Raw genomic sequence first — 72089 nt, 5'->3', positions numbered from 1 at the left:
ACAAAGTTCTGAAAAGTTTTCTTCTTTTCTCTAAAAAGTTAGCTCTGTGAATCTTCTAACTTTTTACTCACTTTCCTAAACTTTTGTTTTTCAATATGTCTTCTGTAGAAGCCACCCCTAAAGCTGTCCAGACTACCTATGACAATTTAAACTATAAAAGCTTGAAGGGGCTCTGCATTGAAAGTAATTTAGGAATTGGGAAGAACCCCAATAAGGAGTACCTCTTAAATCTCCTCCTACAGGATGACCAGGGAATCAGCACTGAGGAAAAGGTAGAGGATAACTCCAACCAGGCAAGCTTAGCGGAGCAAGGTGACAGTCCTGGGGAGGGTCCTTCCACAGACCTATCTGTCAACAAGCCCCCTAGTATAACTGGTGGTGGGAAGGGTTCACACTCAAGTAGAGCTCCCTTCACCCCTAGAGGCCAGTTCACTAGAGATGCCCCTGTTAGAGATAGGTCTGCCTCTGCACACTCTCATGTTACCTCTGTTTCAGAGGCTTCACATACTTTTAACCCTGAGGACTAGTCCCTAGATAGGGAACTCAGAAAGCTGAGGTTAGCTGAGGCCAGGCTGAAGCTAATGCAGGAGCAGTTGGCCTTAGACAGGGAATCCCTAGCTGTGGAGAAAGAGAGGCAGGGTTTGGGGTTAGTTCCCCATGGTGGCAGCAGCGGTTTTAGGAATACAAATGTTAGGGAACCTTTATTTGATTCTAGGAATCTGCACAAAGTTGTCCCTCCTCACAAGGGTGGTGATGACATCAACAAGTGGTTTGCTGCACTTGAAAGGGCCTGTAAAGTTCAGAGGGTCCCTCATGTATAGTTGACTGCTATTGTTTGGTTATCCTTCTCTGGCAAAGGTAGAGACAGACTTCTTATTGTCAGAGAGGATGATGCAGATAATTACCATGTTCTTAAAAATGCACTTCTGGATGGTCTGGGCTTAACTACTGGACAGTATAAACTTAAGTTCAGAGAGACCAGAAACGAGTCATCACAGGACTGGACAGACTTTGTAGACTGTTCTGTGAAGGCCCTAGAAGGTTGGTTACATGGCAGTAAGGTGACTGATTATGAAAGTCTACATAACTTGATTCTGAGAGAGCATATCTTGAATAATTGTGTGTCTGACTTGTTGCATGAATATCTTGTGGACTCCGATCTGACCTTTACCCAAGAATTAGGAAAGAAGGCAGACAAATGGGTCAGAAAAGGGTGAGCAGAAAAGCTCATACAGGGGGTGACAAGGACAGCAAAAAGAAAGATGGTGAAAAATCTCAGGTCAAGCATGGGGATAAAAGTAAACACAAAGATCCTTCTTCAGGTCCAAATCACTGCTCTGGGGGTGGGGATAAAACGTCTTCATCTTCTTGAAACTTCACCCAATCAGAAAAGGCCTTGGTGTTATGTGTGTAGAAATAAAGGCAATTGGCCAGGGGATAAATCCTGCACAGGTAAAGCCCCTGAGCCTACCACCACTAAGACATCAGACTCTAGTGCCCCTAGCAGTAGTGGTAATAGTGGTGGGACTACTGGCAATAGTCAAACTAAAGGTGTAGTTGGGTTCACTGTAGAGACCTTAATGTAAACTGGGGTAGACAGACCCAAGACAGTTTCTGTCATACCTGGTGGCATTGGCCTTGCCACCTTGGCTGCATGTCCCCTTAACATGGATAAGTACAGGCAGTCAATCTTAATAAATGCCGTTGAGGCCCAGGCCGACAGGGACACAGGTGCCAGTATCACTTTGGTGACTGAAACCCTGGTGTCACCTGCACAACACCTCCTTGGACAGAAGTACCAAGTTACTGAGGTCAAGAACTCCACTCAGTCTCTCCCCTTAGCTGTAGTTCAACTTAGTTGGGGTGGAGTTACTGGCCCTAAGCAGGTGGTGGTATCACCTAGCTTACCTGCAGATTGTCTCTTAGGGAATGACCTAGAGGTCTCAGGTTGGGCTGAGGTAGAGTTTAGTACCCATGCATCCATGCTGGGTATACCTGAGGAATTGCTTCGTCTCATTTCTGGTGAAATAAAAAAGCAAAGGAGAGAAAAAGGCCTGAAATCTCAGGATCCCTCTTCACCAACATGGGGGAAAAGGACAGACAGTAGAGAGGTAGTAGTGTTTAAGTATATGTAATATGCCGGTGTGTATTCTTACCTGTGTGTCATTGAAAATACTGCTGTATTACTGTGTTCCTGTTGTCTATGTCGTTTTCTTCGGCTTCCTCGTCTTCACTCTCCACAGGCTCCACAGCTGCTACAACACCACCATCTGGACCATCCTCCTGCAGAAAAGGCACCTGTCATCGCAAAGCCAGGTTGTGAAGCATACAGCAGGCCACAATGATCTGGCACACCTTCTTTGGTGAGTAGAATAGGGATCCACCTGTCATATGGAGGCAGCGGAACCTGGCCTTCAGGAGGCCGAAGGTCCGCTCCATCACCCTCCTAGTTCGCTCATGGGCCTCATTGTACCGTTCCTCTGCCCTTGTCCTGGGATTCCTCACTGGGGTCAGTAGCCATGACACGTTGGGGTAACCAGAGTCACCAATTAGCCACACACAGTGCCTCTGGAGTTGACCCATCACGTAAGGGATGCTGCTATTCCGCATGATGTACGCGTCATGCACTGAGCCAGGGAACTTGGCAATAACATGGGAGATGTACTGGTCTGCCAAACACATCATCTGTACATTCATCAAATGATAACTCTTCCTGTTTCTGTACACCTGTTCACTCCTCTGTGGGGGAACCAAAGCCACATGGGTCCCATCAATGGCACCTATGATGTTGGGGATATGTCCAAGGGCATAGAAATCACCCTTCACTGTAGGCAAATCCCCCACCTCAGGGAAAACGATGTAGCTGCGCATGTGTTTCAGCAGGGCAGACAACACTCTGGACAACACCTTGGAAAACATAGTCTGGTACATCCCTGATGATATGGCCACTGTTGTTTGAAATGACCCACTTGCAAAGAAATGGAGCACTGACAGCACCTGCACTTGAGGGGGGATCCCTGTGGGTTGGCGGATTGGTGACATCAGGTCTGGCTCCAGCTGGGCACACAGTTCATGAATAGTGGCTCGGTCAAGCCTGTATGTCAGTATGACATGTCTTTCCTCCATTGTCGACAGGTCCACCAGCGGTCTGTACACGGGAAGATTCCGCCATCTCCACGCATGTCCCAGCGGCGGTGCCTATGAAGGACAACAGCGAGCACAGAGTCAATCAACCAACAGGTACGTAACCACAGCTTGCACATAACACGATTCTCAATCCATTGAATGGTTTGTATGAGTGTTGATGCAAGGCCTAGGTATGTGTGACGCAGTAGAAAGTAAGCCATGTGGGCCCCTGAAATGGCGGCTGCCTGACCTGTGAAGTGCAACAATGGGATGTGAGGTAACTGCGCTGGCGTGGCACACCGTGGCGGTAGGCGGTCGAAGACCGTGGCGCTAAGCAGCATTGGTTAACATTGGACCCTATGGGTCTCAGGAGCCAATGATGATGTGCACCGGCGGTCGCGGTACGCACCGCCGCAGTACGCACCGCCGCAGGCGTGGCCGCCATTTTATATCTGCTTAATCACTCGATACCTGATCTTCGACAGGAGAGGACCTACACTGCAAGTGCTGCTGTGACCTCGGTCTGGAAGAGACAATGGCTCATGCGACTGGGGAAAGGGCCCCTGCCTTCACTGCTCAGGAATTGGAGAAACTTGTGAATGGGGTCCTCCCCCAGTAGGCGCTACTCTACGGTCCTCCAGACCAACAGGTAAGTACACTGGGACCATGCTTTGTGGGCAATGACTGTGTTGAGTGGGGTGGATGAAAGATGGTGGGGAGGGGAGCGATTGAGGCATGCATCAAACGACGGTGAGAGCATGTGCCACATGGCAAGGGTAGGGATGGGGGGCCACTCACATTGAGCGTGCAGAAGGTGATGATTATTTTTCTCCCCCTGTACATTTCACATAGGTCAGCGCCCACCAGAAGATCGATATTTGGCGTGCCATCGCCAAGGACGTCCGGACCCTGGGGGTCCACCACAGACGGGGCACCCACTGCCAGAAGAGATGGGAGGACATCCGCTGCTGGAGCAGGAAGACGGCGGAGGCTCAGCTGGGGATGGCCTCCCAACGTGGGAGGGGTGCCAGTCGGACTTTGACCCCCCTGATGTCACGGATCCTGGCGGTGGCCTACCCCGATTTGGAAGGGTGCGTGAGGACATCACAGCAGACACAAGGGGGTGAGTACACTCTCATCCTGGTGACTTTGCGTGCAGTGGAGGTGTCTGGGTGGGGGAGGAGGGCTGTGGGTATCCCTAGGCCAGGGCGATTTCTGTAGGCTAGGCCCCTCCGTAAGGCATGGCCCTGTGCCCCGCCCCCCACCTCTGTAGGGTGCCAAGTACAGCTAATCATGGCCCTGTGTCATCTATGTGTGCAGATGTCGTCCACAGGCTTGTAGGCCATGTCCCACAGATTGAGTAGTCGACCCAAAGTGCGCGGCGTAGTGCAGGGGGCTTCTGTGTCTGTCCTGTCCGCCAACGGTGTCGCCAATGCATGCACTCAACATGTCTTTATTTTCTCCCCCCCCCCCTTTTTTGTGGTCTTCCTGTTCATGTGTGCATTAGCATCATCAGGCAGAGGAGCAGTGGCATCGGAGCACGAGGGAGCTGCATCCACACATGGCCATGGAGGGCCATGCAACGGACTCCGAATTCACCAATGGGACAGAGGGCGAGGGGAGCTCCACAGCGGGGACTCGGGCAGACATCAGTGACACCGACTCGTCCTCTGAAGGGAGCTCCCTTGTGGTGGCAGCAACATCTGTGCCCCCCGCAACAACAGGTACAGCCGCCACCCACCGCACCAGCACTGCCCTCCCAGCAGCCCCTCAGCGTTTGCCCCGTGCCCGCTCACCCAGGAAGGTGGGCATCTCCTTCGCCCCAGGCACGTCAGGCCCTGCCCCAGTCACCCCTGCTGCCCTCAGTGAGGAGATCATTGACCTCCTGATGACGCTCACTGTTGGGCAGTCTACCATTTTGAATGCCATCCAGGGTGTCGAAAGAGAGGTGCACCAGAGTAATGCATACCTGGAGGGCATTCATTCTGGTCAGGCTGCCCTTCAGCGATCGTTCCAGACTCTGGCCTCAGCACTGATGGCAGCCATTGTCCCTGTCTCTAGCCTCCCCCTCCAACTTCCTCCACCCATACCCTATCACCTGTACCTCTGCCTATCCCAAGCACACCATCAGACCAGCCTGCACACACCTCAACACCCAAGGGAAGCTCAGCCAGACATAAGCACCACACATCACACAGGCATTCACACAAGCAACATCCACATACAGACATACCAACACCCACTGCCTCCACTGTGTCCCCCTCCTCCTCGTCTCCCTCCTCCCTCCCTGTCACGTCTCCACTCACACCTGCATGCACAACATCTTCAGCCACTACGTCCATCACCAGCACACACACAAGCACCCCCCGCACACGTGCACTCACCACCCCCACTACCATTTACACGTCCCCTGTGTCCTCTCCCAGTGTGTCTGTGATCCCCTCTTCCAAGATACACAAACGCAGGCAGCCACCCACCCAACAGCCATCCACCTCACGACAGCCTCCAGCCCAAGCACCTGCACCCAAAGACACCAGACTTAAAACTCCTACAACCACAACCTCTTCCTCCACTCCCATACCCACTACACCTACCCGTCCCACTGCTCCTAAAAAAAAAACTTTTCCTGTCCAAACTCAACCTCTTTCCTCCAAGTCCCCCACCCCGTCCATGTCATAGGACTACAGTCAGCACCTCAGCCACGACAAAACCGGCCCCTGTCATCACCCTTCAGGGCAGCCAGTTCGGTACGAAGCCAAGGCACGGGCAGCCCACCCCCGGAGAAACATCCCAAGATAGGCAGTGGCCGGCGCGAGAGGGTGAAAACACCAGGGACTAAAACCCCTACCATGGCTGCAGCAGGAAGTGTGGAGACAGCTGGCACACCGCCCAAGGTGGGGAAGGGCCACAGGCGATCAGGGAAGGCTGGGAAGGGCAGCACGCCCGAAAACACCGCCATCAGCCCAGCTGGCCAGGAGGGCCCCACCAGCCCCATCCCAGGTGGGCAGGAGGCCACCAACAGGCCCGGCACTGCAGTTCAGGAGGGCCCCGCCAGCCACAGGACAGGTGGCAAATGACCTCCCCGCCATGGCCGGATCCGCTGAACTGGGCCCTTCATCTCAAGCACCGCTGAACTGGGCCCTTCATCTCAAGCACCGCTGAACTGGGCCCTTCATCTCAAGTACCGCTGCGCTGGGCACCGCCGTCTCAAGCACCGCTGAACTGGGCCCTTCATCTCAAGCACCGCTGCGCTGGGCCCTTCATCTCAAGTACCGCTGCGCTGGGCACCGCCGTCTCAAGCACTGCTGAACTGGGCACCGCCGTCTCAAGCCCCGCTGAACTGGGCCCTTCATCTCAAGCACCGCTGCGCTGGGCACCGCCGTCTCAAGCACCGCTGAACTGGGCCCTTCATCTCAAGCACCGCTGCGCTGGGCCCTTCATCTTAAGTACCGCTGCGCTGGGCACCGCCGTCTCAAGCACCGCTGAACTGGGTTCTTCATCTCAAGCACAGCTGCGCTGGGCCCTTCATCTCAAGTACCGCTGCGCTGGGCACCGCCATCTCAAGCACCGCTGAACTGGGCCCTTCATCTCAAGCACCGCTGCGCTGGGCCCTTCATCTCAAGTACCACTGCGCTGGGCACCGCCGTCTCAAGCACCGCTGAACTGGGCACCGCCGTTTCAAGCACCGCTGAACTGGGCCCTTCATCTCAAGCACTGCTGCGCTGGGCACCGCCGTCTCAAGCAACGCTGAACTGGGCCCTTCATCTCAAGCTCCGCTGCGCTGGGCCCTTCATCTCAAGTAGCGATGCGCTGGGCACCGCCGTCTCAAGCACCGCTGAACTGGGCCCTTCATCTCAAGTACCGCTGCCCTGGGCACCGCCGTCCCAAGCACCGCTGAACTGGGCCCTTCATCTCAAGCACTGCTGAACTGGGCCCTTCATCTCAAGTACCGCTGCGCTGGGCACCGCCGTCTCAAGCACCGCAGAACTGGGCCCTTCATCTCAAGTACCGCTGCGCTGGGCACCGCTGTCTCAAGCACCGCTGAACTGGGCCCTTCATCTCAAGCACCGCTGAACTGGGCCCTTCATCTCAAGTACTGCTGCGCTGGGCACCGCCGTCTCAAGCACCGCTGAACTGGGCACCGCCGTCTCAAGCACCGCTGAACTGGGCCCTTCATCTCAGGAACCGCTGGCCCATGAGCGGCAGGGGCTGGCCTGCATCTGTGTCGGACAGGGCTGCACGAAGCACTCTGGGCACCAGGCCCCCTCCAGAACCAGTGGAGACTGTTATCCACTTGTGAGACTGTGGCTTTGCACTCCCCAGGATGTAACAGTGGGAAGCCCACCCATTGTCTGGACTTGTGAGACTGTGGCTTTGCACTCCCCAGGATGTAACAGTGGGAAGCCCACCCACTGTCTGGACTTGTGAGACTGTGGCTTTGCACTCCCCAGGATTGAACAGTGGCCATGGAGGCCCCTCATGGATCTGGCGTTGTGCACTCATCTGGCTGAGGTGCCCCCCTTTCCCTTCCCCCTGAGGTGCCTGTAGTTTTGCTATCTGATGCCCCTGCAGTGTTCTCTCCGTTGGAGTCAGGTATCCTGTGTGGGCTTTGCCCATGTAATTTGGGCCCAGTGGTCCAGGAACAATGCCTGCTACAATGCTCGGACTTGTACATTTATGTATATAAGAGTTTTTGATGTGTATATATATTTTTTGGGCAGTATTACAATATATTCCAATGTTTAGAATCATTTCCTTTTGTATTTGCATTCTTCCAGAGGGTTTGGGGGGTGTCACTCTGATGTGTTGCTATGCATTGATGTGTGTGTTATAGTGGGTGAGGGTGAGGGTGGGTGTGTCGCGTATGTGTGTACCCGTAATAATTTCCCCTCCCCCCTCCCCTGTGTCGTAGGTGCAGTACTCACCGTTGTCTTCTGCGCCGGCGTTCGTGCTCCTGGTAGAGGAGTAGGAACACTATCGCTGGGAGTATGTGGAGTTCGGGTTCCATGCTGTCCTGATTCCTCGTGGGCTGTATGGAGGTGAGCGTTTTCCCTTCGAAATGGCTGTTTCCGCCGTGTTTTTATCGGCGGGGCTACCGCCCCGGAAAAGGTGGCGGATTGGTAGGTTGTGATAGAGTGGGCGGTACATTGTCCCCCGCCTGTCTGTTGGCGGTGACCGCCGCGATGTTTGTTTGTGCCGTCGTGGCGGGCGGTGTGTTGTTGTGGCGGTCGCTGTTGGCGGTTTCCGCCAGGGTCCGAATTCCATTTTTTTTCCCGCCAGCCTGTTTGCGGTTTGGCCGCAGCTTTAACACCGACCGCCAGGGTTGGAATGGCCGACCTTAGTGTTTCTTAGTAATATTCAAACTTGTTAGTTTTCTACACTATGGTGTCCATGATGATTGACTGTCTTGGTGTTATCATGGCTGCTCTGGCCGCGTTAGAAAAATGCCTTTGGGTATGCATTCAATATTGATTTACATGTGTGACTATGTGTATCCCCTATGACCAAGGACCTATCTGATTGTCAGCAATATGACATCATCTACTCAATACAATTTTCAGTGCAGTTACTGGCACTTGGATTGTGTATGGATATAAATTCTAGGACAGGTATTCATGCACCATCTATAGTTTGTGCTAAATTCTGTAACACTCAATCTTGAACCTTTTAGCACATTACACCCCACCTCATTTGGGAAATATATACTGGCACACAAACAGCTGCCCTCACAGTCTTACATATGCCTAGTTTGTTGGTCACATCAATGTTGTACTGGTGCAGTCATCAGGGATACTTCCACAAACTTGTGTTCTGAAGTACACATGCCATATGTGAACTTGCATGGTATCTGTTTATCACATGCTTGGAAGACTCAGACATTTTATCATAGTCCACAATGCTAACAGTTACCTTAATCATGTTGGGGTGTATGTGTGTGGCTGTGTATCAGACAGAAAGCCACACATGTCCTTTTGTTATATGGTCATTGTCCTAGCTTCACATAATGCATACATTTGAAACAGTTGATGGATCACAGCAAAATACAGTACATATGTGATTATGGTAATGTATTCACATGTCCATATTTTGTACGAGATGATGTACAATGTACAGTTCACTGGCCCTCATGAGAGATCCCAAACCATTGAATGCCTAGTCAGAGTCCAGAAGTGAGGGACATGTCATGAGACATTTGTAGGAGAGGTGATCATCAGTGAGGAGTTGTCCAATTCGACAATAGGTAGGAATTAAGACTGTGACAGTGCAGGGATGATGACTTAATAGTGGTAGAGTGAAGAGGGAAAGTTGGCAGCTTTCACTGGACTCAGATGATCCTAAGCTAAGAACTAAAGAGATACTGTCCATGTGGCACAGACTGTAGCTACTGGGTGTTTTTTCTAGTGAGTGTTGTTCCTTTCACATCTTCATCCTCTGATGTGTGTCATGCCTCCTGTGCCATGGGTTGAAGTTGAGGGGGGCACACTCACATCAGTGGATAGAGATATAGAGATGTGGAAGCAAAGGTCCCAGCAGCTGCCATTTGTGGGAAAGCAAAATCCATCAGAAACTGCTGGTTACGCAGCACAGCAGCTAATCAGCTACAGGTAGTCAGCCATGTTTTCAATGAGGGAGGCCAGATCCCGCTGCATGGACTCCAGGAAATTTAGGTTGGCCCCCAGCCTGTTGTCAATCATGCTGCTGCCACTTTGGGAGGGCAATTTTTCCAGTTTCTGCATCGGGACAGCAGCTATGTTGGCCAGGGACAGCTGTAGTCCACGTAGCATAGAGCGGTGCATTTGATGGCAGAAGAGTTGTCCTTATTTGGAATGAGGCACCTCTGCACTCCCTTTAGGCTACCCACCATGGTCTCCATCCCCACCAGCACCTGCTGTGCCAGCTCCCTCTGGACTCCTACCACTGTCCTCTGAAAGGTAATGTCTGGGTCTTCTGAGTCCAGGACTATGGCTGGACTGGTCGGTGCAGTGCTTTGGTTGTTGGGTGGTTCATCTGGAGATCCTGCAATGCTTTGTATCCTCTCTGTGACTGGAGATGGTGTATAGAGGGACCCCAGGACATCCTGGTCAGTGTCAGCATTGATGATCTGCAGCTGTTCATCCAGATCGTAAGAAAGTCCAGCACAGGCAGCTCCGCATGAGGGAAGGCTTCATCCTCTGCAATGGGATAATGAAAGGTCAATATTGGACTGTGGTGGCTGCTGACATGAGTCATCATTTACTTTCTACTGGTGGCTTTGTGATATAGTACAGACCCACACATCAAGACACATATTTATTGACCCCTAGTGGCACAGTGTGCCACCTGAGCACCATTTCAATGGAGTCACCATTGGCCAATCTGCCAGTCCACATTCCTCAGTGTTTTACCCCCACCTTGATTGCCTTATCATGGTCTTCTGCATATGTTCCACTTTCATTGATTTGACTGTATTGAATATGCATGCCATGGGCATTGTTAGGGATTCGTGCACATGCCACAAATGGAGATGAAGAGCATTGTATTTAGCATTTGTTTTTAGAGATATTTGAGTGAGTAACTGACTCCTCTGCCTCCCTATGTGTGTTGTTGGAGTGATGGAAGGGTCTGAGCTATCAACATGCATCTTCATAGCCACTTTGAGCCATGTGCAGACACCACCCATTGTGAGATTTAGCCACCTCATATGTCTATGTGCAAACAGGAATTGCTCCCTTCTTGTAGAATAACACTCATCCATGCATCATAAGTTTCCTTGTTGCAAAGCTGAAAGGATACCTGCATCTCTGAAATGAGTGTTGTTTTGCTGGAAGGTAGACCTTCCTGTTTACACACACACACACACACACACACACACACACACACACATAGTGGTCCATTGTTACGTTGTGTGGTGCACGATGTTGAACACATGAAAGTGGCTAGGAGGATGCATGTGGAAAGCGTATTCACTTCCATCACTCACAAAGTACATGTGAGGTGGTATGAGGAAGTTACACATTTTGAGGACTGTTGATGTGTGGATGATTCATGTTTGGACACCACATCAGGGGTGGCATTGTAGTTGTAGTACTGGTGACTGGCATTGTTGTAATCCTACTCTGGACTACTATCAATGTGCGTTGAAATCATCATCAATCATTGTACGTGGCAGACAGCGTTCCTGTTAGTTAAATTTGTAGGATGTGTACCTTCCTGCACATGTGCATTAGGACCGGCAAGAGGGACACCCCTACACCATGCAGTTTGTGTGCCAAATTTGAAATTGACCGTCATATGTTGTGACATAAACAAGGTCAATAAAGGAATGCATTCACTATCCGTGACAACTGCATATTTGACATACATGAAGCAGCCAAGCAAGCTGAGCTGTTACACTGCATCTTTCTTCAGAAATGGGTACCTTTGTGACACAAAATCAGGACATAGACATCATAATGCTCTACCAATGCATCTTTTTGTTACCGTACACTCCAGTGGTGGATAGTAGTAGCTCTTAAGTATCATGCCAAGGTAAGGCACGTTGCATACCTTATCCTGTCCTAAATCTCATGCCCTCCTCTCACACCTGACACTGCATGTAGTAGCCATTCCATGTGTTATTTGGAATCTTCTCATGCAACACATGTGTGACCGACCTGGCTTCTGACAACTTTACAGATATTGCACATCTGTATTTGGTTCACTGTAGTCCAGGAACATAAGGGTGGTATGTGAGTGACAAGTGGGTGTGTGACAAGTTTGTATTTCCAAAGATTGTAGTTGCTCATTGTGTGTTGCATTGTGCATCACACACAGAGTAAACTTTCTGTGTATTTAGTACATTGATCCCAGACCACCATTTTCCTAGCACCACCCTTGCCCCAGCCAACAACCCCATGGAACCACTGTGTTTACATTACTGGTCACTATGGTGGACATTTCTCCAGTAGCCTCATGATCTTTTTTCACTATTGTGGTGCTTTACTGCATTGGCGCCATAAATGAGCTCACTAGTGCAGCAAAGCACAGGGAGGTCCATTGCTTAGAATGATTGCATTACTTTTACCTATTTCTTTGGCAGGCCTCACAAAATAGTTTTATCGATAGCACAGTGCAATCTTTATGGAATGCCTGCCCCATTTCTTCTTCCCTCCTTGCGTAAGAAATACTTCCTTGCACACATCATAAGTGGCCTAACCATATTGTGATGTAAGGATGTACAAAGTGGATCTAAGCATGCATTGTGTGACTTTGTTATGGTAGCACAAGGGGACTGGGCAGCTTGAGTCCACATTGGCATCATACGATATGATGCTAATGTTGCTGTAAGGGCTTGTAAATATGTGCCCCTAGTGAGACAGTGAAACCACTTGTAGCTGATGTTATGCATGAAAGTGTCCATCTGTGGATGATATCAACCATTCCCAATACACAGGAAACCATGCTACTTGGTGACATGGAAGCTACTTGTACAGCAGATGATTATCACAGACCTGCCCCATATGTTGTGTCTGATCATTTTTGTGGTCATTCCCAATGGTGCATGGAGATGTATAGCAGTTCTTGTTGGCCCATCCTGTGCAACAAGTGTAGTACATGTTGCCTAATGAGTGTTGCACATGGGCTGGTGGTTCAGTTGCAACAGTGTAGGGATTGATGTGTGGGCTGGGTAGTGGTCTGTGCATATAGGAGGTAGAGTGTGAGCGCATTAGAAGTGTTTGGGTTTTATTGTGTCCCGATGCAAGCCTTTTGCGTGCATTCAGTGTGACCTGTGCCTCTCCCTTCTGCCATTTGTTAGTTTCAAGATTGCCCCCCCACTACAACTTCCACTGCATTTGTGGTAGGTCTTAGAAGTCTGTGCTGTCCTATCCTGCAACTCCAGTACCCAGCTCCCCTGGGATGACCGCTGCCACCATCTCCTCCAACTCATCCAGGTCATCCTGCGGTGCGGTACTTCCACCTTCAGTCTGCAGTGCTGCCTTTCAATTTCTGGTCAATTTCTCTTTAGTTCTGCACTTGCAATCATGCTAGCTCTTCTTACAATCGATGACAGTCCTCTTCATCTCTGCCACACTGCTGACTTTATTGACAATTGACTGCCATATGGCCTCCTTCCTCCCTATTGGCAATTTAGAGGTGACAAAGAGCTGGTGTTGGTGCTCCTTCACCTCTCTGACCAAGATGTCATTCTTCTCATCATTGAAGCGACACTCGAGCTTTCTTTTCCCAGTTTCCTGGGATTTTGCTGATCTATCCTGGCTTGTACTGGGCTGATTGGGATCTTTCTGGGGTCTCTCCAGTCCTGCTTTCTCCATCTTAAGTCCTTGCTTTTTTTGGTTCTTTCTCATTTGACACTAATGCTGCAAAATATGGCACTATCACTCTAAGCATAAAAAAATGTGTCACTAATCATGCTAATGCCACTTTTGCAGCATTAGCATAGTTTTTCCTTATGACGTGTTGCAAAGGTTAGCATAATTTTTTTTTTATGCTAACCTTTCCTTAGCACCATGGTGCATCATTTTCTTAATACGAGGCATGGATGGTGCAAGGAAATGTCATTGGCCTGTGTTAATTTTTGCGTCATTTTTCTTGATTCTGGGCCAACATATCTTCATTATAATAAAGGTGTGTATAAATAATCAACATTTTGCGAGCGGTCTAACAGATGAAAATGATAGGTATAACGGCTCATACAATTTATAGTAAAATATCCCAACTGAATCCTTAATGAAATGGAGGGATAGATTTACTAAAAAAAATGCTTACCACCATTCTGGAACCAAAGTTGCTGTGTAGTGCTGCGTTGCACTAGGGAGAGACGGTAGTGCAGAGTCATATATTTCCTAAATGTGACCTGCTGTTCTCTTCCCATGTGCTGGTGTTCTTTAAGGCCTAGGGCTACACACACACCTTTTCACTGTAGTGCAAAGGTGTGTATGTGATGTCTAGCATCATGTGATATCTAGTAGTAGGTTTTGTAGTGGAAAGTTACATTTCCAGTTCAAAATCATGTGCTTAAACACATTTTTAACATTTTACCTGTTGGATGACTACTGTAAAGTGCAACACATATCTAGAGAATGAAATGTTTTGAGAAATTGAAACATTTCTACAATGTAATACTTCAGTAAGGCATTATTTTTTCATGAAAAACCGGATCTCACAATCGTTGCAGACCTGGCTTTACAGTAGAAAGCAGTGGTCGTTTGGGGACAATTTAGTACTATCTATGGCACGCCTTTTTCACCTAAACTAGTGCATTGCATCACAAAACACTGTTTGCACTCCTTTAAGGGCAAATTTCCAGTGCAAAACATTTTTTTGTGTGTTGGAAACTAAATAATTTATCAACAAATTGAAGCACTTCGCATGTCTTTGCGGCAGTGCAAATTGTTGATAATTCTCACCTTTGGTCTTTGTTGTTCCATGCTATCTGTTAGCTGCTAGAATGATAATCTATTTTTAGAAGAATTATATAAAACAAAAGATTTTCGGAATTAGCAAAAGCCTCTTTTATTGTATGTGATCTGTGTTTTTGTGTTGTCAACTGGAATAGACATATTTTGACAGACTACCAGGATGGCATGTGCAATAAATATCCAAAATTCTATAAAGGTCTATATTATGTGAAGTGAGTCACCAGAGTATACACATGAAGTCGATTCTCTGCAAAAGTTTTACTCTCTACCATTTATATGAAATTAGTTGGGGGAGAAAATGTGTTCTGAGCTCAAATACTCTTGCTTTTCTGCAAGAGCAATTTTGGAGCTTTTGGATTTAATAATATATTTTTTCATTATTTCTTGAGCAGATTTGTATAATGCAATTCTGTTTTGCATCTTCTTTCACCACTTCCGGGGTTCAAATTAGCCATAAACTTGACGAGCTATCAAATGGAGCTTTCGGTGTGCCTTTGGGAAATCTGGTTAATCAATAGAATGCCCCTCCGGGAGGAGGAAGATGGACACATGTGAAATATATTATGCCTGTATTCTGTCACTAATAAAAACCAGTCCTAAGACGGAAATGTTGATGACTCAGCATTCAGATCTTGAAAGAAATCTCCTGAAACATTAACACTGCAGTTAATAAATGTAGCATTCATACAAAAGCTAGTCCCAACTTTGATGGTTAAATATGTTGCTGGATTTAGGAACCTTAGCAGAGCTGAATCTTCCTACACTTGCAATCCTGTGCAAGTACTGAGGTCATCCTTCAAATGTAGGAAAAAAGATATGTCAAGAAAAAGCCTCAAGAAGACTTACAACATTTAAAGAGGTAAGATATAGAGAATGTGCGGAAAATAAAAAGAACCTTCTGAGGATTATGTCCATTGAACTAATTTTTGCAAATTATTGAAAAAGGAAATTTGAACTAGGGGGCATATTTATACTATGTTTGCACCGAATTTGCATCTTTTTTATGCAAATTCGGTGCAAACTTAACTCTACCTTGCGTCAATGAGATGCAAGATAGGGGTTCCCAGTTAAAAAAAATTGTGCCATCCCAATAGCCCCATATTTATCCCCCAGTGCTAAAATGAAGCACAGGTAGGAGGAGGGGCTAAATAATGTTGCAAAGATTGTATTGCACCATTATTTAATGCCTGGGTCAGACCAGGTGCTAGGGACCTGTGGGCCCATTTCCATGGCAAAAAACATGTAAAGGGTCCACAGGTGCTCACCCCAAGCCCCAGGAACACCCCAACCCACACCAGTGGGACACCAGAGGATGGTGGACTGCATCCCAGGTAAGTAGGGTAAGAATAGGTAAGTATTTTTTATGTTAAAGTGCCATTGGGGCCCTAACAAGGGGCCCCTGCATGGCACTGGGTGCAATGGCCTTGCCCAGGGGACACAGGTCCCCTGTGCTGGCCATTGGGGTGGTGGGCATGACACCTGTCTTTTCTAAGACAGGAGTCATATTTTATGATGGTTGTGCGTCAGGAAATGATGCTAGGCTGGATTGAGACTTTTTTTTGTCTCTAACCTGCCTAGCGTCATTTTTTTGATGATCAACCTCGATCTCCCCTCCCGCCACCCCCACCTGGCTAGCGTCATTTTAGTTGACACTAGCCCAAGCTTAGTGCTGGCTTGCTGCATTCCATTAATATGGCGCCTGGCTGGCGCTCACGAATGGAGCAAGCAGGCACTAAACCTTTTGGTGCAAACTGCATTAGTGCAGTTTTGCACCAAAAAGTTTAAATATGGACCTCGGTTTTTTGCATTTTCCTATCAAACAATGCAAAATATACCTTTAAATACTAGACCTTTCTACGAGAAAATACCAGTTTACCAATAAAATGAAAACAGTGTTTTAAGTTGTTCACTGTATCAATGTACTTTTCATGTGCCACTTTTATGCATTATGCAAAAACAACAGATGATGGAGGGAATGCAGAAAGAAAACAAATATTCACCCCCCGAGTCACAGATCTGGGTTTAATCGATCAGTTTTTTTGCTTGCCATGCCATTTTAGTTTGGACCCAGCCATATGCAAATCAGTCTTGACCCTGTTCCCCATTGGAATAATCCAGCCCGAACTGCCAGGCCAAGTCCTCCTTGGGTTAGAAGCAAGCATTCTAGAACAAGTTTCATGGTATCACCCTCCATCAGCCAGGCTAATTATAATCTGGTGGCATAGCAAGCACGGGACCTAAGTCTGGGCGTACCCTTCCTACTTGGGGTGACAAATGCAAAAACAACAGATGATGGACAGAATGTAGAACAGATCAAACATTCCCCCCCCAGTCACAGATCTGGGTTTAATCCATTAGTTTTTTTAGCTTGCCATGCCATTCCAGTTTGGACCCAGACATATGCAAATCAGTCTTGACCTTGTTCCCCATGGGAACAGTCCAGCCTGGTCTCCCAGGCCAGGTCCTCCCTGGACAAGAAACAAGCATCCTAGGACCAGTTTTAAGGGTATCACCCTCCATCAGCCAGGCTAGTTTGAATTCCGTCCATCATTTGTGTTTGTTTACTTTTACGCATTAAGCATTCAGCCTTGCTGAACACAAGGCACACTTAGGAGTGACTTAACTGATGTATGAAATTGAGTTTGTTTTCAAAGGCAGGTTACAATCTGTCAGGATGGTGCCATACTGCTGATAGGTGGCATTCAGAAAGGGCATTTATGAGTACTGTCTTTAGGTCCACACTCGGAGCGGAGATCTGCCCTGAGATGGGACCTAAAGATAGTAGTCGAAAATGCCCTTTGTGAATTCCCAAACAGGTAAACATAGGCTTTTAGTGTAAGTATAGACTAATAGTTTACAGTTACATTTCTGAATGGGGTCCCTAGCTTTCCCTCTCACAGTCCCTGAGAAGCCTTCCCTTCTGTAGGGATGCATTATTCACAGCACTGGGTTAATTACTATACTCGGCATCTTTTCTAGCACGCGTGCTTCTCTCCTGAGCTACCAGCTATAACTTCTAGTGATCTCAGTGCTCAGAATTCTCACAAGCATTTTTATTCCTAACTTTCTGAGCAGCTGTGGACTTCTTGATGCTTTGCTGTAAGGCGTGCTCCTTGTTTCAGTGTGCTTTGGGAAATCTTTATTATTTGTTTTATTTAGTACATGTGTTGCTACTATAGCCCCTCTGTTCCTTTTTGATACACATGTTCCTGTTGTATACAGATACCTATTTCTGTAGACAGCAGACTTGCAGTCCTGTCCTTTTTTGTGTACAGATTTGTTGTCTTGTATTGTGTGTTCCTAGTTCTTGTTACCAGATGGTGCCAGTGAGTTCCGAGTCTGGTGGCCCTTGCACAGAGAATTACGTTGCACTCTTTTGTCCATAAGTGTTGCTGAGATTCTCCCAAGAATCGGAGAGAGTAACAGCCCCCCTGCCTTATTGTGAACTCTTTTTTAATAGCTTTTCACTGGGGTTCCAACCCTACATAATCCTGGATGACAGCAGAAATCATCCTTTGCTACAATTTTCAATATTCATCATCAGGGGCAAGGAGAGAGCCCTCATTTCTTTAAATAACAAATATGAATGTATATGGGAAATACAAAAGGAAAACCAAAGTAACTGTTATAATATCATAGTGGCATCTGTTCTCTACTACCCTATCAACAACTGAAAATATACATATGGTGCAAGAAGGTGCAACCTACTCATTCATCTAACCTAAAAACACATTGGGCCTCATTACAACATTGGCGGTCGGCCTCGGCCGACTGCCAATATTTTACCACCAGTCAGCCGCCGGCCGCATTTGGACATGCCCGCTGGGCTCTGTTTCCACCCACCTGCCCAGCAGGGATGTTGGCTGTAACATTGCAGCTGGCGGCAATGTGGCGGTGCGGCGGGTGCAGCAGCACCTGTTGTGCTTTTCACTGTCTGCCAGGCAGACAGTGGAAATTGTGACGGGGCTGTGCCTGGGGGCCCCACGACTCCCCTTACCGCCAGCCTTTCCATGACGGTGTCTACCGTCATGGACAGGCTGGTGGTAAGGGGAGTCAAAATCCTAAGGGCAGCCCTGCAAGCAGCTCAGCGCAGCCCTGGCGGATTCTTACTGCCGGGACATCCATGGCTGTAAACCGCTGGTCCCGGCGGTGTGACCGCGGCGCTACCGCCGTGGTCCAAATATGACGATTTGTACCGCCAGCCTGCTGGCGGTACGAACGCCACTTCAACCCTGTAATGAGGGCCATTGTGTCATTGCATAGTCAAACTACTTCCGCGTACATGGTATACACCTGAACTGTCAAGGCAGTGGCTTAAGTAACAACTGTGTCATTGACATGTGTAGCTTTTCCTGTTGAACTTGCAAACTAACGTTCATTATTGTTACAGCTCTTCACTGAGTGTATTTAGCAGTCAACACCTCCATATTTACCAAAAGATATCCCCTGCATACTATGACGTGCCTCTCTGCTTGTGTATTTTATCCGTTGCCACACTTTTGGCGTTTGCCCACGTGAGCAAATTCTTTACCAACATTTTCATATTGGGTGCCTTTAAGGCCTTCCAAGACATGAGTATTTACTTTTTTGCTAAAAGCAAAGCAAGTTACAAGATCCATAAGTGTGCTTTTGGGGATGTGGGAAGTCTCCCAATAGACACATAGAAGGGTTCAGCCTCAATTGCCTACCAGTAATATACTTAAGTGCCTCGAATATGTCATCCCAAAACTTTAAAACTATAGAGCAATCCAATATTATATGTTAAAGGTTTGCAGCTCATGAGATACATGTAGGGCAACACGTATCTGCTCCCGTATATATCTACCCTGTGTGGTGACGGAAAGTACCGTGTGGTAGAGATAATAAACTGAGTATTTCTAAAGAATTGTTTCTTGGGCACCATAGTATTACACTCAAGGCATATTTGCCATTGAGCTTCTGTTACATTTAGTCCGTTCATTGTTGTCCATTTGACCTGCTTGCATGTGTTATCTGGCAAAAAAAAAGGTGCAACACCAGCTTCTGCATCAATTTTACAACTCTTCTCTCATGCCCGTGCATGAAAAGCACGTGGAGCAACTCCGACCTCAGGGTTCGGTATCATCCAATGCCCATGCGCCTGTAACTGCTCCCCTTGATTAAATAAATGTTAAAAACTTGCCTCTTGTGATGTGATAAACATCACAAATATTAAAGAAAGTGCAGAGAATGTCGTGCTCGTACAGGTCTCCAGTAGAGCAATTTAAACCTCTGTCCATGGACGGGTTTTATGTGTGTTTACAACCTCCTTGACTCTGCGGAAAGACCACAGTAACAACAACGGCAATTCTTTTGTGTTTCCACGTCTGTTCCTAAAACATCTCCACTAAAAAAGTGTTTCACCCCTCTCGAGAGTCACGGTAGCCTACAACTTGATTTATTCGAGGCCAGCACCCAATCGGTTATCCTTCCCTCATGCAGTGCAGTTTGTATATCATCCCTTTCAGGATTATCACAGTTGTCCAGCCATCTTGCCATCCATTGTAACTGTCCTGCTATTTAATGTGCCTTACACCGTGGCATCATCAAGCCCCCTTCATTAATACGTCAGTGGGTTATCCCTAGTGCAACCTATGCCTACGAGCATCCAAAATCAGATGTATATACATGATGTGTATTCCTCTGAAGAGCGGCTGTAAGGCCTAAAAGAAATACATAATTCTGGGAAAGAATTGTAGCAATTACAATTTTGCCCATCAGTGACAGTGACAACCCGGTCCAAAATGAAAGTATCTGACATATAGAAGTCACCATCCTGCCCAGCTTATCTGCAATAAAGTTCTCGACAAAACGAGCCACATTTCCCCCTAAAATAATTAAAACTGTCTAAACTCTGCTGTAGCCACGTAGGGACCAAATGGGTTGTTCTTTGGAAGATTACGAGTCCCCAGGGAGGACCCGAAGCGGCTGGCCCCACTCCGCTGAGCTGAGCCGTGCTTGCCTCTGACACCCTGCGGAGAGAAGGAAAGCGGAACACCGGTGACCTGATCGGGGTCAAGGAACAAAACTGGCGAGGCCCCTTGACTTGGGGCCCCTGGAAAACTAACTCTAGAGACCCCTACTCGGAGGTCCGACAGAGCACCACTGGAGGCACCTGAAGACAAGATTGTACAAACGCAGCATTAAGGTGAGAGCCTCTGGGAATATAATGGAAACACCCCTGGTCCTGGGAATCACCTGGGGAGTTGAATTGAACCAGATCCCAGCAGGGACTATTTCCAAGACTCTGCACTAAGAGGGGGGTATCAAGACCAAAGCAAGAGTAAAAGCGATCCACCCAGTCTCTTTCTGACCCCAACTATGGATTGTGGGCTCTGAGAGTAACTCCACACCTTGCCCCATCACTCGAGCAAACTACAACGATCTGTAGGGAAACCACCTACATTTGGCACATGCACATCACCGCAAAATGAGTAAAACGGGCCAACGCCGTGCAGTACAGTCCTCTAGACTCTTAGGGCTTTTGGAGGTAGTTCTGTCTGAGGTAGGAGTGAGATGCACTCCTTGCACCATTTCTTCACAGCTGTGCAGCACTTAGTGCCAGTTGCAACGTTTAGGTTTGCGCAAGTACGCACGCTGGTCTTTCGCTGTATTGGCAGCAGCCCCAACATTCTGGACACAGGGCATTTGAGCCCCTTTGGGTTGGCCAGCTGACTAGGGGTTCCTGGTGGTTTGTAGGGCGCCAGGCCCCATTGTGTATTTGTGGTGCTAGGAAATGTATTTCTGGTAGTTTGATTTTCAGACCCTGTTCTGGCTACCTCTAAATTGTGTTTTATGATTTTGAGGTTGTCTTGCATACTTTGGGTTTTGCTAGTGAAATTATGTTCCACCCTGTGCTTTTTGCCCATAATGCTGGTGATACTTAGGAGGTAAGTGTCTAATATTAGACTGTTGAGATTTGGGGCGTACAATGTCTCTGATACCTATTGTGATGCTGTGCTTTATGTGGTTTATATCTCAGGATGATAAGTACAGTGATTTTCCTCTTACACCACTCCATCTTCAGTCCTATCTTGTTGAATCAGCCCTGTTCTGAAGTAACAACCTATCCCTAATCGCCTCACTTTCCTGTCTCCACAATAACTCAGGTTCCTTCACCCGATGTCTGGATTACGTGCCCCCTTCTTGCCCTCATACTTCTCCTCACCACCACCGTCCTAGTAACACCCTTCCCTTTTCCCCACCACCCTCCTCCTCCACAATTTCCCAACATGGCCACCGCTCGAATTAAGTCTGGAATTAATTGCTACAAAATCATCTACCCTTCTAACCTGTCTAAAGCTGCAACAAAACGTTTCAAGCATAACACCATTGAATATTTCCCCGATTCCCTTTTTGTCGATCAGTTTTACAATGGCCGATATGGGGGGCTCAAAAACGATCTAATTTTTTTCACGCACGACATACCCTCTTGGTCTACCAGCTTTTACAATTCCTTTAACGTCACCTCCTCCTCCTCTATCCCTCATGGGAAACAGCTAAAAATGTCCCCCTCTGCGTGTTTTAACGGCTCCCTCACTATCTCACTCTATAACAACGGTACTGTTATGATCCAAGCCAAAGACACCTGTCTCTCTCTCTTTGACCGCCTCTTCCCTTCCCTACTCCCCTCCTCTGCTACCAGGCTATCCCTTGACTCTCCATCTAGCTCCACCAATTACTCCCTTTCTCCTCCCCTGACCCCCCCACTCTCCAACAGGCTGCACCCTGGGGAGGCACAGGTTGACCCTCTTCTCTCCCCTCGGACCTCCCCTCGCATTCTTCCCCCCACACAGTTTGCCCCTCCCCTCTTCACTTCAGCCTTGCCTCTAGCTAACACACTCCTCGTCCATTCCGCACCGTCCCGGCACTCCATTCTCATCTCCTCCCCCCTATCCCTTCCGGCCACCCCCCTCCTTAGACCACCTCTCCTCCAGCCCTCTCCCCCTGTCTATGTTCCCTACGCTCCCCTTGTTCCCTCCTCCGCTCTACTTTTCCGCCCACTCCTCCCCTCACTATGTACCCCGATTTCCCCGCAAATACATTCCATCTCTCTCCCTCCCCACTCTCCTCCAGCACTGCTGTGCTACCCCCTTTCCTCCCCTGGTAACCCCTTCCCTCCCTCGGACCGAGCAGAATCACTTCCTTTCTTCAACTTCCCTTTCTCCCAATCCCCCCCATTCTGCCCGATACCCGCTCCATCACAGCCACCTCACTTAGCTGCCAGGACCTGTCCAACCCCCTCCCCCCCCTTCCTTTCATACCTCCCCAATCCCTATGACTCCTCACACTCCTCCCCTCTCCTATCGCCCCACCGCCCCACTCCTCTACTATCGCCCCCTAGTTCTGCCCTTAATTCCTTTCCTTCTTGCAACGCCAACAACGACAACTCTCCTCTCACCCCTGGTGCACCAACTCCTGCTCTCACCCTAAACATTTCCCCACCTCTGAACCCTATACCCCTACTCCCCTCCCGTTCCCCCACCTCTTCCTGCCGTACACTGCCTAGTGCACCCCCTCCTGTTTCCATCGAGCCACCCATTACGCCGTGCTCTTCCTTACTCTCTCTGGAAAAAAAGCTAGACTCTCTAATCACCGCCATCTCCCAACTTGAAGCTACCATTTTAGTTTTAAGCTCCAAGATCTCGACTTTTCCACACACCTCAATTCCTTTGGCTAACACTCACCCTTCCACGAGATGCACCTCACCACCACACCCCACTATAGCTAAATATAGCCAGTCATCTGCAAATCCACACAAGCGCTTGAACGCCACCCTTCCTTCACTTCCACTTCCCAGTAACCCTGTAATCTACACTATTCCGACCATCTCCTCTGTCAGAACCACCCGCCCACCTAAATCCTCCCGAGCGCCCTCATATAAGCACAATATCCCTATCACCCCTCATAGCCCAAGTGCCCCCGTCACCAAAACAGTTGCGTCAGAGCTGCGCTGTCTGCTCCACAACTGCAGATCTGCAATAAAACACAAACTTGAAATCTCCGATACCATCAACCTGCACAATATTGACATGCTCTTCCTCACAGAGACCTGGTTCAACGATACCTCTCACTCTATGTTTGATCTCCTTGTACCGTCAGGCTATTCTATACTTAGAAATGACAGAATTGACAAAGTGGGGGGAGGTGTTGCGGTCATCTTTAGAAACTCCCTTCAACTTAAGGCTCTTCCTAACAGCTCCTGCCACACTTTTGAATGCCTATCACTTGAGCTTCAACTGCACCACCGCTCACCTCTCAGATTCCATGCTATTTACCACCCGCCTGGTAGCAGCCCTTCGTTTATGGAGGAACTCACGGACTGCATCAGCGACCAATTCACGCAAAGTGACAATCAGATCTTCGTGGGTGACTTCAATGTCCACTGGGGCTCGCCTCAAGACACAAATGCGAATTTGCTGGCCACCTTCCTCTCTGCAAACGATCTTATCCAACACTGCACAGAAACAACACACTCTAAAGGCTCAATCCTAGACCTTGTCATTTCTAAAGCAGGCTTGCTGACTATCGCTACCCCTATTCATGTAGACTGGTCGGACCACCTCCTCATCCCATTCTCTATTCACCTATCACACTCTATAACTCTGGGCCAGCCTAAGAGGGCTACTTCCTGGTTCCGTGACACTAAAAATATTGACCTCAGTAACCTCTGTAATTCTGCCTTGCTATCACTTCCAAGGCTAGACCCGGACCTAGATGTCAACGAACTCACCTCCCAATGCCTCACAGTCCTTGCAGTCGAAATCAATAATGTCGCTCCTCTCCAAAGCAAAAAGAAAAGGCCCACTCCCTCAGCACCTTGGTTCAACAAATCCCTCTATGAAGAAAGGAAGTTCATAAGAGCCCTTGAGAAACAATGGAGACAAGCACCCTCCACTGAAAATTTGGCCACGCTTCGTTCAGCAAGATCCAAGTACCACAATCTCATCTTCCTTGGAAAAGCGTCGCACTACAAATCCCTCCTTGACTCAGCCAAAAATAGACCCAAAAAAGTATTCGACCTCATCAAGAACCCTAACAGCTCTACCCCAACCTCCAAATTGGAAGATTCCACAAAGAAAGCAGCGGAATTCGCTATATTCTTTGACGAAAAGGTAAAATCACTGGTAGATCAGGTCATTCATCCTACCCCCACAGAGGAGTGCAAAGCGTTAACCATTTGGCAAAACTTTGACCCCATCTCTGACGATGCTCTCCTTAAATGCATCCTCGATACAAAGCCCTCTAACCATTCTCTTGACCCCATCCCTAGTGCCATTGCCATTGACTTCTATACTAATTCTCTTTCCTACTGAACCACTCTGGTCAACCTCTCCCTCAGTCAAGGCTCCCTTCCTGTGTCCTTCAAAACTGGGCAGGTCACCCCTCTGCTAAAAAAAAACACTGGTGATGCGAACGACCTCAACAACTACCGTCCCATCACTAACCTACCCTTTCTTGCGAAAATCACAGAAAAATGTGTAGCGAAACAACTCTCTCGCCATATCAAGGAAAATGATCTTCTTGACAATTTCCAGTCTGGCTTCATTCAAAACTGCAGCACTGAAACAGCCCTGCTGCTAGTGATTGATGACGCGCTGCGGATACTCGATTCAGGGGAGTCTTGTCTTCTAATTCTTCTTGACCTTTCTGCAGCCTTTGACACTGTCAATCACAACACTCTCCTTAACACTCTTCAACAGAGAATGGGCATGGAGGGCACTGTGCTCAAATGGTTTGCCTCCTTCCTCTCTGATAGATCCCAAATGATCAAAATAGCAAACAGTCTTTCAGCTCCTGTAGCAGTCAGTCAAGGTGTTCCTCAAGGCTCCATACTTGCACCCACACTGTTCAATCTCTATTTAGAACCATTGGGAAATCTGCTGAGTAAATCCGGGATCCACTATCATCTATATGCGGATGACACTCAGATTTACCTTAAGGTGGCCTCCAATCACGATCTCTCCTTCCTTAGCTCTACTCTCGACTCCATTCAAAACTGGATGGTAACTCATCAACTGATCCTGAATCCCTCCAAAACAGAATTCCTCCTCCTTTCCTCCTCCCTTTCTCATCCCCCAGTGCAAACATGGATGGATCAGATCAATCTAATGAACAATAAGCCCATCATTGTCGAGAGCACAAAATCCCTTGGTGTCATTCTCGACAAAAAACTTAATCTACTCTCCCACATTAACTCCATTGCAAAGTCTGCTCGACACCAACTGCGCCTTCTTTGGGGGATTCGTCGCTTCTTCCCGGAGCACGACCTTAAAACCCTGGTCCAAGCGCTGGTTCTCTCCAGATTGGACTACTGCAACTCTCTTCTTACTGGCCTTCCCAAATCCCACCTTTCCCCCCTGAAGTCTATTCTCCATTCAGCAGCTCGTTTCATATATGGGGCCAAAAGAAGCGACCACATCACACCCATTTTATCCACCCTCCGTTGGCTTCCCATAGAGGCAAGATATATCTACAAAACTTCATGTATCACCCACAAAGCCTTGCACTCCTCCTCCCCTCGATACCTGGTGAATAAACTGAAACTCTCTGGGGGCTCCAGACCATCACGTAATGCAGAAAAGTTATTGCTTGAACCTCCCATTTTCAAGAAGGAAAGATTGATGGCCCAATCCTTTTCAGGCAACGCGGTGAGAATCTGGAACTCGCTTCCGCCTCAGCTTCGGACCACCACCTCTTCCCAGGCCTTCAAAGCTGACCTCAAAGCTCTCCTCCTTCAAAGACACTTCCAAAGTTAATTCAAGCCCTCTGTTTTCAGAAGGAAGTCCTTCCATTATAGGATATTCCATGCCTATAGAAGTGCCTTCCCAGGGTATTTTTGTGTTTTGAGTGTCTGCCATGTAGTGCAGTATTTTACCTCTACCTGTATCTTGTACTCGTTTGTAACATGCACACGGCACCTTTCCTTTTCAACGTATCATTTGCTACCTCTTATATCTTGTTTGCTTTTGATACATGCACAACGGCCACCACTGCCTCATGTAACGTAACTATTGTTTTAGTGTTTTGAGTGTCTACCATTGATTGCAACTTTTTTACCTCTATTCGTACTTTATTTGCTCTTGTAACCTGCACACGTCACTTTTTCCTCTCATAACGTATCGTTTGCTACCTCGTTTATTTTTTGCTCTTGATACGTGCACAATTATCACGATTGCCTCTTGTAATGTAACGCTTGTTTTTGTAACAGGCTCACTTGTAATTCTTCTCCTCTTGTATCTTTACTTTGCCTATTGTGAAGCGCTCTGACACCTTCGGGTAAAGTCCGCGCTATATAAAAACGCATTAAATAAAATAAAAATAAAATAAATTACTGTTAGAGTGGGCAAAAGCACAACTTTGCCCTGCATCTTCAGACCTGAATACCAACAAAAGTCCTTTAACACTGCCATCATTAGTATGAGGGAGTTTTACACCCCACTTCCTGCCTAGGGAGCACCACTAGAGGCAACTTCCATAATATCTTTAATATGCCTTGTGCCTTCTATTTCACATAAAGTTCTCTTGGCCACTTTGCTCTTGGGTTTCCCCCTTTCCAGTTGGCCTATTTCCACTGTGGTTGTGTCCAGGTTCAGTGAAATGTCAAGGGCGCCTTTCTGCTTGTGCTTAACATGGGGCATCCTGCTTGTATTCAGGTACCTGAACATTTGTGCTTGAGACAGAACCCCCTTTCCTTTTACAGATTAGTATCAGAGGCGTCCTTTGCTTAGACGTGCCCTTGGCGTGAGGGGAGAGAAATTTGTCTTCTTTGCTGGTGGCAGTAAATTAAATGAGGCAGCTGGGGGTCTTATTTGTGTCCACTGGTCAGTACCTGGATGAGCAGGGACCGGCCCTGAGCACAAATATCCCCGGACCTCCCCCAGGTCACCTAAATCACCCATAGTTTAGATGCCTCATGCAGATGATGGTTTTGTTGAAGTGTGCCAGCAGGGGTATGAGGGTGAAGGGAGGGCAAGGAAGGGAGCAAAAGCGGTGTTAAACGATCAGCTGCTGTATGATAATGAAGGACTAACAACTTTATACTGGCAAAACAGACAAAAATGAACAGGCAGGAAGCAAGACGAGATGGGTTCTGCTGTTGACATAACCTTAATGCACATAGCTCTTCGCCCCCCTCAGAAAATTGGTGCCCTGGGCCTTGGCCGACCCAAGCTAGAGGCTGGCCCTGATTAGTTTTATATCTGGCAAACACGCCATTATTCTCTACTTGTGTACTATTTATGTCCCCAACTGATGTACATATTGCTAACATTGGAACTTTCTGACTTCAATGCTAGCATTCTGTCAAACCTATCCTCGTACACCACATTCCTCGTAATTCTTCATCTAGAAAAAAGCTAAGTTTGTTTGGCCCTGTTTTTCACCAATTGCTGCACCTTTGTCATTGTCCAATAATCGAAGTTGTCCTTCCACTTCTTAGATTTCAACCTGCAGTGCGTGTATTCTGGGTGTACACCTTCTCATGGTTTTGAATGCGACCCTCTCCCATGCCTTCATTTGTTTCAGTGCGGTATCGTTAGGGTGACCAGACATCCCGGATTTCCCCTGACAGTCTCGGTTTAGCGGACTGTCCGGGTGTTGCGATGCTTCTGTTCATTTTAAATTAATTTCCCGGTTTCTGGGACAAAGGTCAGATCATTACATAAATGTCCCGGTTTTCTGACAAATGTCAGATATTCATAGGGAAGCATACATACAAGGTATGCTCTCCTTTAACAAACCCCTACAAAGTATGCAAAAATTATAGTGATTTATCTGTTACTGTCAGACAACACAGTCCCCTGTCTGCTTCCAGCAGAGTGAGGTAGTGGAGAGCAGAGAGAGGTGGGTGGGGGTGGTTTGCGGGTGCAGGGTGGGAGGTCAAGACATAGCTAATTTTATATGTGTAGTCTTGTAAGTGTGTGTGTGTGTGTATATATATATATATATATGTATGTAAACACATTCACAAAGCTACGCAAAAACCAGGACAGGCCAGATATAAAAGTGAATGTAAAGTCGTCAGTCCTTCTTTTATGTCTGACCTGTTCCAGTTTTTGCTCCTCAAAATCTTAGGGTGACCAGATTTTGAAAAGAAAAAAACGGGACACTGCAGACATATAAGTAGGACTAAAGCATTTAGTTTCACTTTTGTATCTAGCCTGTCCTGTAAATGTGTGTGTGTGTATATAGATATATATATTTATACACACACACGGTCACACACACACATAGGGGAGCAGCCACGGGCAGGCAGAAACCAATACATTACTTTTTTTCAGTAATTTAAGACTTTAGAGGCGCATGTGAAAGGAGAGAATACCTTTCACTCCTGGTTCCCAGGAAGACCTGACCTTGTCACAAAAACCAGGACATTTATTTTGAATTACAAAAGCGTTCCCAGGTTGACCTGACCTTTGTCACAAAAACCGGACATTTATTTAAAATTAATAAAAGCTTCGGGACACTAGGACAGTCCTCTGCAAACTGGGACTTTCTGGGGAAATCCAGGACATCTGATCACCCTAACCCACCCTAGTTGCAAATGATTTGTCCAATAATGCTTCAGGACGTCAATGCCAAGCTGGAATAGACAACGTCAACGGGCGGTGGTCTCACAATGTCTGACCCAAATACTCCATAACAGAGACTTTCCTTCCTAATGATAGAAATGTCTGTTGTGGTATGTAAGTGTGAATGGATACATATCTCGTCATGCATCACACAGTTTTCTATGACCTATCCAGCAATTACATTTAGCAATTGCCACTTGACATTGGGCCCTCGGCAGTGGCGGAAGCTCATATAGAATTAAAATTGCCTCTCCATATGCATGAAGACTGCGATGCATGCAGTAACCCTGGAAACAAAGTATCAAGGAGCTTCATATGATTGGAATTCGGAACATCCATACAAGCTTACATTAGTGGATCACCATCTAACATCCCTTCCACCCTCACATAATGTCTCTTCATGTCTGCGTGGTATCTCATTCGGAACCTGCATCGATATTCATATTAATTACCCATGTGCGAATGAGGAGTAGGTGGCGTTGGTGATAGATGAGTTTCCTAAACATATGCTATACATGTGTTACGGTGTTGCAAATATGCATACATCTGATAGCGTTTCTTCTAGCGTACCTATCCCATGACATTCCATGTAAGAATGTTATGCGTACTGTGCTGCATATCGACACATCCCTTCCCCTGAGGTCAAGGATACCTATATAGCTTCTGCGTGCTGTTATTGTTATTTTCCCCTCTCACACCATGCTTGACCTAAGTCTCCGCAGAGACTACTGCAGACTAAAACGTGTATCTGACTCCTGCTCTCAGGCTGTAGCGTGAACATAGCTCAGTCTATCATGAAATAGGTAAAGCACAAGAAATTCAAGTTCAGATAGACTGGGAATAACGTCAATGACTTGAGAGAAAACAAAAATCTCATAGAAGGATGCAGGGTGGGAAAACCCATAGAAACTCCGCTCCTGGCCTGGTCCATATCTTTTTTTTATTTTTTATGTGTGTAAACATATTTATTGTACAGATAATAAAATCCAATACAATTGGACAGAAGGAAAAAGAAATGCAAATACAAGCAGAAGCTAAATACATACTAAAATACATCATAATTAGAACACACATAATAATAATAATAAGAAAGCATTCCTACCAAAAAATATAAAAACAGTCCTAAATATAAAAATAGAATAAACCACCAAGCCCGGAACTCTACATAATGCATAACAAAATAAAATACATAAGCTCAGGCCCTAAAGTGCAAAGTACATTAAAAAATAGGAAATAGGTGTGAAGGCTGGGGAGGAGTAGCCTCCCCCAGCCTCTGAAAATGCTTTGATGGGCACAGAAAGTGCCAATCTCTGCATAAGCCAGTTTACACCGGTTCAGGGATCCCCCAGCCCTGCTCTGGCTCGAAACTGGACAAAGGAAAGGGGAGTGACCACTCCCCTGACCTGCACCTCCCAGGGGAGGTGCCCAGAGCTCCTCCAGTGTGTCCCAGACCTCTGCCATCTTGGAAACAGAGGTTTTTGTGGCACACTGGACTGCTCTGAGAGGCCAGGGCCAGCAGGTGACGTCAGAGGCTCCTTCTGATAGGCTCTTACCTCTCTTGGTAGCCAATCCTCCTTCCTAGGTAGCCAAACCTCCTTTTCTGGCTATTTAGGGTCTCTGCTTTGGGGACCTCATCAGACAACGAACGCAAGAGCTCACCAGAGTTCCTCTGTGTTGGACCTGGTTTTTTGACAGGGTCATCCACAAACTTTTTGCCTTCCTCCTTTTCTTTTTCTGACCTCATTTTTGCTGGTTTTTAGTCTCTGCGCACTTTACCACTGCTAACCAGTGCTAAAGTGCATATGCTCTCTCCCTTAAAACATGGTAACCTTGAATCATACCTGATTGGACTATTAATTTACTTATAAGTCCCTAGTAAGGTGCACTTTATGTGCATAGGGCTGGTAAATTAAATGCTACTAGTGGGCCAGCAGCACTGGTTGTGCCACCCACTTAAGTAGCCCCTTTTCATTATCTCAGGCCTGCCATTGCAAGGCCTGTGTGTGCAGTTTCACTGCCACCTCGACTTGGCATTTAACAGTACTTGCCAAGCCTAGAACTCCCCTTTTTCTACATATACGTCACCCTTAATGTGTGCCCTAGGTAACCCCTAGAGCAGGGTGCTGTGTAGGTAAAAGGCAGGACATGTACCTGGGTAGTTATATGTCCTGGTAGTGTAAAACTCCTAAATTCGTTTTTACACTACTGTGAGGCCTGCTCCCTTCATAGGCTAACATTGGGGCTGCCCTCATACACTGTTGAAGTGGCAGCTGCTGATCTGAAAGGAGCAGGAAGGTCATATTTAGTATGGCCAGAATGGTAATACAAAATCCTGCTGACTGGTGAAGTCGGATTTAATATTACTATTCTAGAAATGCCACTTTTAGAAAGTGAGCATTTCTTTGCACTTAAATCCTTCTGTGCCTTACAATCCACGTCTGGCTGGGCTTGGTTGACAGCTCCTTGTGCATTCACTCAGATACACCCCAAACACAGGGTACTCATCCTCACTTGCATACATCTGCATTTTGAATGGGTCTTCCTGGGCTAGGAGGGTGGAGGGCCTGCTCTCACACAAAGGACTGCCACACCCCCTACTGGGACCCTAGCAGACAGGATTGAACTGAAAGGGGACCTGGTGCACTTCTTAGCCACTCTTTGATGTCTCCCCCACTTCAAAGGAACATTTGGGTATAAAACAGGGCCTCTGCCCTACCTCATCAGACACTTGCTGGAGAAGAAACCTGAACCAGAAACTACATCCTGCCAAGAAGAACTGCCTGGCTGCTCAAAGGACTCACCTGTCTGCTTTTCTACAAAGGACTGCTGCCTTGCTGTTGGCCTTACTTCCTTGCTGAACTCTTGTCTGGCTGTAAATGTGCTCTCCAAGGGCTTGGATAGAGCTTGCCTCCTGTTCCCTGAAGTCTCAGGACCAAAAAGACTTCTCTCTTCCTCTTGGACGCTCCGTGCGCCGAAATTTTCGACGCACAGCTTGTTCCGCGGCAAGAAAAACGCCGCACACCGATGCTGATCGATGCGACGCCTTCGGGACGACCGAAACTTTGACGCACGCCCTCGCAAGGACAACGCCGCCCGACTTCCCGGGAGAAATCGACGTGACGCCTGCCGTGAGATCGAAACTTTGACGCACGGCCTCGCAAGGACAACGCCGCCCAACTTCCCAGGAGAAATCGACGCGACGCCTGCCGTGAGATCAAAACTTTGACGCACGGCCTCGCAAGGACAACGCCGCCCGACTTCCCGGGAGAAATCGACGCGACGCCTGCTGTGAGATCGAAACTTTGACGCACGGCCTCGCAAGGACAACGCCGCCCGACTTCCCAGGAGAAATCGACGCGACGCCTGCCGTGAGATCAAAACTTTGACGCACGGCCTCGCAAGGACAACGCTGCCCGACTTCCCAGGAGAAATCGACGCGACGCCTGCCGTGAGATCAAAACTTTGACGCACGGCCTCGCAAGGACAATGCCGCCCGACTCCCCAGGAGAAATCGACGCGACGCCTGCCGTGAGATCGAAACTTCGACGCGCAGCCCCGCAGAACGACGCGCAGCCGGAAAACAAGCAGGAAAATCCACGCACAGACCCGGGACATCTGGTACTCCCCGCGAACCACAGAAAGAGACTGTCCGCGCACCGGAAAACGACGCACGACTCCCCGCGTGGAAAATAACGACGCAAGTCCGTGTGTGCTGAGGAGAAATTGACACACACACCAGTTTTCCACGTACGTCTTCTCCTGTGGCCATCTGAGGAGATTTTCCACCAGAAACCAGGTACTTTGTGTTTGAAAGAGACTTTGTTTACTTTCTAAAGACTTAAGACACCTTATATCACTTTTCAGTGATATCTTTACAAATTCATAATGCAACTTTGATCGTTTTGACCTGAAGATACCCAGATAAATATTATATATTTTTCTAAAAACTGTGTGGTGTATTTTTGTGGTGTTATGCTATGGTGTTGTATGATTTATTGCACAAATGCTTTACACATGGCCTTCTAAGTTAAGCCTGACTGCTCGTACCAAGCTACCGGAGGGTGAGCACAGGCTGATTTTGGATTGTGTGTGACTTACCCTGACTAGAGTGAGGGTTCTTGCTTGGACAGAGGGCAACCTGACTGCCAACCAAAAACCCCATTTCTAACACTCTGCATCTCCCTCTTCACCTTCTGCCAAAGGATTGACCGCTGACTGCTCAGGACGCCTGCAAAACCGCAACAAAGTAGCAAGACGACTACTAGAAACCTTGTATCGCTTCATCCTGCCGGCTTTCTCAACTGTTTCCAGGTGGTGCATGCTCTGGGGGTTGCCTGCCTCCTCCCTGTACCAGGAGCTCTGAAGAAATCTCCAGTGGGTCGACAGAATCTTCCCCCTGCAACCGCAGGCAACAAAAGACTGCATCACCGGTCCTCTGGGTCCCCTCTCAGCATGACGAGCGTGGTCCCTGGAACTCAGCAACTCTGTCCAAGTGACTCCCACAGTCCAGTGACTCTTCAGTCTAAGTTTGGTGGAGGTAAGTCCTTGCCTCCCCATGCTAGACTGCATTGCTGGGTATCGCATGATTTGCAGCTGCTCCGGCTCCTGTGCACTCTTCCAGGATTTCCTTGTGCACAGCCAAGCTTGGGTCCCCGACACTCTAACCTGCAGTGCACAACCTTCTGAGTTGTCCTCCGGCATCGTGGGACTCCCTTTTGTGACTTCAGGTGGACTCCAGTTCACCTTTCTTCTAAGTGCCTGTTCAGGTACTTCTGTGGGTGCTGCCTGCTTCTGTGAGGACCTCCTACGTTGCTGGGTGCCCCCTCTGTATCCTCATCCAAGTGGCAACATCCTGGTACCTACTGGGCCACAGCAGCACCCAAAAACCCTAACCGCGACCCTTGAAGCTAGCAAGGCTTGTTTGTGGTCTTTCTGTGTGGGAACACCTCTGCAAGCTTCTTCACGATGTGGGACATCCATCCTCCAAAGGGGAAGTTCCTAGTCCTCTTCGTTCTTGCAGAACTCCAAGCTTCTTCCAACAGGTGGCAGCTTCCTTGCACCCTCAGCTGGCATTTCCTGGGCTCCTGCCCACTCTCGACACTGTCGCAACTATTTGACTTGGTCCCCTTGTCTTACAGGTACTCAGGTCTGGAAATCCACTGTTGTTGTATTGCTGGAGTTTGTTCTTCCTGCAGAATCCCCTTATCACAACTTCTGTGCTCTCTGGGGGTAGTAGGTGCACTTTACACCTACCTTTCAGGGTCTTGGGGTGGGCTATTTTACTAACCCTCACTGTTTTATTACAGTCCCAGCGACCCTCTACAAGCTCACATAGGTTTGGTGTCCATTCGTGGTTCGCATTCCACTTTTGGAGTATATGGTTTGTGTTGCCCCTATACCTATGTGCACCTATTGCAATCTACTGTAACTTTACATTGCTTGCATTACTTCCTTTTGCTAATACCTGCATAATTTTGGTTTGTGTACATACTGAGGATACTCACTGAGATACTTTTGGCATATTGTCATAAAAATAAAGTACCTTTATTTTTAGTACTTCTGTGTATTGTGTTTTCTTATGATATTGTGCATAAGACACCAGTGGTATAGTAGGAGCTTTACATTTCTCCCAGATCAGCCTAAGCTGCTTTGCCATAGCTACCTTCTATCAGCCTAAGCTGCTAGAAACACCTATTCTACACTAATAAGGGATAACTGGACCTGACACAAGGTGTAAGTACCTCTGGTACCCACTACAAGCCAGGCCAGCCTCCTACATTGGTTGTGAAGCAGTGGGATAAGTACTTGTAACTACTTACCACTTTGGCATTGTTTACTTTTCATAAGAGAATAATATACAAAACAAGTTCAGTGTATGTACACCTAACCAAAAGGTTTTGCTTTTCTCCTCCTAAACTTTTTACAAAGTTCTGAAAAGTTTCTCTAAACTTCTAAATGTTTCTAAAAAGTTAGAAAAAGTTTTTTCTCTGTTCTTTAAAAGGTTCTGAACCTTTTTCTTTCTTCTCACTGTCTCTAAACCTTCTTCTATCATGTCTGATGTAGAGGCTGCTCTTAAAATGGTCAATACTACCTATGACAATTTGAATTACAAGAGCCTAAGGAGTCTCTGCTTAGATAGAGGTTTAGTGATAGGAAAGAACTCCACAAAAGAGTTTCTATAGAACATGCTTATTGTGAATGATGAGTCCCAAGCAGGCACTTCAAATGAGATGTTAATAGATGGCTCCCATTCTGACTCAGGGGATCACCTTGAGGGAGGTGGGGAGTGTTCTGTTCCAAATCTGCCCCTTAGCAGACCACCTAGTAATGCTGGTAGCAATAGAGACTCTCATCATAGTAGGGGTGTTTTTATTCCTGGAGGCCAGGTTATTAGAGTCCAGTCAGTTAGGGACAGATCTCCCTCTGTTGCTTCCAATTTATCTTCTGTGTCCAAGCATTCCCAACCCACCCACCCTGAAGACAACATGTTAGAAAGGGAACTCAAAAAGTTGAGAGTGGAAGAGACCAGACTGAAGCTTAAACAGCAACAGCTGGTTTTAGATAGGGAATCCCTAGACCTGGAGAAGGAGAGACAGAGATTGGTGTTAGGACCCCATGGTGGGAGCAATAGCAGTATTCCTGATAGTGATCCTGTTAGAGAGCATGATTCCAGGAATCTGCACAAGATAGTTTCCCCTTACAAGAAGGGGGATGACATCAACAAGTGGTTTGCTGCACTTGAGAGGGCCTGTATGGTACAAGGGGTCCCTCAAAGGCAGTGGGCTGCTATATTGTGGCTATCTTACAATGGAAAGGGTAGGATAGGCTCCTTACTGTTAGAGAAAGTGATGCTAACAATTTTGCAGTTTTGAAGGAAGCACTCTTGTATGGATTTGGCTTAACCACTGAACAATACAGGATTAAGTTCAGAGACACCAGAAAAGACTCCTCACAAGACTGGATAGACTTTGTTGACTGTTCAGTGAAGGCCTTGGAAGGGTGGTTACATGGAGTTAACATTTCTGACTATGAAAGCCTGTATAATCTTATTCTGAGAGAGCATATTCTGAATAAATGTGTGTCTGACTTGTTACACCAATATCTAGTGGAGTCAGATCTGACCTCTCCCCAAGAATTGGGAAAGAAGGCAGACAAATGGGTCAGAACAAGAGTGAACAGAAAAGTTCATACAGGGGGTGACAAGGATGGCAAGAAGAAGGATGGTAAGTCTTCTGACAAGGGTGGGGACAAAACTAAAAATGAGTCTTCATCAGGCCCACAAAAATCCTCTGGTGGGGGTGGTGGGTCCAAATCCACTTCAAATCAAGTTAAAAAGCCTTGGTGTTATTTGTGTAAAGTCAAAGGCCATTGGACAACTGATGCCAGTTGTCCAAAGAAAAACACCAAACCTCCCACTACCACAACCCCTACTGCAAATTCTAGTGCCCCTAGTAATAGCAGTGGTGGTGGGAGCAAACCTACTAATAGCCAATCCAAGGGAGTAGCTGGGCTCATTTGTGGTAATTTAGTTGGGGTTGGTCTTGTTAGGGAGACCACAGAGGCTGTCTTAGTCTCTGAAGGTGCCATTGATTTGGCCACCTTGGTTGCTTGTCCCCTTAATATGGATAAGTACAAGCAACTTCCCCTAATAAATAGTGTTGAGGTTCAGGCCTACAGGGTCACAGGTGCCAGTGTTACCATGGTAATAGAGAAACTGGTACACCCTGAACAACACCTACTTGGTCAGCAGTCCCAAGTGACAGACGCTCATAACAACACTCTTAGCCACCTCATGGCTGTTGTGAATCTCAACTGGGGGGAGGAGGGGGATTACTGGTCCAAAGAAAGTTGTGGTTGCCTCAGATTTACCTGTAGACTGTCTACTAGGGAACGAATTAGAGACATCAGCTTGGGCAGAAGTGGAGTTGGAGGCTCATGCAGCAATGCTGGGCATTCCTGGGCATATTTTTGCTTTGACAAGGGCTCAGGCCAAAAAGCAAAAATGACAGGGTAACTTGGATCCTGCAACAATGGACCAAAGTCTCCCTAAAGCTAGGGGTAGCAAGGGTAAATCCCTACCGACTATCCCTCCCTCTACAGATGATTCTCCTTCTGAGGAAGAAGAATTTCCTCCCTGTGCAGAACCTTCACCAGATGAGCTGGCAGCAGACACTGCTGAGCTTTTGGGTGGAGGGGAGCCTGCCAGGGAAGAGCTGAGTGTAGCCCAGCAAACCTGTCCCACATTAGAGGGTCTCAGACAGCAAGCTGTCAAACAGCAAAATGGGGATGTCAGTGACTCACATAGAGTTTACTGGGAGGACAACCTCTTGTACACATAGGCAAGGGACCCAAAACCTGGAGAAGCCAGGAGATTGGTCATTCCTCTGCAGTACAGAGAGTTCCTCCTAACTCTTGCACATAACATTCCTTTGGCTGGGCATTTGGGCTAGATCAAAACATGGGAAAGGCTTGTCCCCCTGTTTCACTGGCCTAGGATGTCAGGTCTTGTGTGACCTGCCAAGCCAGTGGCAAGACTGGTGGCACACCAAAGGCTCCCCTTATTCCACTACCTGTGGTTGGGGTCCCCTTTGAAAGGGTAGGGGTTGACATAGTTGGCCCCCTTAACCATCCTACTGCTTCAGGCAATAGGTTTATCTTGGTGGTTGTGGACCATGCCATAAGATATCCTGAAGCAATTCCTCTAAGGACCACTACAGCACCTGCAGTGGCAAAAGCCCTCCTGGGAATCTTTTCCAGGGTGGGTTTCCCAAACAAGGTTGTATCAGACAGGGGTAGCAACTTTATGTCTGCATACTTGAAAGGAAAGCTATGTGGAAGGAATGTGGTGTAACCTACAAATTCACCACACCTTATCATCCACAGACTAATGGACTGGTAGAGAGGTTTAATAAAACTCTTGAAGATATGATAATTGGACTCCCTGAAAAACTCAGGAGGAGATGGGATGTCCTGTTCCCTTGCCACCTTTTTGCTTACAGGGAGGTACCCCAGAAAGGAGTGGGCTTCAGCCCCTTTTAACTCCTCTTTGGACACCCTGTAAGAGGTCCACTAACATTTGTGAAGGAGGGTTGGGAACAACCTGTAAAAGCTCCCAAACAGGACATAGTGGACTATGTAATTGGCCTAAGATCCAGAATGGCTGAGTACATGAAAAAAGCCAGTAAAAACCTTCAAGCCAGCCAAGAGCTCCAGAAGCAATGGCATGACCAGAAGGCTGTTCTGATCCAGTACCATCCAGGACAGAAGGTGTGGGTATAGGAGCCTGTGGCCCCAAGAGCAATCCAAGACAAATGGAGTGGACCCCATCTAATTGTTGAGAAAAAGGGTGAGGTTACCTATCTGGTAGACCTGGGCACTGGCAGGAGTCCCCTTAGGGTGATTTTTGTCAACCGCCTAAAACCCTACTATGACAGGGCTGATCTCACCCTGCTCATGGCAACAGATGAAGGACAGGAAGAAGAGAGTGACCCTCTCCCTGATCTCTTCTCCTCCACTGAAGAGAATGCTTTAGTGGAAGGAGTAGTTTTGGCAGACTGTCTTACTGCAGAAAGACAACTGCATGAATCTCCTTGGACAATTTTCTGAACTCTTTTCAACTGTGCCAGGCCCCACATCTTGGTGTGAACACGCAATTGATACTGGAGACAGCTTGCCTGTCAAAATTAAAATCTATAGGCAGCCTGACCATGTCAGGGACTGCATAAAACAAGAGGTTCAGAAAATGCTTGATCTAGGAGCGGTTGAACCTTCTGAAAGCCCATGGGCGAGTCCTGTGGTGCTTGTACCAAAGCCTCACTCAAAAGATGGAAAAAGGGAGATGAGGTTTTGTGTTGATTACAGAGGTCTCAATCAGGTAACAAAAACGGATGCTCACCCTATACCCAGGGCAGATGAGCTCATAGATACACTGGCATCTGCCAAGTATCTAAGCACCTTTGATTTAACTGCAGGGTATTGGCAGATCAAATTGGCTGAGGATGCTAAACCTAAAACTGCATTTTCAACTATAGGAGGGCACTACCAATTTACAGTGATGCCCTTTGGTTTGAAGAATACACCTGCCACTTTTCAGAGGTTGGTGAACACAGTCCTGCAAGGGATGGAGGCTTTTAGTGCAGCATATCTAGATGATATAGCTGTCTTTAGCTCCACCAGGGATGAGCAACTGGTCCACCTTTGGAAAGTTTTGGAGGCCCTGCAAAAGGCAGGCCTCCCTATCAAGGCCTCAAAGTGCCAGATAGGGCAGGGAAAGGTGGTTTATCTGGGACACCTGGTAGGTGGAGAACAGATTGCACCACTTCAGGGGAAAATCCAGACAATCGTAGATTGGGTTCCCCCTACAACACAGACCCAAGTGAGAGCCTTCCTAGGCCTCACTGGGTATTACAGGAGATTCATTAAAAACTATGGCTCCATAGCAGCCCCACTTAATGATCTCACCAGTAAAAAGATGCCTAAAAAGTTATTGTGGCCAGCTAGCTGTCAGAAAGCTTTTGAGGAGCTCAAACAGGCCAAGTGCACTGCACCTGTCCTAAAAAGCCCATGTTACTCCAAGAAATTCATTGTTCAAACTGATGCATCTGAATTAGGGGTAGGGGCAGTCTTATCACAACTGAATTCTGAGGGCCAGGATCAACCAGTTGCTTTTATCAGCAGAAGGTTGACCCCTAGAGAAAAGCGTTGGTCTGCCATAGAGAGGGAGGCCTTTGCTGTGGTCTGGGCACTGAAAAAGTTGAGGTCATACCTGTTTGGCACTCACTTTATTGTTCAGACAGACCACAAACCTCTACTTTGGCTAAAACAAATGAAAGGTGAAAACCCTAATTTTTTGAGGTGGTCCATATCTCTACAGGGAATGGACTATACAGTGGAGCATAGACCTGGGAGTACCCACTCCAATGCAGATGGACTCTCCAGATATTTCTACTTAGACAATGAAGACTCATCAGGTCATGGCTAGTCTTATTTTCCTTCGTTTGGGGGGGGGTTGTGTAGGAAAGTACCATCTTGCCTGGCATGTTACCCCCATATTTCATTGTATATATGTTGTTTTAGTCTATGTGTCACTGGGACCCTGCCAGGCAGGGCCCCAGTGATCATAAGTATGTGCCCTGTATGTGTTCCCTGTGTGATGCCTAACTGTCTCACTGAGGCTCTGCTAACCAGAACCTCAGTGGTTATGCTCTCTCTGTCTTCCAAATTTGGCTCTAACAGGCTAGTGACTAAATTTACCAATTCACATTGGCATACTGGTACACCCATATAATTCCCTAGTATATGGTACTGAGGTACCCAGGGTATTGGGGTTCCAGGAGATCCCTATGGGCTGCAGCATTTCTTTTCCAACCCATAGGGAGCTATGACAATTCTTACACAGGCCTGCCAGTGCAGCCTGAGTAAAATAACGTCCACGTTATTTCACAGCCATTTACCACTGCACTGAAGTAACTTATAAGTCACCTATATGTCTAACCTTCACCTGGTGAAGGTTGGGTGCAAAGTTACTTAGTGTGAGGGCACCCTGGCACTAGCCAAGGTGCCCCCACAGCGTTCAGGGCAATTTCCCCGGACTTTGTGAGTGCGGGGACACCATTACACGCGTGCACTGTACATAGGTCACTACCTATGTACAGCGTCACAATGGTAACTCCGAACATGGCCATGTAACATGTCTAAGATCATGGAATTGTCCCCCCAATGCCATTCTAGCATTGGAGGGACAATTCCATGATCCCCCGGGTCTCTAGCACAGAACCCGGGTACTACCAAACTGCCTTTCCGAGGTCTCCACTGCAGCTGCTGCTGCTGCCAACCCCTCAGACAGGTTTCTGCCCTCCTGTGGTCCAGGCAGCCCTGGCCCAGGAAGGCAGAACAAAGGACTTCCTCTGAGAGAGGGTGTAACACCCTCTCCCTTTGGAAATAGGTGTGAAGGCTGGGGAAGAGTAGCCTCCCCCAGCCTCTGGAAATGCTTTGATGGGCACAGAAGGTGCCCATCTCTGCATAAGCCAGTCTACACCGGTTCAGGGATCCCCCAGCCCTGCTCTGGCGCAAAACTGGACAAACGAAAGGGGAGTGACCACTCCCCTGACCTGCACCTCCCAGGGGAGGTGCCCAGAGCTCCTCCAGTGTGTCCCAGACCTCTGCCATCTTGGAAACAGAGGTGTTTGTGGCACACTGGACTGCTCTGAGTAGCCAGTGCCAGAGGGTGACGTCAGAAGCTCCTTCTGATAGGCTCTTACCTCTCTTGGTAGCCAATCCTCCTTCCTAGGTAGCCAAACCTCCTTTTCTGGCTATTTAGGGTCTCTGCTTTGGGGATCTCACCAGATAACAAATGCAAGAGCTCACCAGAGTTCCTCTGCATCTCCCTCTTCACCTTTTGCCAAAGGATCGACCGCTGACTGCTCAGGTCGCCTCCAAAACCGCAACAAAGTAGCAAGACGACTACTAGCAACCTTGTATCGCTTCATCCTGCCGGCTTTCTCGACTGTTTCCAGGTGGTGCATGCTCTGGGGGTAGCCTGCCTCCTCCCTGCACCAGGAGCTCTGAAGAAATATCCCATGGGTCGACAGAATCTTCCCCCTGCAACCGCAGGCAACAAAAGACTGCATCACTCGTCCTCTGGGTCCCCTCTCAGCACGACGAGCGTGGTCCCTGGAACTCAAAAACTCTGTCCAAGTGACTCCCACAGACCAGTGACTCTTCAGTCCAAGTCTGGTGGAGGTAAGTCCTTGCCTCCCCACGCTAGACTGCATTGCTGGGTACCGCATGATTTGCAGCTGCTCCGGCTCCTGTGCACTCTTCCAGGATTTCCTTTGTGTATAGCCAAACTGGGTCCCCGACACTCTAACCTGCAGTGCACAACCTTCTGAGTTGTCCTCCGGCATCGTGGGACTCCCTTTTGTGACTTCGGGTGGACTCTGGTTCACTTTTCTTCTAAGTGCCTGTTCAGATACTTCTGCGGGTGCTGCCTGCTTCTGTGAGGGCCCCCTACATTGCTGGACGCCCCCTCTGTCTCCTCATCCAAGTGGCAATATCCTGGTCCCTACTGGGCCACAGCAGCACCCAAAAACCCTAACATCGACCCTTGCAGCTAGCAAGGCTTGTTTGCAGTCTTTATGCATGGGAACACCTCTGCAAGCTTCTTCACGACGTGGGACATCCATCCTCCAAAGGGAAAGTTCCTAGTCCTCTTCGTTCTTACAGAACTCCAAGCTTCTTCCAACAGGTGGCAGCTTCCTTGCACCCTCAGCTGGCATTTCCTGGGCTCCTGCCCACTCTCGACACTGTCACAACTATTTGACTTGGTCCCCTTGTCTTACAGGTACTCAGGTCCAGAAATCCACTGTTGTTGCATTGCTGGTGTTTGTTCTTCCTGCAGAATCCCCCTATCACAACTTCTGTGCTCTCTGGGGGTAGTAGGTGCACTTTACACCTACCTTTCAGGGTCTTGAAGTGGGCTATTTTTCTAACCCTCTCTGTTTTCTTACAGTCCCAGCGACCCTCTACAAGCTCACATAGGTTTGGGGTCCATTCGTGGTTCGCATTCCACTTTTGGAGTATATGGTTTGTGTTGCCCCTATACCTATGTGCACCTATTGCAATCTACTGTAACTTTACATTGCTTGCATTACTTCCTTTTGCTATTACCTGCATAATTTTGGTTTGTGTACATATATCTTGTGTATATATCTTATCCTCATACTGAGGATACTCACTGAGATACTTTTGGCATATTGTCATAAAAATAAAGTACCTTTATTTTTAGTACTTCTGTGTATTGTGTTTTCTTATGATATTGTGCATATGACACCAGTGGTATTGTAGGAGCTTTACATGTCTCCTAGTTCAGCCTAAGCTGCTTTGCCATGGCTACCTTCTATCAGCCTAAGCTGCTAGAAACACCTCTTCTAACCTAATAAGGGACAACTGGACCTGACACAAGGTGTAAGTTCCTCTGGTACCCACTACAAGCCAGGCCAACCTCCTACAGCATTGAGTTAGCAGGGTCCAGAGACTGAATAATAGCCTGTTGACAGGAGCGAATTCCCAATTCATTCCATTTGCGTCGAAGGAAAGATCTACGCTCATTAAGTAAAGCTGGACACAGACAGACCACATGATCTAGAGTTTCCTCCACATTATTACAGACTCTGCATATCACCCCTTCCCCAGAGGATAGCCGCCATTGAGGTAGATGTTTAAAAAAACAACAATCACCCATCCTTAAGGCCAAAAAGTCCCTTTTCAACCGAAACCCATAGGAACAGGAAAAGAAGCTAGAATGCCTGGCTTAAAGGAATTAATTACTGACCAGGCATGCTTCGGTTGAACAAGGGGGGAACGATCTGAGTGATATGAATACTGGTGAACAAGTCTTTTTATGCCTAATTTGAACAGAGAATGGGAGGGGTTACTTTCCTAGAGATCATCAATGCCCAATCGACATTTGCATTCTGGCAAAAAATGGAAGTATGATCCCTTCGATTTGGACTCACTGATTTCTTGCCACAGGTCTTCCTCTAAGCGGCCATCTGTGGCACTGCGCAGCTTATGACAGAGCTTCAAAAAAGCACTGTCACCAACTGCCGCCAAATCCGGAAGCCCAAATTCCAACCGTACCTGCGCAGGTGAGGCAAGGCGCGAAATATAGAAGACACTCTTATAGATTTTATTAACCAACCTATTTAATAGGCAGGAACCTTTGCCCAACAGAGTTTCTTGACCATAGCCAAATGAAGGGATAATCTTTCCTCTCATAACTTTCATTAAGGGAAGAAAGGTCGCCCCCTTTAAGCTTTGGATAATTTGGATAAGACCACCTGCAATGCCACAGCTTTGAGTTCAATCTCCTTCTTGTGTTTAACAAAACTGCCCTTAGAGTCAAAATGCACCCCTAAATATTTGTAAAACTGATCGGAGACAAGTTTACAGATTTTATAATACCACCTGAAACCTGAATGTTTTTTCATTCCAAAGGAAACCACTTTGGTTTTAAGCAAATTAACTTCCAGTTGATTCTCAGAAGTATAAGATGCAAGTTGATTAAGCAGCAATTAAAGGCCAATCTTAGCATAACTAAATAGTACATGGTCATCGGAATAAAGCAGATGACTGAACCTAAGGCCACCAATCTTAGGGAAATGAGACTTAACAACATCGAGAGACGTTGATAGATCTGCAATAAACAAATTAAAAAGAATAGGAGCAAGCACACAGCCCTGTTTCACACCACAAAAGGTGGGGATTTTTCTAGAAAGAGAACATCCATCACCGAGGTTAATACAAACCCAAGTATTTGTATGAAGATCTATGATGGCACCAAGGAGGACTGGGGGGATACCCCAATTCTGCAGTTTAGCCCACAAAGCGCTCCGGGGGACCTAGTCGAAGGCCGCCTTAAAATCAACAAAACAGCAATTCAACGTCAAGCCTGATAAAATCATCCTGTCGATCAAAATAGAGAGTGCTAGCAAATTTGTTAAAGTCCCTGAGCCACCGGAAAACCCTGTTTGAACAGCAGGAATTAGGGCCTTTTATTCAGCCCAGGCACGAAGATCTTGCAACAAAAGACTGGTGTACAACTTTGCCTTGTTATCCAGCAGGACTATCATCCTAAAGTTAGCAGGATCTGACCTTGAACCACTTTTATGTAAGGGATGAAGGATGGCACCCCACCAAGACTCAGGAATTGTTGAAGTCAAAAGGCAGTGCTCAAACTGAGGGGCAAGATAGTTAGCCCAAAAGAGAGGATCCTGTTTGAACAGTGCCTGCGGGAGACCGCTGAGGCCGGGAGCTCCAAATTGCTTAGCCCTCGAGATAATATGAGGAAGGCGCAATTGAAAGGAATTCTTCACCCCCTGTATTGGAGTTGTTGACCCAAAGGGCATGGGACATGTCTTAGACAGAGTGAAATTAGGGCCGTAAGCCCCCACTTTCAATAAATCGCCCATAATCTGCATCAGTTGAGACAACCTGCCCCTTTTATCCTTTGTTCCAGGTGTGATTTAACATTAATTACTATGAGGGTTTGCTGTGCAGTCCTATCCTTAATGACTGACCCCTGAATCCAATTATCATCCCAAACCAGTGGCAGAATACTCCCGTTTAATTTGACAGTTACATAGATGCCCAGTCCTCTCTTGGCATTACCATTCTTGCTCGTTCTAAGAGCAGGTTTCCACATTTCTAAATACCCGGACAGCGGACAGCTGGTCTCAGCCCACGTATCCTGAAGGGCAATTACATCATACCTATTCAAAAATGCTAAGAGATCAGCTGAGGCAAACTTATGCACAATCCCATTAATGTTCCAAGAGCATAGGGACAGACATCCAGATGTTGTCCTAAACCCACAACCACCCGTGATGGGCAATGAGGATGGCCATGCAGGAGGGTGGAGGGCAGCCAGTCCCAATTGGATGCCCCCTGGGAACCAAAACCAGTACAAGGGGACCCGTCAAAGGTAGAGGTTCCACCTAGAGCACCTTTCAAAATTTAAAAAGGCTTCAATACTGTGGGAGCCATTGGACACTGAAGTTCTGATAGTAATGCAGGATGACCAGACTCAAGGAATGATTGTAATGCCCCATGATTAAACTAGGTCTCTCTTAGAAAGAATGGACTGAGCTATTGAGGCAGAAAATAAGGAAACCAGTGTGGACTCTCTTGAACTAGACTCGCTTGAGTCCAGAAATTCAATAGATACAATGTCCTTGGAGCTGATGTTATTAAGAACCGAAATAGTATTGAAGAGCCTCAAAATGTTCCCCCTCTTCAAAATGTCATGTAGCCCCCTTGAACGATATTCAGGAATAAAGGCAAGTTTTGAGGTTATACCCCCCCCCCAATGAGGCCATTGGAGGACGCGGGGGATGTAAGAGCTGTAACTGATCCATTACAATATGTGAGCCTACAGGACCCCCCAGTGCCGGCATGTTCGCACAAACTGAATGAAGGTTTGATGGCAGGATTGCAGGAAGGCATCTTTTGTTATCAAAAGCCAACTTAAGGGAATTAGGAGAACCAGGAGCCAGGGCCTTACCACCGGTATTTCCATAGAGAGTTTTGGGTTCAAACAATGTGGCCGTGGAGCAGGCAGGCATTCCACCTCCCGAAGTGAGGCTACTCTATCCAATGCATTACCTAAATTGCCTTCTTCAACCAAAGTCAAAGGGTCCTTAAAGGGGGGGTTCAGTTCCCCGCACTGTGATAGCAGCCGAAGGATCTTTAACAAGCTCAATCGAGGGAGGAGGACCAACCAGTGGGATTAACAGAGAACAGGGCAATCGTGACACCCTGGGGAACATCTGTGGCTGCAAGAGTTGCGGCACCTCAAGACTGGCCAACGGTTCAGCCTTCGTTAGGAATCCTTGAGGGGATTGGCTCCGCCTTATATTCTGATGTTTGCGGAGTATTTTTTTTTCCCCTCTTGCTAAGCAAATGTTGAGCCCCAAGATCAACTCCTAGGGGCTTGGGATATGTTGAATCTGGTTGAGCAACACTGCAGGCACCACAGGTGCAGAAGCTGGAGATAGCCTCTTAATTACACATAGAACCAAACTTAAAAAGGTGGGCAATGATGAAAGACTTTCAATAATTGGAGAGCAGCAGCATGTTGGTTGTGCAAGATTGGAGCCCACCTGAGCTCTGGAAATAAGCTGTTTAAGATTTTCTATTTTTTGATGAATACCAGCTACGTAAGAGGCCAGTGTATTCAGCAAATCAACTTGGACGTCCAACTTATCGGAATGATAGTTCAAGGCCAATACAGTGGATTGAAGAGTTAGCAAAAGCTGAGGCCAATCAGGGTCAGTTGCTGTGACCAAAGAGGAGGGCACAGGGTTGGGTGCCCTTCCAGCCCCTCCTGAAGAATCGTGTTGAAGACAGGAAAGATCAAGGAGCGATTGTTCCTTAAATTCGTCCTTGATAGGCTCCATTTGAGAGCTAGGGTCACCTGCCCCGCTAAAGGACCATGTTGGTGACATTGGATGAATACTGCCAGTTGAACTGCGAATCCATTGGGCTGCCGGTGGACTAGATGTAAAAATACTGCAGTCCTGTGGAGGAATGTGACAAATCACAGCCAGCCCGTCCTGCCGAAGCAAGACAGCTGGAGAGGCTACCAAGGGGGACTCCCACTCTCCAACATTGAAAGAATGATCGCTGAAAATAATAATTGGCGAAAGATTGTGTTTTGACAAGGACACGGCCGGCTGGCCCTCATAGGGTGGTGTTAGACTTTTCATCTTTGGCGTGGTATCCCTTGACTTTTTGCCTCTGTTCCCCAGGTTGTTGTTGTTGCTGGACTCTGATTTTACTGTTTTTGTAACTCTGGGCACTTTATCACTGCTAACCAGTGCTAAAGTGCAAGTGCTCCTTTACAAAATGTGTATGTAATTGGCTTATCCATGATTGGCATATTTGATTTATTAGTAAGTCCCTAGTACAGTGCACTAGAGGTGCCCAGGGCCTGTAAATCAAATGCTACTAGTGGGCCTGCAGCACAGTGAGTAGTGCACCTACGTCACAGGGGAGGGAGGAGGGAAAAAAGAGAGACACACACATGCAACACACAACACCCCCACCCCCGCCCTCACCCACAACAACACACACACTAATACATCATGATACATTACAGTTACACCCCCCAACCCTCCCGGAAGAATGCAAAGAAAAAAGGAAATGATATGAACGTTTGTAATCTATCAAAATCCAGTTCTAAAAAAATATATATATACACTATAAACAAATATATACACCAAGAATACAAGTCCAAGGTATTCCACCATTAAAGTCCGTGGACCACTGGGCCCAAAATCTATGGGCGAGGCCCACACAAGATACCCAATCAAAACGTAGATAACACTGCTCAGGCATCAGATCGAAATTCAACAGGCACCTCAGGGGGAAGGGAAGGGGGCACCGCAGCCGGAGGAGTGCACAACGCCAGATCCATGAGGGGGCTCCATGCTCATTGATGTATCCTGGGGAGTGCAAAGCCACAGTCTCTCAAGTCTCTCCATTGGGTGGGCTGCCCACTGTTTTATTCTGTGGAGTGCAAAGCCACAGTCTCTCAAGTCTCTCCAGTGGGTGGGTTTGCCACTTTTTTATCCTGGGGAGTGCAAAGCCACAGTCTTTCAAGTCTCTCAAGGGTGGTTTGCCGACTGCTTTATCCTGGGGGAGTGCAAAGCCACAGTGTCTCAAGTGGATAACAGTCTCCACTGGTTCTGGAGGGTGCTTGGTGCCCAGAGTGCTTCATCCTGCCAAGGACTGAGATAGTGGATGTAATACTCCACTGGTTCTGGAGGGGGCTTGGTGCCCAGAGTGCTTCATCCTGCCAAGGACTGAGGTAGTGGATGTGATACTCCACTGGTTCTGGAGGGGGCTTGGTACCCAGAGTGCTTCATCCTGCCAAGGACTGAGGTAGTGGATGTGATACTCCACTGGTTCTGGAGGGGGCTTGGTGCCCAGAGTGCTTCATCCTGCCAAGGACTGAGGTAGTGGATGTGATACTCCACTGGTTCTGGAGGGGGCTTGGTACCCAGAGTGCTTCATCCTGCCAAGGACTGAGGTAGTGGATGTGATACTCCACTGGTTCTAGAGGGGGCTTTGTGCCCAGAGTGCTTCATCTTGCCAAGGGCTGAGGTAGTGGATGTGATACTCCACTGGTTCTGGAGGGGGCTTGGTGCCCAGAGTGCTTCATCCTGATCGTGGCGGCCCCAGTAGCGTCAGAGATTTTGGCAGTGGATGCTGGTATGTTTGTATGGGTATGATGCTTGTGTGAGTGCCTGTGGGATGTGTGGTGCTTATGTTTGACCGGACCTTCCCTTGTGTGTTGAGGTGTGTGTATGCTGGTCTGATGGTGTGCTTGGGATAGGCTGAGGTACAGGGGTTTGGGTCTGGGCAGAGGAAGTTGGAGGGGGGAGGCTGGACACAGGGACAATGGCTGCCATCAGTGCTGAGGCCAGAGTCTGGAAAGCTTACTGTTGGGCTGCCTGGCCAGAATGAATGCCCTCCAGGTATGCATTGGTCTGTTGCAACTGCCTCTCTACACCCTGGATGGCATTCAAAATGGTAGACTGCCCAACAGTGAGGGAGCTGAGGAGGTCAATGGCCTCCTCACTGAGGGCAGCAGGGCTGACTTGGGCAGGGGCTGAGGTGCCTGGTGCCTCTGTGAGCGGGCACAGGACACACGCTGAGGGGCTGCTGGAAGGGCAGTGCTGGTATGGGGGGGTGGCGGCTGTACCTGTAGATGCGGTGGGCTCAGAGGGGCCCGCCACCGTAAGGGAGCTCCCATCAGAGGAAGAGTCCGTGTTGCTGGTCTCAGCTCCTGTCCACGCGGTGGAGCTCCCCTCGCCCTCCATCTCACTGGTGGCTTCAGACTCCGTTGTGTCGCCCTCCAGGGCCATGTGGGATGCAGCTCCCTCCTGCTCCGGTGCCACTGCTCCTCCACCTGATGATGCTAATGCACACAAGAACTGGGAGACCACAAAAAGGCGGGGGGAAGACAGAAGAAAGACATGTTGAGTGCATGCAATACCGCTACCGTTGGGGGACACTACAGACACAGAAGCCCCCTGCACTACGCCGTGCACTTTGAGTTCCCCATATAATCACAGGGACATGGGTTACAAGGCCTATGCCCGATTGCTGCACACCTGGAAGTCACAGGAACCTGACTAGGTGTAGTTGGCTCTGAACACAGGTGGGGTGGGGTGCCACATGGCCTGCCCTACGACAGGACCTTGCCTACTAAACTCGCCCTGGCCTAGGGGAACTCACAGCCCACCTACCCCACCCAGATACCTCCACTGCACGCAGAATCAGCTGAATGAGAGTGTACTCACCCCCTTGTGGCTGCTGTGATGCCCCCAAGTGCCCATCCAACTCCAGATAGGCCACCGCCAGGCCCCGGAACATCAGGGGGGTCATGGTGGACGGGCACCCCTCCCACGTTGGGAAGCCATCCCCAGCTGGGCCTCCGCCATCTTCTTGCTCCAGCGGCGAATGTCCTCCCATCTTTTCCGGCAGTGGGTGCTCCGTCTGTGGTGGACTCCCACGGTCTGGACTTCCTTGGCGATGGTACGCCAAATATCCTTTTTCTGGTGGGCGCTGACCTACAGGAATAGTACAGGGGAGAAGGAGAAGATATAACCGTCCGCACTGTCACAGTCATTGGCCCGCTTCCCTACCCTTGCCATGACGCACATGCACTCACCGTCGTTTCATGCATGCTTCATTCTCCGCCCTATCTTCCACCCACACCACTCCACACAGGCATTGCCCATTCGGCATGCTCACAGTGTACTTACCTGTTTGTCTGGAGGACCGTAGAGTCGCGTGTACTGGGGGAGGACCCCATCCACTAGTTTCTCCAACTCCTCCATGCTGAAGGCAGGGGCCCTTTCCCCAGACACACAAGCCATTGTCTCTTCCAGACTGAGGTCACAACAGCACTTGCAATGTAGGTCCTCTTCTGTTGAAGATCAGGTATCAAGTGAGTGAACAGAGAGAAAATGGCGGTGACGTCCATGGCAGTGCGTACTGTCACCGCCGGCCTACATCATCATTGGCTCCTCGGACCCATAGGGTCCAATGTTAACCAATGCAGGATTGCGACGCGGTCTTCGACCGCCTACCGCGACGGGGTACAACTCCAGCGCAGTTACCTCATATCCCATTGTCCCACATTACAGGTCAGGCAGATACCATTTCAGGGGGCCACATGGCATTCATTTTAAATGCGTCACACATATCTAGGCCTTGCATACACACTAATACAGGCACATACCAGTTTGAAGAAATTGAGGAATAAAGTTGTGTTTACATACCTCAGTGTTGGTTGACTCTCTGCTCGCTGTTCTCCTCCATAGAGCACGTCCGCTGGGGCAGGTGAGGAGGAGGCGGCATCCTCCTGTGTACAGACCGCTGGAGGACCTGTCGACAATGGAGGAGCGACATGTAATTGTCACCTACAGACTTGATCGTGCCACAATCCTGGAACTGTGTGTCCAGTTGGAGCCAGACCTGATGTTAGCTATCCGCCATCCCACAGGAATCCCCTGGCAAGTGGGTCTTTTCAAACTACAGTGGCCATAGCATCCGGGATGTCCCAGCCTATGTTCTTCAACATGTTGTCCAGAGTGTTGTCTGCCCTGCTGAAACACATGCGCAGCTACATCGTTTTCCCTCAGGTGGAAGATTTGCCAATAGTGAAAGAGGACTTCTATGCCCTGGGACATATCCCCAACATCATGGGTGCCATTGATGGGACACATGTGGCCTTGGTACCCCCCGCAGGAGTGAACAGGTGTACAGAAACCAGAAGAGTTACCATTCAATGAATGTGCAGATGGTGTGTTTGGCTGACCAGTACATCTCCCATGTGAATGCCAAGTTTCCTGGCACAGTGTATGAGACTTACATTTTGAGGAATAGCAGCATGCCTTATGTGATGGGGCAACTTCACATGCACAGTGTGTGGCTATTAGGTGAGGACATGGAGCCTATACAGTGTGACTAGGTGTCTGGGGATGTCCCTAAGAGTTAGTGTGTATCTAACAGATTTCCCTCGACATTTGCAGGTGACTCTGGCTACCCCAACCTGTCATGGCGACTGACCCCAGTGAGGAATCCCAGGACAAGGGCAGAGGAACACTACAATGAGGCAAATGGGCGAACTAGGAGGGTCATAGAGAGGACCTTCGGCCTCCTGAAGGCCAGGTTCAGGTGCCTCCATATGACAGGTGGTTGCCTATTCTACTCACCAAAGAAGGTGTGCCAGATCATCGTGACCTGCTGTATGCTTCACAACTTGGCTTTGCGACGACAGGTGCCTTTTCTGCAGGAGGATGGTCCAGATGGAGGTGTTGTGGCAGCTGTCGAGCCTGTGGACAGTGAAGAAGAGGAAGCAGAAGAAGAGGACATCGACAACAGAAACACGGTGATTCATCAATACTTTCAGTGAGACACAGGTAAGAAGACATCACTGCCTGCTACATCTGATATAATTGTTCGACCTCTCATCTGTCTGTCACTTTCACTCAGTGTATGGACCCTGAGTTGTCACTTTCCCTTTCAATTTCACAGATGTGGGTCCCACTTGTGACATCTGATTTGTTTCCGCATGAACTAGAGCTGTGTGACATAGGTATGTTGACAATACAATGGATATAGCATTTTCACGCAGTTATTGCAAATACACATTTTCGAAAGCACAGATTGACTCCAGATTGTTTTGTGCTTTAAGGGTGTTTATTTAAGTGCTAAATATTGGAGGGTGCTGTAAAATGGTCAAGGGTGATGGTGGAAGAATGTCCATGGCAGAGTCCAGTCTATTAGTCTCACAGGTGCATTGTCCAAAGGGGCATGGGAAGTGGAGGTGGGGCAGTTTAAGGATGGACAGGGTGACAAAGTGGGACAGAAGGATGACAATCAGGGAGGTCTCATTTCTTGGCGGGGGTCTTGGCATTGTTCTCTGTCCTTGTCCTGGATCTCAGGGACCGCTTGCGGGGTGGTTCTCCATCTGCAGGGGGTGGGGTGATGGTGTTGTGGTCCTGTGGCGGTACCTCCTGTCCACTAGCGCCGGCGGAGGTGGTGGGCAGTTAATCGTCCAGGATTGTGTCAGGGGCCCCTTGTTGTGCCACAGTGTCCATCCTGGTGTTGACGAGTTCCTTCAGCACCCCTACAATGGTGCCCAGGGTGGTGTTGATGGATTTGAGTTCCTCCCTGAACCACGAATACTGTTCCTCCTGCAGCCGCTAGGTCTCCTGAAACTTGGCCAGTACAATTGCCATTGTCTCCTGGGAATGGCGGTAGGCTCTCATGATGTTGGAGAGGGCCTTGTGGAGAGTGGGTTCCCAGGGCCTGTCCTCCCCCTGTCGCACAGCAGCCCTCCCAGTTCCCCTGTGTTCCTGGGCCTCTGTCCCCTGAACCGTGTGCCCACTACCACTGCCCCCAGGTCCCTGGTGTTGTTGGGGTGGTGGGTTAGCCTGGGTTCCCTGTAGTGGTGGACACACTGCTGATTGATGTGTCCTTGGGACAGAGGTATCGGCCCGCTGGGTGGGTGCTGTGCTGGTGTTTCCAGAGGGGGGAGGCTCTGTAGTGGCTTGTGCCAGTGTGAGAGGAACCGACCGTCTGGTCATCTAGATCCAGCTGGACAGAGCTGCTGTCATCACTGTGGGCCTCTTCTGTGGGTGAAGTGGACATGTCAGGATCCTCCTGTCCGGTGACGTTGGGTAGGGGTCCTGCAGGGGTGTAAAGGCATGATTATTGCATCTGTATGTGTAATGGTGTGCAATGGGTGGATGACCCTGTACTCCAGTGCTTGCATTCTTGTGTGAGACCTTGAGTGATAATTGTTTTGGGGTATGTGTGGGTATGTGCAGTGGCCATGCATTTGTGATGGGTGTCCATGCTTTGTTGTTGAATGCAGGGCTTGGTGTTGGGATGGGTGGGTTGTGACAGTGGGACATATGTGAGGAGTTGGAGTGATGGGGGTGAGGGTGGGAGTATGTGATAGCATGCAGGTAGGGTGGGTGATGTAATAGGATGCAGTATAGCCAAGACCTGCTCCTCCCATGTTGTTAGTTGTGGGTGAGGAGGAGGGGGTCCGCCGCCAGTCCTCTGAACTGCAATGTGGTGTCTTGAGACCACGAACGTACCTTCCCCTGTAGGTCGTTCCACCTCTTCCTGAGGTCATCCCGTGTTCTTGGGTGCTGTCCCACTGCATTGACCCTGTCCACGCTTCTGCACCATAGCTCCATCTTCCTAGCTATGGTGGTGTGCTACACCTGTGATCCAAATAGCTGTGGATCTAACCGGATGATTTCCTCCATCATGACCCTGAGCTCCTCCTCAGAGAACCTGGGGTGTCTTTGCACTGCCATGGGGTGGTGTGGGTGATGTGTGGGGTTGTGTGTGTTGTGATGTGTGGGGTAATGTTTAGGGGTGTGTGGTGTTTTGTGCGTGGATGTTGTGTGAGTGATGGTGTTGAGTGCCTGTGGATGCTAGTTTGTAGATGGTGGTGTCTCTCTCTGTCCTTGAGTCTCAATTGTGGTCGTAAGGGTTTGTGGGTGATATGGGTGTGTGTTTTATATTGTATTGGATGTGTGGGAGTGGTGTGGGTATGTGTATCAGGTGTGTGTATTTTGAATTGTCCAATGTGGTAGTGTTTTGTAAATGTGTATGTATTTTGAGCGCAGCGTTGTGTACCGCCAATGGAATACCGCAGTTGAAAGACCGCCGCGTGGATTCGTGGGTCGTGATAGTGTGGGCGTATTCCTGTTGGCATGACGGTGTCGGTTTTGGTATCGCCAGTTTATCACTGACCTTTGTTGTGGCGGATTTGTGTGGGAGTCTAAATTTTGGTGGATTCCGAGCTGTGGGTCATAATAGCTGTGGCGGAATTCCGTGGCCATGTGTTGGCGGTCTCCTGCACGGCGGTAAGCGGCATTTACCGCCAATGTTGTAATGACCCCCATAGTAATGTGGTTTATATGTCCTGACAGTGAAATATTGCTAAATTTGTTTTTCACTGTTGCAAAGCTGTCCCTCTCATAGGTTAACATTGGGGCTACCTTGAAATCTGATTAAATTACCTTTGGGAGCAGATGGACATGTGGAGTTTGGGGTCTCTGAGCTCACAAATTAAAAATACATCTTTTAGTAAAGTTGATTTTAAGATTGTGTATTTGAAAATGCCAATTTTAGAAAGTGAGCATTTTCTTGCTTATAACATTTCTGTCACTCTGCCTGTTTGTGGATTCCCTGTCTAGGTCAGTTTGACAGTTGGGCTGGTTGCACCTCACACTAGACAGTGACACAAAGGGAGCTGGGGTGGAGCCTGCATATCCTGATGAGCCATCTGTGCTAGGAGGGAGGGGAGGAGTGGTCACTTACACCTGAAAGGTCTGTGCCTGTCCTCACACAATGCAGTCTCTGACCCCCTGGTGAGTGTCTGGGGCCTGTCCTGGGCAAGGCAGGATATCACATTCGCAAGAGACTTTACTTTGAAGTAGGCCTACTTCAAAGGAGAAATTTGGTATAAGAAGGGCAGCCAAAACCACAGAGTTGAGAAACACTTCTGGAACCAAGAGGAACCTCTGGCTGGAGAAGAGCTGAATAGCTGAGGAAGAAGAGCTGCCCTGCCTATGACTGTGCTTTGTGGAGCTATCCTGCAGTTGCTGCTTCTGCCAGAGTAAGAGTGTAAAGACTGGACTTTGTGTGCTTTCCATCTTGAAAAGAAATCTCCAAGGACTTGATCTAGAGCTTGCCTCCTGTTGTTTGAAGTCTCAGGGACAGCAAAGACTTCTATCTGCCAGCACCTGGAGTCTCTGGAGAGTCTCCTACTCTTCCCTGTGGTGCCCATCCAGTTCCTGGAACCCTGAAAGGAGAAGCTGGCAGCCTAAAGACAAGGAAATCCATGCACAGAACGCTGTGCTGGGGAAAGATTGACGCGACTCTGATCTGTGGCTGAAAAAAACAATGCACCGCCGGCTCTGCAGCTGAGAAACGACGCTCGCAGGAAACGCAACTGAAGAATCGACGCACGGAGCAGGGGAAATTATGCGCAGCACCGCTGACGGAGGCTGGGAGATCACAACCTGCGCTGTGTGATTTTCAGATCATCGTGCGGCTGGATTTCTGACTCACGTACCGCAGTGCATGGAAAAACAACGCAAGGCCTGCCCGGACCCGAGAGTGCTGACCGGATCAACGCATCGCTCTCCTGCAGAGAATAGAAATGACGCGCCCCGACCCGCCGGAGGGAGAAACGAAGCACAGTCCCGCTCATGAGTGGAATCAACGCCTAAGAAGCCCTTTTTGACACACACTCGCCCGTGCTGGATTATTTTTGACGCGCTCCAGGTACATTTTCACGCTAGCAGCGCTAGTGTGTGTTTAAAACTACTTAAAGACTCTTTTTGATTTTAAATTGATAACTTGACTCGTGTATTGTGGATTTTTTGTCGTTTTGGTCTTGTTTTGTTTAGATACATATTTCCTATTTTTCTATACGGGTGTTGTGTCATTTTGTAGGGTTTTCATTACGTCTGTGTGTGTTGGTACAAATACTTTACACCTAGCACTCTGAAGTTAAGCCTACTGCTCTGCCAAGCTACCAAGGGGGTAAGCAGGGGTTAGCTGAGGGTGATTCTCCTTTACCCTGACTAGAGTGAGGGTCCTTGCTTGAGCAGGGGGTAACCTGACTGTCAACTAAAGACCCCTTTTCTAACACACTCACATGTATGCTCCTCAACACCCCTTCTCTCAGGAAACACTCCATCAAAATCTGGGACCTCCTCAGTGTCGGCACACCAAAACTCCCCTCCTAATGAAAGCATGGGTGCCAGGATACAATATTGCATACCAAGATTGCAAAACCGTCTCCACAAATCAGGAGTCAGACTCACAATCATTTTCACAGACACCATCAAATGTGCCACTTTCATAGTCTCAGACACACCTTCAATTTAGCCACCAAACACAAACAACAATTTCACCGTGAAATGCACCTTAGACTATAAATTACCAGGACCACAAACAACTTTAGCAACCTAATCTTTGACTTTGTTGCTCCTCTCACCATTAAGTCCAGGAACTTCATTCTTCTCAGCGACTTCAGTCTCCACTTGGAAGAGAACAGCCTTCCCGCCTACACTGCCCTTCTTGAGAGCCTCAACAACATCGGACTCTCCGTGCTTGTCATAGACGCCACAGACATCACAGAACTCACCCTCGATCCTATATTCACATCCAGGAATAACATTAAATACATCTCTGCCTCACCACTCACTGGGACCAACCACTCTGTTAGAAACGGGGTCTTTGGTTGGCAGTCAGGTTACTCCCTGTCCAAGCAAGGATCCTCACTCTAGTCAGGTCAAAGGAGAAACACACCTGGTTAACCCCCACTCACTCCCTTGGTAGCTTGGCACGAGCAGGAAGGCCTATCCCAGAAGCAAGGTTTGAAGTATTTGTACGAACACCCACAGTAATATGGTGAAAACACTACAAAATGGACTTCACACCAGTTTAGAAAAATAGGTAATATATACAGACCAAAATGACAAAATTCCAACATACACAAATCAAGATATGAATTTTCAAAAGCATAAGAGTCTTACTCCATAGAAAACAATGGAAACTTTGATTTTACACAAACTACCTGGTTTTCGTTAAAAATAAAGCCGCTCAGGCGAGCGTGTGTTGGAGAAGTCCGTGATTTGTCGATTCCTTACTCGCAAGTGAGGCCATGCATTGTTTCTTCTCTGGTCAGGGCAGCGTTGCATCATTTATCTCCCTCGCAAGGGAGCGATGTGTCAATTTCTGGATGGGGCACCTTGGATCCGTGGTAAGTCGGAATGATTTTGACACACAGGGACGATGCGTGAGACATCCAGTCACACAGTGTTAGAAAATCGCACTGCGTGGGGTTTGTGTCATTATCAGCAGCTGCAAGTGGGTGTTGCGCGTCATTTCTCTAGATGCAATGCGTTGGTCTCCCAGCCACGATGCAGGTGGAGTGTCAATTTAAACGGCAAAGCCGGCAGCGCATGTTTATCAGCAGCGTTACAGAAGGTGCATCAAAAATTTCCCTGCAAGGCGTTCTGTGCGTGGATTTCAGTTCTTGTTCTGCCAACTTCATCTGTCAAGGGCCCAGGGACTGGATAGGACACCACTTGGCAGGGCGTGAGTCTCAGCAGAGAGTCCAGGTGCTGGCAGAGGAAGGGTTTGATGGTCCTGAGACTTCAAAACAGGAGGCAAGATCAGTTCAAGCCCTTGGAATTCCTTCTAAAGCATGAATGCGCAACAAAGTCCCGTCTTTGTCACCTTTTGCAGGCAGAAACAGCAACTGCAGGATAGCCCAACAAAGCACAGTCACAGGCCAGGGCAGCACTTTTCCTCAGCTCTTCTCCTTGGCAGAAGTTCCTCTTGAATCCTTGAAGAAAATGTAAAGTCTGGGGTTTTGGGTCCACTACTTATACCCCTTTCTGCCTTTGAAGTACACAAACTTGAAAGGAAAGTCTCTGTTGTTCACAAGATCTTGCCTTGCCCAGGCCAGGCCCCAGGCACACACCAGGGTGTTGGAGACTGCATTGTGAGAGGGTAGGCGCAGCCCATTTAGGTGTAAGTGACCACTCCTCACTCTAGCTCAGTAGGCTCAACAGGATATGTAGGCTACATCCCAGCAGCCTTTGTCTCACTGTCTAGAGGGGGTTCACAAACAGCCCAATTGTCAAACTGACCCAGACAGGGAATCCACAAATAGACAGAGTCACAGAATGGTTAAAGCAAGAAAATGCCTACTTTCTAAAAGTGGCACTTTTAAAATAACAATTTTAAAAACAACTTCACTAACAGATGTATTTTTAAACAGTGAGCGTAGAAACACCAAATTCCGTTTTTGTATCTGCTCTCAAAGGGATTCTGCCCTTTAAGGCTATTTAATGGTAACCTATGAGGGAGAACAGCCTTGCAACAGTGAAAAACAAATTTAGAAGTATTTCACTGTTAGGACATGTAAAACCACCCACGTGCAGGTCCTACCTTTAACATACACTGCACCCTGCCCATAGGGCTACCTAGGGCCTTTCTTAGGGGTGCCTTACATGTAAGAAAAGAGAAGGGTTAGGCTTGGCAAGTGGGTACACTTGCCAGGTGAATTGGCAGTGCAAGACTGCACACACAGACACTGCAGGGGCAGGTCTGAGCCATGTTTATAGCCCTAATCATGTGGGTGGCACAACCAGTGCTGCAGGCTTACTAGTAGCATTTGATTTGAAGGCCCTGGACACCTCTAGGGCACTTTACTAGGGAATTACTAGTAAATGAAATGTGCTAAACATGGAAAAGCCAATTACCCATACATTTTACACAGGAGCACTTGCACATTAGCAGTGGCCAGCACTGGTAAAGTGCCCAGAGTAAAAAAAACAGTAAAACCTGATTCCAGCACACAGTCAAAACATGGGAAGCAGAGTCAAAAAAGACAGGAGAGACCACCCCAATGATGCCAGTTCTAAAACGTGTTCCCCCTCAGGGAAAGTGGGGAGAACCACCCTACCTCACTGGGGTTCTCATCGCTAAGGCAGAAGAATCTGGACAGACCATGAGCACTGCCATGTTCTGTGCCCGAGTGGTGTTCCTACATAAGGTCCATTCCCTGTAGGGAGATGGACAAACTCAAGAGTTTTGGATTCTCACCCCTCATCTGTATCAACCATCAAGTGAGTCTCAAACAAGTAGTCTTAGCTTCTTCAGCACCAAGACCACAGCAAAAGCCTCACACTCAATTGCACTCCACCTACGTTCCCTGGGTAGTAACCTCCTACTGATGAAGGCTACAGGTTGATGTCGCCCTTCTTCGTTTGGCTGTGATAACACTGCTCCTACACCATGCTCTGAAACATCAGTCTGCATGACAAATTCTTTGGAGAAGTCAGGTGTCCTCAGCATGGTTGCCTTGCACATGGCTGTCTTCAGAACATCAAAAGCTGTCTGGCAAGACTCAGTCCAGATCACCTTTCTGGGCTGCTTTTTGGAAGTCAACTCAGTCAAGGGAGAATCAATAGTTCCATACCCATTGATAAACCTCCTATAGTATCCAGTGAGACCTAAAAAGGCTCTCAACTCAGTCTGGGTCTTGGGAGGCTCCCAAGCCAGAATGGTGTCAATGTTGGGCTGTAGGGGGGCCATCTGACCACTCCCCACCTGGTGTCCCAAGTACACCACAGAACCCTGCCCTATTTGGCACTTGCTAGCCTTAATAGTAAGGCTGGTCTTCTGCAGGGCCTCCAACACTTTGCAGAGGTGCTGCAAGTGTTCTTCCCAAGTGGTTCTGAACACAGCAATGTCATCCAGGTAGGCGGCACTGTAATCATCCAGTCCAGTCAACACCTGGTTGGCCAACCTCTGAACGGTGGCAGGGGCATTCTTCACCACAGAGGGCATCACCCTAAAATTGTAGTGCCCATCTGGGGTGTAGAATGCAGACCTCTCCTTTGCCCCCTCAGTCAGGGCAATCTGCCAATATCCAGACGTTAAGACAAACATGCTGAGATATTTGGCAGCCCCTAACTGGTCAATGAGCTCATCAGCTTGGGGGATGGGGTGTGCGTCAGTTTTAGTGACTGCATTGAGTCCCTGGTAATCCACATAGAACCTGAGTTCTGGAGTGGCACCAGGAGCAGCAGCTTTTGGGACCAAGACCACAGGGCTTGCCCAAGGGCTACTGGAGAATGTAATAACCCCAAGAACTAACATTTGGGATACCCTATCCTTCATGTTTGTCCTGACCTTGTCAGTCATTCTGTAAACCTTATGTTTAACAGGAAGACTATCCTCAGTGTCCACATCATGTGTACACAAATGAGTGGCATCTGGGATCAAGGAAAAAAGAGGGGCAAACTGTTGCAACACGTGGTGACAGTCCCTCTGTTGATATGGGGTCAGGGAAGGGGAGAGGTTCACACCCTCCACTGAACCAACTTTCTCTTTGGCAGACAGGAGGTCAGGAAGAGGCTCACTCTCTTCCTCCATCCCATCATCTGTTGCCAAGAGTATTGTTACCTCTGTACTCTCAAAATGAGGCTTGAGGTAATTCACATATAGGACCCTCAAAGGGTACCTGAGAGTCCGCAAGTTCACCAGATAGGTGACATCACTCTTGCACTCCACTATCTCAAATGGCCCAGTCCACTTATTTTGGAGACCTCTAGGCTCCACTGGGGCCATCACCCAGGCTGGTACTCAACCAGAGTGGCATTCTGGTCGTACCAGAGCTTCATATCTTCCTGGCTTGCTTCCAGGTTCTCTTGGGTGAGCTTTATGAAGCGAGCTGTCTGGTTCCTAAAAGCCAGTATGTACCTGAATACATCCTGGGGGGGTGGGGGGCTTACTGGAGGCTTTCTCCAAGCCTTCCCTAATCAGTCTCAAAGGTCCGCTGACAGGGTCGCCATACAGTAACTCAAAGGGGCTAAATCCAAGACCATTCTGAGGCACCTCCCTGTAGGCGAACAGAAGGCATGGCAAGAGGACGTCCCACTTACGCCGCAAGGGCTCTGACAGGCCCATGATCATGCCTTCAAGGTGCGGTTGAATCTCTCAACCAGACTGTTACTTTGGGGGTGGTAGGGAGTGGTGAACTTATATGTCACCCCACACTCCTTCTGCAGAGACTTAATATAGGTTGATATGAAGTTGGTGCCCCAATCATATACCACCTCCTTGGGGAACCCCATGCAGGTAAAACAAAACGTCAGTGCAGATCACACCACAGGGGAGGTGATGGATCTTAAAGGAATGGCTTCTTGGTACTGGGTGGCATGGTCCACCAAGACCAGGATGAACCTGTCACCCATGGTAGTCTTGGGATCCAGAGGCCCCACGATGTCAATACCAACTCTTTCATAGGGGGTGCTGACAACAGGAAAAGGTTGGAGGGGAGTCTTACACTTCACCCCACTCTTGTCACTTGCCTGACAAGTTTGGCAAGACCTATAGTGTGCATCTGAGTGCCTGCGCATTTGGGGCCAGTAAAAGCGGGTGACAAGCTGCTCAAAGGTCTTGTCCTGCCTCAAATGAGTAGCTAAAGGCACACCATGAGCCAGACCCAGTAGGAAGGCTCTGAAGCACTGCGGTACCATCAGCACACCGGCTGACCCAGGCTCAGCAACCTTAGGCTCACTATACAGGAGGCCATCCTCACAGTAGATCATGTGTGAACCAGATTCCTTGTCAGTTGCCTGGTCTGCAACCTGCTGCTACAAACCCTCCAGAGTAAGGCATGACTTCTGTCCCTCACAGCATGCCTCCCTGGTGGATCCCCCTTCCTGCTGCCACAGTGTCAACTCAGGGACCTCCCCCAGCTCAGCCACCTGTTCCCCTGTAGACTCCAGGGCTTCCCCCTTAGGTTCAGCCTCCTCCTGGACTGTGGAAATGTCTGGAGTGGGATTCCCGTGCACCTTGCCCTTTCTCCCTCTGGCAAACACATGGCCACTCTTTCAGGCTCCAGGGTCTCCTGATCACCCTGACGGGCTGCCATAGACAGGGTGGACAAACCCACCCACCCAGGCAGGACCAACATCTCCAAGTGAGACCTGTGTTCCACCTCCTTCCAAGGGTAACCCTTCAAGTCATTGTCAAGCAGACAATATACAGACATGGTTGGACCCACAGCTACCCTCAAGGTAACTGAGAACCCCCCCTCTGCACAGGCACTCTGAGTTGTCTACCACAGCTACTTGGTGAAGTACATGGGGATCTAACTGCTCTTACACCAGGTGACTTCTCACAGTAGTCACACTGGCTCCTGTGTCTCTGTGAGCCTCCACCCTCTGTACATTCATGGTCACCCACTACCTGTACCTCTTAGTGTTCTCAGGCAAAAGGGTTTTCTGGACCATCTCACTCTCCCCTAGTGAGACAAGGGTCATCTCAGCTGGCTCCCACACACCTAGAACCAACTCATCCCCAAGAGCTACACTGGCGAAGCTCTGTGACTGAGCACCAGTGGGCCCTGTGTCCACTTGGGACATTTGGGGCCCCCCCTCTGATGACCCACCTGGTCACATGCATAACATTTGCAGGTACCCCCCTTTGCATGATTCCCTTTGGAAAATCAAGGGTTCTTTTCAATTGGGAGCTGGGAATCCTTACCCTGGGAACTAGGTTGGGGTCCTTTCGAGGAACCCCTCCTTTTTACTTTTACCCCCCTTATTCTTCTGAGAGGGACCTTGCCCACCCCTGGTGTGGCCTCCCCCATACCTTTTCTGGACCCTGGTGCTCTCCCAACGGTCCGCTTCCTGTGCAAGCTTCCTGGGGTCAGTCAGCTTGCTGTCAATCAAGTGCTGGCACAGCTCTGAAAAACACAGACTATACAAATGCTCCCAAGCAATCAAATTGTATAGCCCCTCAAATGTTGTTACCTTACTGCCCTTCACCCAACCCTCCAGTGATCTGTAAAAAGAGTCAACACATTCCAACCATGTTTGGGATTCCTTCTTTTTTCAGGACCTAAACTTGTCCTTATACTGCTCAGGGGGGAGACCATACCTTGTGAGTAGGGTGTCCTTCATGATAGAGCAAGTGAGTCCATAAGGATACCCTAAGGATGTCAGAGAATCCCTCCCCTCTACCTCAAAGTGCTTCCACAGACCCTCCCCCCTCTCCCAGATATAACAAGTACATCCTCTACACCATTGTGAACACTCTGCACCTCTCCATCCTCATCCTCCTCGTCTGTTTGCCCCCCAGCCTTCTTGGCTGTCACCCAGACCTTCAGTGCCTTTTGCAGCTCCTCCTTCCTGGCGGAGCTCTTAATTGGATGGGCAAGATCCGTACAGAACTGTTTCAATTGAGCAACTGTGTAACTTTCCATTTTCCCTAATTCCCTAATTCAAAAACAGCTCCAGCTGATGCATCTCCAGTTTGAGACATGATGGAAAATCAAAAGTGCAAAGTTCCAAGGCAGAAAAAAGAGTTTTCAATGAGAAGTTCAAAAATCAATAACAAGATCACCAAAAATATGGAAGCAGGAAAAAAGTCCAAAAAGAGAAAAAGCAAAAACAAGTAGTATGTGGTCATGGTCACGTACTGGTCTGCACTGAAAACAGTAGTGTACACTTAATCACTGTATGTCAAGTACAAATACAACTTTAATCCTCACCGCTGATCACCAATGTTAGAAATGGGTCTTTGGTTGGCAGTCAGGCTACCCCCTGTCCAAGCAAGGACCCCCACTCTAGTCAGGGCAAAGGAGAAACACACCTGGTTAAGCCCCACCCATCCCCTTGGTAACTTTGCATGAGCAGGAAGGCTTATCCCAGAAGCAAAGTGTAAAGTATTTGTACCAACACCCACAGTAATACAGTGAAAACACTACAAAATGAACACCACACCAGTTTAGAAAAATAGGCAATATTTACCTAAATCAAACAAGACAAAAATGACAAAAATCCAACATACACAAATCAAGATATGAATTTTCAAAAGAATAAAAGTCTTACACTATAGAAAACAATGTAAACTTTGATTTTACACAGACTCCCTGGTTTGCGTTAAAAAGAAATCCGCACAGATGAACGTGCATCAGAAGAGTTGGCGATGCGTTGTACTCGCGAGGCAGGCCGTGCATCGTTTATTCTTCAGTCAAGTCGGTGATGAGTCGTTTCTCTCCCTTGCAAGGGAGCAATGCGTTCATTTCCGGATGGGGCAACTCAGATCCACCCAGAGTCGGGATGACTTTGACTTGCAGGGACGATACGTGAGGAATCCAGTTGCACAGTGTTAGAAAACTGCACTGCGTGGGGTGTGCATCATTATCAGCAGCCGCAGCAGGTGGGTGTTGCGTGTCGTTTCTCCAGCCACAATGCATTGCTCTCCCAGCAGCAATGAGGGTAGAGTGTCAATTTCAGCCGTGAACCTGGCAGCATGTCGTTTATCAGCCACATTGCAGATGTTGCGTCTAAGATTTTCCCGCACTGCGTTCTGTGCATGGATTTCAGTTCTTGTTCTGACAACTTCACCTTTAAGGGCCCAGGGACTGGATAGGACACCACCTGGCAGAGCAGGAGTCTCAGTAGAGAGTCGAGGTGCTTACAGAGGAAGTCATTGGTGGCCCTGAGACTTCAAAACAGGAGGCAAGCACAGTTCAAGCCCTTGGAGATCCATCTCAAGTCCAGTCTTTGTCCCCTTTCACAGGCAGAAGCAGCAACTGCAGGGTAGGCCAACAAAGCACAGTCACAGCCCAGGGCAGCACTTCTTCTCACCTCTTCAGCTCTTCTCCTTGGCAGAGGTTCCTCTTGAATCCTTGAAGAAAATGTAAAGTCTGGGGTTTTTAGTCCACTACTTATACCCCTTTCTGCCTTTGAAGTACGCAACCTTCAAAGGAAAGTCTCTGTTGTTCACAAGATCCTGCCTTGCCCAGGCCAGGCCCCAGACACACATCAGGGGGTTTGAGACTGCATTCTGAGAGGGCGGGCAGAGCCCATTCAGGTGTAAATGACCACTCCTTCCTCCACTCTAGCACAGATGGCTCATCAGGATATGCAGGCTGCACCCCAGCAGCCTTTGTCTCACTGTCTAGAGGGGATTCCAAAACAGCCGAACTGTCAAACTGACCCAGACAGGAAATGATCAAACAGGCAGAGTCACAGAATGGTTAAAGCAAGAAAATGCCCACTTTCTAAAAGTGGCATTTTCAAAGTAACCATTTAAAAATCAACTTCACTAACAGATGTATTTTTAAATTGTGAGTCCAGAGACACCAAACTCCAAATTTGTATCTGCTCTCAAAGGGAATCTACCCTCTTAAAGGCAGCCCCCATGTTAACCTGTGAGGGAGATAGGCCTTGCAACAATGAACACCTAATTTAGCAGTATTTCACTGTTAGGAAATGTTAAATCACACAGGTGCAGGTCCTACCTTTAACATACACTGCACCCTGCCCATGGGGCTACCTAGGGACTACCTCAGGGGTTCCTTACATGTAAAAAATGGGAAAGTTTAGGCCTGGCAAGTGGGTACACTTGCCAGGCTGAATTGGCAGTGCACAACACCACACACAGACACTGCAGTAGCAGGCCTAAACCATGTTACAGGGCTACTAATGTGCTGTAGGCCCACTGGTAGGCCCTGGGCACCACTAGTGCAGTTTACTAGGGACTTACTCATAAATCAAATGTGCCAATCATGGAAAAGCCAATTACACATACATTTTACACAGGAACACCTGCACTTTAGCACTGTTCAGCAGTGGTAAAGTGCCCAGAGTACCAAAAAGAGCAAGAACAGTCCAGCACACAGTCCATACATGGGAACCAGAGGCAAAAAAGACAGGGGAGACCACACCAAGCATGTCAGGTCTAACACACTCCATTATACACTTCCAAATATCCACACCACAAGCCAAAGCCACAGCCAACATCAACTTCCCCAGCCGGAACTGGAAAGAAATAACAGAAGCACACTTGCACAGCCCCCTCAAACAAATCAACCCCTGACAATCTAGTAGTGTGGGCAAAAAATTCCACTCCATCAGCAGAGTTGGCAGATTGTTGCCCATTCTGTGTTCCTCTTGGAGCACAGAGTTCTGTTAAAACTCTGCTAACTGCTTTATGGTGGAGTTTTTTTCTCACACACACTCGCCAATGTTAGGTTGGAGAGAGTGAGCGAAAATTAGCATCCCCTAGTGTGATATTCAGGCATGAGAAAGTCTCCTGGTGTGATTTCTCATTGCGGGCAGTGATTGCATGTCGCTACTGTTTACTTTGAGAAAGCTGCTGCTCACATTGAGAAAGCTGCAGCTAAGTAGAAATTCTACTCGAGCAGCAGGAAGAAGCAGTGCCCTCTGACATGCCACATGAAAACCTGATTTCAAGCATGGAACAAGCTCCTGGTGTTACAAAACAGCACAAGCAGCTCAGCATGCAGCATGCATGAAGAAATTTCATCAGGAAATTATGCACAGTTTTTAGGTAACCCTGCAGAATTCCATCAGGTGGAGAAGTGTGGCACAATGGTTAGAGCGGCAGACCCTGATGCAGAGATCTGGTCTGGGACCAGGTTTCAATTCCCACCTCGGCAGGTCTTGGGCTCAATTCCCTGGGACCAGATAATTCTCGCCTCGGTGCCTAATCTAATTAATGGGTCCCACTCTGTAACTCTGGGCAATAGCTTACTTAATCTCCACAACGGCCCTCACACCGCTTGGATGCTTGGCTTCACCTTGGGGCCGTCCAGGAATGGGTGCCTCACAGGGAAAAGCCAGGAGGGGTTTCACAGCGGTATGCGTACAGCGCCTTGAGACCCTAACGGGTGAGTAGTGTACTATACAAGTGCAAAGTTTACAGTTTACAGAGTGAAACTCTGTGGGCTCTGCCCAGCCCTACAACCTAGACAAGGATATCATCAACTTCAACCAGTAGATCCAAAACTGTGCAAACATACTCTCACGCATCAAAATTCACAACCATTACTGAGCCAACAGGCATGCCACCTGGTACACTGACAACTCAGAAAATCCAAAAGAGAGTGTAAGCAGCTTAGAAGGAAATAGAGGTCCAACCACAAAGATAATGCCAAATCTACCTTCAAAGTTGCACAAAGGGACTACCACGATCTCCTGAGGGTCACAAAGAGAAGAGCACTTACTAAGCAGATTGAGGACAGCTCCAACAACTGAAAATACATCTTCTCTATGATCAAGGAATTCCCCACAACAGATGCCACAGCCAACTTAATCACTCCCATCTCGGGAACTCTGTGACATCCCCTCCAACCTCTTTCAAAGCAAAACTTACAATAACTTTGAAAAACATCCTAACCCCAAGGACTTCATCACCAATCTGTCCCCTTTCAAACAGGGTACCTACCTAACCAACTGGAGAATGCTCAACAAGAAATACTCCACTGCATTAATGAAAACTGTCCCTACAGATTTGTGCTCCAATCATATCTATAATATGGAAGGACCTCTGACCAGAAAAATCACTCAGCAACTCCTCCATCAAATCCACCATCGTCCCAGAAGACTAGAAACACGCAGCAGTCACAGCCCTCCTCAAGAAATTTTGGGCTGACCCCAGCAAGCTGAGCAACTCCTGCTTCATTTTCCTACTTCTAACCCCAGCTAAAGTGATAGAGAAGACAATCAACCCTCAACTCACCAACCACATGTAACTCTACAACCTACTGAACCACACACAGTCTGGCTTAAAAAGAAACACATCAGAGCCAAAAGTGTTCTAGGGGCTTATCACTCAGCCCTTCTCTGTTCAACATTTGCATGTCACACTCGCCAATTTCATTAGAGCATATGTCATTTTCATCATGTCCTACGTCAACTCATCTTATCAATGTCTGTCAAATATACTACCACAAGAACCACCTTCTACAAATGCATAATCTGCATAGCAGAGTGAGGAAAAATCAACTGCCTAAAACTCACCTCCAACAAGATGGAAATGCTAATCTTTGGCTACAGAAACTCCCCACGGTATTCATGTTGGTGCTTGTGAGACCTTGCCCCAACATCAACTCCTACCATTCATACAAGAGACCTGGGAATCATCTTAGGTGAGAAAATCAACATGGCAATACAGGTAAACACAGTCACCTCCTCCGGCTTCCACATACTCCACATGCTCAGAAGAATCTTTAAATGGATTCACAGGAACACCAGACACACCATCACTCAAGCCCTCATCACAAGCAGGCTGGACTCTGGCAACACACTCTATGTCAAAATCTCTAAACACCTCTTACAACAACTTCAGATCATACAAAACACCAAAACAAAACTCATCCAAGACCTCCCTTGTTGTGCTTACATCACCCCACACCTCAGAGAGCTCCACTGCTGCTGATACACAAACACGGCCAATTCAAGCTCCTCACACACACATACATGGCATTGTACAGCATAGGACTGCATACCTCAGCACCCGCCTTCACTTCTATCAATCTATTAAACACCTGCATTCTGATTCGCTCTCACTTGCACACAGACCCTGTATCTGCGAAAAATACAACAGGAGGCCTAGCCTTCTCTCACATCATACCCAAACATGGAATGGCCTCCCTATACACACTAGAGCCTCCTCCTGACTTCTTGAATTCTTCAATAAGCTTAAGACCTTTCCCTCCAACTACCTACTCGTTAATTACTCACTCACTACCCCCACAGACCCACACCTACACACCGGCTCTAGAATCTGGATACCCCATCGGGTGATAGTCAAACTACATAGATCCAGCTAATATAACATCAAATATCATGGTGGGTGAAAAGCTATGGATTGGCATGCAACCCAAGGGATTGCCGATGGCTGAGATTAAGTCAAGCATTCCATCCATTATCTTGTTGCTTTTGTACTTGACATCTGAAAGTGCACCTATGGCATGAAAGGTATTGTCATATATTGCTGTGGTGTGAATTTATACCACCCGCATACATGACAAGGATTAGCCTTTTCCCACATGATACCCAAAACATGAAATGCCCTCCCTCTACACATTAGAGCCTCCTTCTCTCTTCCTGAATATCTCTTCAGCTAACTAGCCCCTGACCACTCATTTACTCCCCTCACAGATCCACATCTACACACCTGCTCCAGCTCCTGAATAATGAATCAGGTGATAATGCACCAAATCAAGTTACAAATCAAGCTAACACATCATAAAATATCATGGTGGGTAAAAAACTATAGAATGGGATGCAACCTGAGTGATTGCCAGTGGCTGAGATTAATTAAAGCAATCAGTATGCTTTTGTATTTGACACCCTAAAGTGCACATATGACATGAAAAGTAATGTCATATGTTGCTGCAGTGTGTATTTACACCACCCACATTGATGACAACAACATATCTCTGCCAGGAGCATCATTCTATTCTGATTTGGTCGTTGTTTAACTGTATTGCTCATGATAGGGAAAAGCCCATTTATATACATTCATAGGTCACCCCTAAACTATACCTTGTAAGCCCACAGGGTATGGTGCTACTTTAATAAAATGGGAGATTTGAATATTGGGGTTAGTGTGCTTTCACAGTGAAATGAGAGCCACAATATATTTCACTGTGTAGGCCTTGTAGCCTTGTACACTTGTCCCAAAGTCAGCTTAGATGGTATTAAAATTGCAATTCTTATCTTCATGAATGAATGGGCTAGAAACATGTTTCAAAGATTTTTCCTTGTTGCTACAGTTACTACTAAAATGTGCTTTATGCTGTCTGAGTCAGAACTGACTTAAAGCTAGTTCTACCAACCATCATTGCTCCAAAGGTGTACTATACTTCCTTGGCTGGAAAGGTTAATTACTTGGGCCCAGAGGACAAAGGCCTGCCTGTGAGCCTAGAAAGGATCAATTGGTGTCCACTGTTGATTACAAAGCAGGAGTTACCTAAGTGAAAATCTACCAGAATAGTTGACAAGGCAAATGGCAGCTATAGTACTACATCTTTTGAATTTGAGATGCCAAGAAGGGCTTCTCCTACTTATTCCCAGAACCCTCCTACATAGCCTTGCTCTAGTCACAGTAGAAGGAAAACACAGTATTGACATTGTCAGGTTGGAGGAGTGCTCACCTAAATAAGGGAGTGGCTTATGAGCAGGAGAAAGGCCTGCCTGATGGCCCCTGGGTGTCGCCATCTTGAAACAGGGGCCCGTGCGTAATTTTACTATATGGCAAAGAGGACGTCTTGCAAAAGGAGCTAGTAGAATGTCTGCAGTCACTGGCTGGTGCACAGTATAACATTCCTGGACTTGGGAAGACTGGCTCAGAAGAAGAATTCCCTAATAAGAAAAAAACATATGATTCCTAACCCTTGTTGGAAGAAGAGGACTCACACAAGGACTCAAGAAATCAAGCGCTTACAACTCCTGCTCTCTTCTAGAGAATCAAACCATTTCTTAAGGGCCACATGGTTGGCTTACTGTTTTCCTACCTCATGGGTGCAAAAATTAGATGGGCTCCTGACCCAAGAAGGCGTAGCTGATCATGAGGATTGGACCTTGCAGAAGACCAAGAGACCTGGCTGGATTTAGGGTTGGTTACTAGAAGCCTGCCCCAAAGAGTTGGGGGCTCCAGGTCTGGCTAGGAAGAACCTTTCCAGAGCGTTGAGGGCTTAGTTTTTGTTTTGACCTCTGAAGGACCAGGACAAAGTGCTGAATTGTGCCATGGAGATTACACCCACAGTAGGTGGGTACATTCAACTCAGATATTTTTTGCCTCCCACAAGTAGTTCAGTGGGATCTTGTGGTCAAGGTATCTGGTCTTATGAGGGCTGACCAGATATGGCTTCACACCTTGCCCAATAAAGGATTTGGACTTCCCAAAAAAATTGAAAAGTTACAAGGTAAAACTTTGGAGCAGAGCAAGATGGGAAATCTATGTGATCCATGAAGAAAACTCACAGCTACAGAATCTATGATTTCAATACTCAGTGATTTTGGCAGCAAAACCAAAAGCTTCTTTGTGAACCCTTTGCCAATGTATTCTTGCCAGCAACAGTATTGGATATTTTCCCACAGAAGGTAAAAATTTTGACCCGATTGACCTGCTTGGTGTATCTGACCTCCTCTTCAACATGGTTGGCCTGAGATTGAGTCCCTGTAAACCACACACAATGACATTTGATGGGTGCCTTACTTTTTCTTGCCACAATTTTCTCCAAAAGTTTACACATTTGTCAATTTAGTTCCCCTTAACCTATTTTAATGATCTGTCATTTTGCTCACAATGGTTTCCTCTATTTTTCTTAATTAAAATGGGAATGTTATTGTGTTACTTTCTTTAATTTAAAACTTTAAAATTATTGGCACTGTTTATACTTAACACACTCTTCTCTGGTAATTGTCCTGCTGCGTGTGCCATGGCTAGCAGGGACTGAGCAGAGGTTCTCTCAGAACTCTGTTTTGACCTACTCAGAGTGAGCTGTTGAGTTGTCAGGGGTACCCTTCTCCAAAATTAATAATCACATTTCATAAATTTTTTAATTTATTTTTAGAAAAAGGAATTATTATTTAACTTGAAACAAAACATGTACTTTTAAAATGTTGTGGATGTAAGAAAGAAGGGCACTGATAAAGTGACTGTTTAGGTGCACCCTTGTATGGAGACTCTTGGCAGCCTAATTGTACAGTTCATGTAGTCAATTATACTGTGTCATAAAGGCAACTAAGCTTGACTGTATTTTGGTAGCCTCGTCAGCCTGATATTAATCGGTAATAATCTGCAAACAAACGATGAAGTGGGGAAGGATGTTGTTCAATCTAAAGGATTATGATAGCAAATTATAATGATATGGCTAGAATAGTGTTGACATTACCATGGAACAGTTTTCATTTATATTTAGTCCACGATTGGTGAAAAGAGACCTATTTCCTTCAGTCAATTTTACTTTCATATAATGTTCAAAGGGAGTTTTTTTAGAAATGGGGTCTCT

This window comes from Pleurodeles waltl, chromosome 4_1 (genome assembly GCF_031143425.1).
Source record: "Pleurodeles waltl isolate 20211129_DDA chromosome 4_1, aPleWal1.hap1.20221129, whole genome shotgun sequence".
NCBI classification, from domain to species: domain Eukaryota; kingdom Metazoa; phylum Chordata; class Amphibia; order Caudata; family Salamandridae; genus Pleurodeles; species Pleurodeles waltl.
Note: the sequence above shows the minus strand (reverse complement) of the source record.